Below are 70732 nucleotides of genomic sequence, written 5' to 3'. Positions count from 1 at the left end.
TTTGGTTAATCTTGACAACCTTTGTGAAACCTGAATGTATTTCCTCCATTCATTTTAATAAGGCTGTTACCATTTCAACATTAAGCTTTTTTATGCATCAATCCTCCAGGTGTTTCTCCTTTTATGAGAGTCGTCACATTGAGCGGTTTCCGTTCTCAGACCCTGCTCCAGCCACAAACTAATAGACTGTCGCTGGCCTGTAGGATGCTCACATACCTCCTGGGTGCTGGTGGCTGTAACCGAAGCCAAGAAGCAGCAGCAGAGTTCTGCAAACAACAACAACAAGACTTGTGATAACACTTTAAAGGGGGGCAGCACTTTGGGGGGAATTTGGCCCATTCACAATCCTGATGTGAACCATGAACACATTTCTTTCCTTTTTCTATGTATTACTCCATGAGATAAGTTGATATAAAAAAAGGATGTCATGTTTGAACTAGTGAGCTGTTTTAAAACCCAAAATGGAGATGTAAAATGTGGGCCAAAATGCTTACTAAAGAGAAGGTGCCCTTACAGGGGAAGGGCAAACAAACACCAAAAGGGTAAGCAAAAAGTACAGCTGAGAACACTGTCCAATGCTAAATACAAAAAAACTAAAACACTTCAGCAAAAGGGCTCACAGGCAAAAAGCAGGACACAAGGCACAAGAACAAAAAACAGAGCTGACAGAAAGTCTGCGGGTAAAAACTGGGTAAGGGTAACGTAAAATACCACGGCATAAAACAGTTGGCGAGTACTCACGACACTAAGATTAAAAGCCCGAAAACAAGGGGCCTGCGAGTCCACACACGAGGCCAAGTGGACAGGAGGTGTGCAACAGGTTGTCATAAAAGAAGCTTGAGGAACAATCTGGTGGTGTGCTGGTCTCTGAGTGCAGCTTAAGTAGTCCAGGGGATAAGTGGCCTCAGGTGTGTGCAGAAAAGACCAGCCTGCTGCCCATCAGGATGCACTGTAAGAAAAAGGCAGCAGGTGGCAGCAGAGTGACGACACAGCTCATGACACGTCATTGGGATACACCTATTTGGCCTGTGAAGCCCTCTTAAGAAACCTCTAACAAAGTTGCATGGTTTGATATCCATGCTGTGATCATACAATAACACGTACACTAATGATGACATATAATAGTTGCTGTATCTTTCCATATTTTGATGATTTAAAACACAACCCAAACTTTGTTTCTAAGCGCATTAGATATGAGGCGGCATACATACAGCGACAAAACTTCCAATGTCTACTCTCTGTGGGATGGCTGTGTCTTCCAGCACAAGACGTGTGCTCCAGTCCTCAGGCAAATGCTGCTGGAAAACGAGCATCTTGTTGAGTCTTTGTAGTGGAACTTAGAGCCAAGTATCCACTCTTTTGTCTGTGAATTATGCTGAGACCAGCGATTAGTGACACGCCGTGTTCGTCCCCAAGATAAATATTGTTTTACATTTTAACTGCCATAACAACAATATGGCTGTGGCTTGGTTAATACACTAGGCAGTTCTGTAAATGGACATTGTTGGCGTTTTTTGTGGTCAAAATAGATATTTCCCATGATGTATGTTGTGAGCTAACTCATTTTCTCATGTTAGAATGCACAGAAAAGGGAAAGAAATATGTGTTCATGTTTCACATTGTGAATGATGTGAAGGATCGTGAATGATGGGTAAAATAAAAAAAAAAGCAGTTCCCCTTTAAAGGGGACCGTTTATACTAATTTTGCAACCCTTTATATTGAGTTGTGGTCTCAATAATCCAATAACCCGCACAGAAAACTTTTTAGATTTAGCAGAATCTGCACCTATTCCATCTGTATTACCTTTCATTTGTGCTTCCTGCCCAAATGGGGTGTTGTCATTTATTCCACCTACGGCCTGCCTCCAGGCATGCCCACTACGCTGCGATTGGTCACACGGCCAAAGTGCGGCTGAACTATGAACCATATAAGGAAGTTCGCCCCTCTGTGACATCACTAAGGGGCAGTTTTACCATGACTTTTACAACTGAGCATTTTGAGCCATCCTAAACTTCTTTCAGGATTCACTTCGAAGTACACAAAGCTCATTATCTGAAACTTTGGGATCATTTAAGACGAGAATATAACATTCTAAATAGGTCAGAAAAGTGGAAAAAGCATAATGGGTCACCTTTCAGGCCTGAGAGGATTCATTCTATAGATATAGGCCTACATATACATATTGTACATAACATACGTATAACACTAGTATACATAGTGGCGGTTTAAGTACTTTGTCTTGTAAGTAGTTACTTTAATTATATACTATATAGTATATTAGTTACTGATTTGGTTACTTTTCAGAAGTAACATGTCACTACTAATTACTTACTTAAAAATAGAATTCCCACAACCCCAGGCATTAACCTTGCTGATTTAACTTGGATTCAGGCTATTCAGTGTGTTTTTGGTTGCCTTCATACAGCTCAGTTGCATGTTTCTTGAAATGTTTTTCTACACGTACCAAAAACCTGTAGGGGGCGATTTTATTAGCAAACTTATAGCGACCTACAGGCAGACAAACAGGTGTGGAAAACAAAGATTTCATTTTGTGCATCTCGTTAAACATTTAAAATGGGGCGCTATAGAAAAGGACAAAAAAGAAAAAAAGACCTTTGGGCAAGGGCCGGAGGCAAAGCTTCTGTGACACATTCATTTGTGGCGAATGGATTCGCAGGGCCCAACGCCCCTTGCTCGGAGAAGTGGGCCACAGTTTCAGAAATGGGTAAAAACTATTTGGTTTGAAACCGAAGAGGAATTCGAAGTGACGTTCAAAATCAAGAAGATAATGCTTTAGATGTTTTTTTCTTAACATAAAGGAACTTTTTATGTTAATTGGGTTCAACGAGGGTGCAAGTCTTGGGGTATACCGATATGTTATTGCGCCCATCCGCAGAGGTTTTTTTTTATGTTTACGTTTACATGTATACTTGTTTCTAACTTGTTAACTTATCAGGTAAATGTTAGCCGGCAGCTAGTAAAGACAAGCAATGTAAGGCCAAAAGTATTTTTTCCCCTTCTGCCCCAAAACACACTTAAGTTATAGTGGCGTCGCTGGGAGCAATTTCTGGTTCACTGTCTATATGTAAATAGCTCTTCAGTTGATTGTTCAAAGTCACTCTGTTGTTAGTTATTGTTCTATATAACCTGAAAGAGTGTCTCGTTGGTTTCTATTCATTTGTTGCGTTGCTGTGTGATGTTTTGTTTTCATTTTTGTCACACCATGACTGAGACTGTTGTGCTGAGTGATCACCTATGGGGATCTCTTAACAGGCTGTTGTTGTTGAATATGAGCTTTTTATGAGCTTGTAGTGTGAAGTCGTCTTCATACACCAAACATGTATCAATTTAGATGTAGGTAAGGGTGTAATATTATAAAGACAATTTCATATTAAAAAAAAAAGCCCAAACATTAACCACGCCAAACACATATTTGAGTTGGCCGTGCAAAAAAGATGACCCTTTTTTTTTTATTTACTAGGGAGTTTATGGCGATATACATCATCCATTTGCATAACTACACTTGCAAGCATCACTGATATGTGTCACACCGGGAATGTGGCTTTCATGGGACACAGTGTTAGTGGGGACATTTTGTATTAAATATAATTCAAATATCTAGAAAATACATTGATTATAGCTATATGCTGTGCAATTACTGTCATTATGACTGCACAATTTTAGTAGTGCTTCATAATGTGTATATATGATACAAATACAAATACAGATACAAATATGATTTGCTACTGTAACTGGGGATGTTTGAGGGGAAAGCCAAATACAAAAATGTAATGTAATTTATTATTTTAGGAATACAAGAGGGAAATGGCACAGATGAAGAAAGGCAGACAAAGAGACAAAGAAAACATCCCTCTCAGCCACAGCTGCCATCTACACCGGAATGGCCTCAACCATCCTCACCAGTGTCACATAATGTCTCCTCACATCAGTCACCACAGCCACAAATTACAAATGTGCAGAAGGCAAATATGCGACGATGTAATTCTGGGCCGCTGTCTTTTACAATTTTTATCACGAAAGAGCAGTGGACCAAAATAAAACCAGGATCCGGGTCAAACAAGTTAAGCGCCCCATGGACAGACATGTTTTATAACCAGTTTGTTCAAACAAACCCCTGCTGTCCTTTGTCCTTCAAATACCAACATGTCCAGAAAATATCAAGCAGAAAAAAAAACAGCAATTACTTTCATGCAACAGCAATCTGTGCTTTTGATAGCTGCAATGCTGTTTACCACTTTAAAAGAAAATTTGAACCATCATCTTCCTTCACCATAAAAAAGGAAGAAAATTCCGTCCAGCAAAATACAGCAGAAGAGGAGCTATTGTCAAAGCCGTGAGAAAAGGAATAAGTAACTAATAATTAAAAACTAATAACTAATAATACTATTCTGAACTCCAAAAAACCAAAGAAGAGCTTCTTGCCGGGAACATCACAAAGAGTCTGACCAAGGATGTTCTAAAAACCATCAATGCAGAGGTCAAACAAGCAAATAGGTTGCATAACGATACGCTGCTTGAGCTCATGCTCACTCAAAAAATCGTAAAGGAGAATGGTAGTCACCCGACGTCAAAAGGATATTTAACAAATTTACAGGTCGATCCATTGGCAATACACCTGCAAACAGATACTGGACTTCAGATTCTGGCTGAGCATTTAAAAAAAAAAGCGTAACCCTGCATTTGGATGCAACAGGAGGCGTTATCCAAAAAATACCTAAAGGGAAGCGCATTCTATATTATGCTCTGGTATTACCAGGAATGGGAAACCCCCCCTTGCCAGTTTCGGAGGTAATAACAAATGACCATGCCGTCCCTTCAATAACACACTGGCTCATGAACTTTCATCGACAGCTGTCACACATCACCAAAAGGAAAATAAGTCAGGTGGAGACAGACTTCAGTTGGGCACTTATAAACAGTGTTTTACTGGCCTTCAATAGAGAAGACGTCTCAGCATATATCCGAAAAGTGTACGCCATTGTCCACCATCAAGGTGACTTCAACCGACCCTTCACTATCCTTCATCTCTGTGCAGCCCATATTTTAAAAACTGTTAGCCAGGCAATCGGCAGCAAAACCAAATGCAAAAAATCTAAGGAATTTGCTACCTACTGTTTTGCTGCTGTCCAAAACAGCACAGATGTTGAAACAGCGCTACAAATTTTTCATCATATGTGCGTTGTTTTCTTCAGCGAAGAAGAAAACAACTTGCTTCGGGGGAGTCTACAGCATCTGCAGAAGGTCATGAAGATCCACAAAGCTGAGCCTCTGACCGAGGTCTGTGAGAAGGGAGACCCTGGATCAGCAAATTAGTTTGTGGATCAGTCACCCTTTACCAAAGCCTTCTGGCAAAAAAGGGACCAAGCTTAGTCTGACATTTCTCATCAAGAAAAAAATGGACAGGCCAATGCATACTTCTGCCCAGGTGTTGTGGACATTCTTTTGAGGAAATACATGGGCCTCTTTCCTCTCTGGAGTGGAATTGCACTGGGCGATCTTAAAAGATACGATAAGCCTGTCAAAAAAACTAATCAAACCAAAAAAAGCAGAGAAACCAACTGTTATGTGGAGATGTGGTTTGGGCTGGTAAAAAACTCTGTTTTACAGAGAAGAAGGCATTTAAGACCAGCGGAATTTGTGAACATCATGTACAGTGCACTGCAGGACGGTATGTGGAACATCTAAACGAGCACAACTTACCAATAGAAATACTGTACAGAGGAAAAGACTCTCATTTAATGCCAGAGGATGACCATCAGGAGGCCTGGAATAAACGCAGCAGTACTGCTAAGTCTGCCAGGTCAAAGTATTTCAAAAACACAACCGAGGAAAGAAACCGAGGCACAGGTAAGCTTTTTTCAATGCAAGCCAATGTGAATCTATGTAATTGCAGTATTATATTGTATAGAAATGTAATTCTAACAGTGTGCATATTATCAAAAATGCACAACTTGAATATGGTATTCATCAATCCAAAAAGTTTTGTTTATGTTTTACAGTTAACTTTATTGTGGCAAAAAAAGGAAACAGAGATTGTTGTGGCCGCCATCCCTTCTCAAAATGTAGCATCTAGTATCCTTATTCGCCAGAGTGAGCTCCAGACCCTCAGACCTCATGAATGGCTGGTTGGAGAGGTATACATGTGTGTGTTTGTATGTATCTCTGCATATACATATATGGATAGACATTAATTGCATATTTCTCAGGTAATTGAGGCTATGCTCCACCTTGCTGCCCACAAGAAAGGGGTACTGGACCACATTTATATGATGGACCACTTGAACCACTGATGATAATAATAATGCATTTTCTTTTGTAAGATTTTAAGGATCCAAGGACATACCTACAATCATAGGAAAAACTCATAAGTAAATCAAATAAGTAAAAATTTTAACTGTCATGATAATTTGTGGCTGCACGGGGTTTTCAGTGCATTTTCAGTGCTGTGCTGGGGGTGCAATTACACATTGTCGCACAAAAGATTATCTTTTGTCCTAAAGAGGACACTACAGAAGCCAGACTGCAATTCTTAAAAGAGGACATTATGGGTTAAATTATTATGGGTCACTTGACATTTAACAAATCCTTGATGATATTTTTTGCTGGGTGTCATTGGCTAAGGAAGTAGAGCTAGTCAGTCATCCAGAAACTGGAATATTGGCGGTTCGATCCTTGCTCCCTCCACCCAGTAGTCGCTCTTGTGTCCCCTGACAAAGATACTTCACCCACCTTGTCTCCAGAGCGGCCCACACTGGTGTATGAATGTGAATGAATGTTTCTTGGTGGTCGAAGAGGCCATAGGCGTAAATTGGAAACCATTTTTCCAGCAGTGTACTACAGGGCAGCTGTGGCTACGGATGTTGATTCCACCACTTGTGTGTAACTGAGGAGTGAATGGATAATGGCTTCACTTCATTGTGAAGCACTTTGAGTATCTTGTAAAAAGGTATGGTTCTAATTAATATTAACCCTTCCTTCACCTTGTTTATTAAAACATTTTTGAAATAAGGAAGCTTGGCCACGTCAAGGGGTTTTCATGAGACCGTTACTGCATGTTGTGGGGGGTTTGGCAGTTTAACTGTCACTTGCGGCCCTGACTTGTGTGTTTGCTGTCTGTTCATCCATCTTGTAATGTATTGGCATGGTGGTGTTGTGGCGCAACCCCGGGATGCGAGGAATGACACTCGATTGCAGGCAAGAACAGAACAGGGCAACACAAAAACATGGCATTGACACAGGACCGCAGGTGGATAACGTGCAACTAAGAGACAAACTGGAGATTGCCTTGGTCTGGACGGAAACGGGATGACATGGAGCAGAAGCGGGATGCGTCTTTTCCACCAGACACTGACGAAGCAGCAGAAGAGGCAAATTGTGCCTTCTGGCTTGCTGCAGTGAGCCCTGCGTCTTGACCAACAAGAAAGGGAGCAGATTGTGCTTCCTCTAACGCACAGCAGATGGCACCATCTGGTGAAGGGGTGTCACACAGTATGTTGATACAATATGTTACCTATTCTCCCTAGTCCTCTCCCTAGTCCTCTCCCTAGTCCTCTCCCTAGTGCTCAGTGTAGTTGCATGTAGGTGTACACAGATATTTTTTGAAGTCGTTGCTCAGTTATTTGTGTAATGATTTCAGTTTGTTCATGTGGAACAAAAAACAGTGTACCTGTTAGATCCGAGTGGATATGCTGCAGAAAAGAAGGCGTCAAAAATGGCTGCAAACAAAACTAAAGTAAATATTTATGCTTACAACTCACATTATGTAAAATAATACATGTTTTTCCAGGGAATACCTGCACATGAGAAGGGTGCGCCACAAAGCAAAAGACTGGATTGATATTGATTGGGAAGGGGCGGTGATGAAACATCCACTGCAAAAGGATGGAAGCAGTTGTGGTGTCATCGTAATTTACGGGATACAATTGAGCATAATTGGACTTGAAACCTACTCTATTAACAAAATTATGTCTAGATGGCAAAGGAAATTATTCAGACGTTTCTAAGGATCCCCAATATAATGTTTTCTACAACGACAGACAGCATGAGAACTGAAAGAAAAACAATGGCCCTTGAACTTCTGCAGGGATCAGGTAGCTAATAGGTCATCAATTTATAAGGTACATTTTTAATGCACTCATTGAAAATATAATGATTTTGTAGTTTTCCAAATGGATTCCTGGTGTGTGATCTGTGCCTCCAAAGACCCACCTACATCTACTGCTGCCACAGCTACATAGACTGTGAAGAGTGATACTGGTTGGGTAAGATTGATAATGCAGAATGACATTACATTTACAGGACATTAATTGTTGATTTTGACAGTTTCATTTTTTCCCATTATGACAGATTTAATGTGACATATGTGACTGGTGGTTTCACGGGGAATGCGTTGGAATAAAAATTGACGATCTCAAGAAAGCGGAAGATAATCACTGGCTTTGTCCTCTGTGCCAATAAAAGTTGATGTTGGCAGAACATTGTGTTTTAAGTGTTTTTGTGTCTTGTCCAGCCTTTACGGCAGATCTAGATACCCCTCCATGCTAAACAGATTTACTATGCCAGGGAAAAGTGTAAGCTACAATTACCATGTTACATAAAACTGTCATGATCTGTGTTGTTGCTCTGCTGCCTCCTGCTGCCTCTTCTCTTTTAGTACACCTTGATTGGCAGCAGGCGGGCTTCTTCTGCACACCAGAGCCCAATAGCCCTGGGATTACTTATCATCCCTGCTCCTAGCTGCAAACCACCAGATTGGGACAATCTGGTGAAAGCAACGCTTTGACCCCTCACTTTCTGGCTTTTACCTGTATTGTACTGAGTACCTGCCCGCTGGTTTCTGCATCCGTGTTTTTGGTTCCAGCACCTAACGCGTCATTTTCCTGAATCCCTTTAACTACAGTATTTTTGTTTTAACTTGGACTGCTCCTTGAGTAGGCTGCACTGTGTCGAGTGGTTAGTGTGCAGGCCACACAGCTAGGAAACTTGAGTTCTATTCCACCTTCTGTGTGGAGTTTGCATGATCTCCCCGTGCATGTGTGGGTTTTTCTCTGGTCACTTCGGTTTCCTCCCCCATTCCAAAAACATGCTAGGTTAATTGGCCACTCCAAATTGGCCATAGGTATGAATGTGAGTGTGAATGGTTGTTTGTCTATATGTGCCCTGGGATTGGCTGGCCACCAGTCCAGGGTGTATTCCCTAACACAGCTGGGATAGTCTCCAGCATGCACGCGACCCTTGTGAGGATAAGCAGCAGAAAATTAATGAAAGAATGAATGCTCCCTGAGTTGTGCTTTTGTTGCAACTTTGCCTCATTGTTTGGACACCTCCTGTTCTATGTATCGACTTCTATCCACTTCCGATGCAGAGAACCTACTCCATGCATTTGTCATGTCTCACCTCTATTACTGTGTGCTGCTTGTGCTGCTTTCTGGTCTTCCAATGTCTAGTTTGTAAAGCTTGCCGTTAGTACCTTCAGGTACGACCACGCTACCATTTGAGCCACAATGCCCCAACAAGGACAAGAAAGAAGAATGCGGGCTCGAGAGCCTTTTCCATTGGGGCTCCAGCATTGTTGAATGCCCTAACTGCTGATACTAGAGCTGTTACCTCAGTGGAAATGTTAAAGTCTCAACTCAAGACTTATTTGTACACTTGAGCATTTAGTTAATAGTATTCCCGGCCTGATTGACTGCCACTCCTATGGTACCATCATAAGAGTCCTACTGATACAAAGTGGTTTGGAGGTCAAGGATCCTGACCTGGGCGCTATTTATGTAAACATTTTTTTATATAAAATCTTGGGAAAGTTTAGTAGCAAAGCAGAAATGCCTGTATGGTACTAGCAGACAATTCCTACAAAGTGGTTTGGAGGTCAAAGGTCACATGACCTGGAAGCTATTGATAATGATTTGTGTAAAAAATCATCAAAAATCCTAGTAAAGTTGAGTAGCAAATCAATAAAACGTGTACGGTACTAGCAGACAATTCCTACTGATACAAAGTGGTTTAGAGGTCAAAGGGCACATGACCTGGAAGCTATTGATAATGATTTGTGTAAAAAAATTCATCAATAATCCTAGTAAGGTAAGTAGCAAAGCAAAAAGGCGTGTATGGTGCTAGCAGACAATTCCTACTGATACAAAGCGGTTTGGAGGTGAAAGGTTACATGACTTGGAAGCTATTGATAATAATTTATTTCAAAACATTATATAAAATACTAGCAAAGTTGAGTAGCAAAGCAATAAGGCCTGTACGGTACTAACAGACAAGTCCAACTGATACAAAGTAGTTTGGAGGTCAAAGGTCACATGACCTGGAAGCTATTGATAATAGTTCATTTCAAAAAATTACATAAAATCTTAGGAAAGTTGAGTAGCAAAGCAATAAGACCTGTACGGTACTAACAGACAAGTGCAACTGATACAAAGTAGTTTGGAGGTCAAGGGTCATATGACCTTGAAGCTATTGATAATATTTAATTTCCAAATATTATATAAAATCCCAGAAAAGTTGAGTCGCAAAGCAAAAAGGCATGTATGGTACTAGCAGACAATTCCTACTGATACAAAGTGGTTTGGAGGTCAAAGGTCACATGATATGGAAGCTATTGATAATATTTAATTTCAAAAAATTATATAAAATCCCAGCAAAGTTGAGTAGCAAGCAAAAAGGCGTGTATGGTACTAGCAGACAATTCCTACTGATACAAAGTGGTTTGGAGGTCAAAGGTCACATGACCTGGAAGCTATTGATAATAGTTCATTTCAAAAAATTACATAAAATCTTAGGAAAGTTGAGTAGCAAAGCAAAGAACCATGTACGGTACTAACAGACAAGTCCAACTGATACAAAGTGGTTTGGAGGTCAAGGGTCATATGACCTGGAAGCTATTGATAATAGTTCATTTCAAAAAATTACATAAAATCCTAGCAAAGTTGAGTAGAAAAGCAATAAGGCGTGTACGGTACTAGCAGATAAGTCCAACTGATACAAAGTGGTTTGGAGGTCAAGGGTCGTATGACCTGGAAGCTATTGATAATGATTTGTGTAAAAAATTCATCAAAAATCCTAGTAAAGATGTAATGGCCACAGAAGTTCATCAGCTGAGGTAGTGGGGTCCATCAGTGCGGCATTTCCACTGTTTTACATCCAAGCATATTGTCACTCATCTACTTTTACACACAGCATAACACACAGCATAATACATTTGCATACATAAACCGGAGTTATGTCAGCTTCCAGCCAGCAGGTGTCAGACAAGGACGACAGAGTGGACGGGGCTGAAACAGCCCAGGACCTGACCGCTCCTTGAGCCTTGCCGACATGTCACCTACAGGCATAGCCACACAGCAGTCACTGAACTGTCCAGCCTGTTGGGGTCCATGTATTTGGACCAGCCAGATCAGGACACCGCACAGGCTGATGAGGGCGATGACGAAACAGGGCTGTACACTCAGCACACTCAGTCAAGAGAAGGGGCTTAGAGCGGCAATGGAGACGATGACGGCAGAATTAAAGGCATATGTGGACACCAAGCTACAACATTTTGATCAAGTTGTGGTAGCCTGCTTGAAACGCCGAGATGCAAGGTGGGACGAAGCGCTTAAGAAGACCCTGACCAAGAGTCGCCTGCCCTGGAGACCTGCTAGTTTCTCCACCCCTGCACCTCCAGCGTCAGGCAGCAACCAGCCGCCCGCCATCGATGCCACCTTTCCCATTCCGCCGGCTGTCACAGCGAGGATGGAGTTTCCCCAGTTTGGAGAGTCCAGGAGTTCTGCTGATGTAACAGAATTCATTGAGCAATGTGAGAACTTCCTGGCTCTCAGGCCTCTGAGTGATGCCGAACTGGTGGGAACCCTCAATGCAGTCCTAAAGGGACCTGCACGAAGCTCGTGGTTGGCTGCCCGCAGTAAAATAACATGCTGGGCTACCTTCAAGCAGTCCTTTCTTGAGGCTTTTTTACCCACCGACTACCAATCTGAGATCGAAGAGCAGCTCCGTTCCAATGTGCAAACCCCCAATCAGTGTCTGCGTGACTTTGCGTATGATTACCGCGCCCTGTGCCTGAAATGGAGACCCGACATGGAGGAAGAGGAAATCGTGCGGCGCATACTCGGTGCCTGTAACCCAAGGCTGGCCAGCGTGTTGCGGGGTATCATATCCAGAGTGGACCAGATGGTTAAGGTTGTCTCCCTGATCGAGAGGGACTGGAGCAACACCAAAGACTATTGGAGTCGTGTACAACAGGCTAACCCAGTGAAAAGGCCGGGCAAGAAGGCGGAGCAGGGGTCAAGCCAAAGCACAGCAGCTGACCTCGCCTTTGCAGTGGGAGAAAAAGCCCTTTTGGTCGTGCCTGTAAGCCTGCGAGGTTCGCATGGGGATGCAGTCCTTGACTCAGGGTGCTCCTACTCCCTGATTAGTCACTCCTTGTGGAAGGCAATAAGGAAGGAGGGGGAAATCCTAGAGCCAAGCGGAATTCCAAGGTTCATCATGGCCAATGGGCAAGAGAAAAGGGCACTTGGAAAAGCCACCCTGCTCCTCACCCTGCAGGACTTCCACGGCACTCTGGTAGTACATGTGATGCCTGACAACCATTTGTGTATGCCGCTGCTCCTAGGTCTTGACTTCATGGCCCTGACTGAGATCACTCTGAAACCTCATCTCCGCCAGTATGCTATGTCAGGTGGGAAAGAGTTTAGGTTTCTCAACAAAACCCGAGATAAACTACACTGGAATCATACTCAATCTTCTGTGAATTTTTACATGGCTGTTGACGAGGAGCCCAAAGGCCACCCATCCAACATTCCATTCTTTGAGGCTCAGCCCGAAGTTGTGAGGCCGCTGCTGCAGAAGTGGCCAAACGTTTGGACTGAGACCACTGGTGCCATCCGGATCATTACCCATAAAATCAGGACGACCGATGAGGTGCCGGTGAGGCGGAGCGCTTACAGGGTGTCCTGCCAAAAACAGCAGATAATCGAAGAGCGATTGAGCCATCAACATCGCCGTGGGCATCGCCTGTAGTGCTGACTCCCCGGAAGGATGGGGCACCCCGGTTCTGCTTGGATTACAGGGGCCTCAATGCTAAAACACTGCATGATGCGTACCCCATGCCCCTGGTCCATGAGATATTGGAGTCCCTGTTCGGCGCCACCTATTTCAGCTCCCTGGACTTGCAGAGTGGATACTGGCAAGTGGCCATGGATGTGGAGTGCAAGCCGAAGACTGCCATGACCACCCACCTAGGCCTGTTCCAGTTCAAGGTTATGCCTTTTGGACTGCAGAACGCTGGGGCTACCTTCCAGCGGTTGATGGAGACCGTCTTGGGTGAGCTGAGAGGGAGGACCTGTTTCATGTACATTGACGACATCATTGTATTCTCGAAGACAGAGGAACATCTCCTCGACCTTGACGCTGTGTTCGAAAATTACATCAAGCCAACTTAACGCTCAACGTGAAAAAGTGCCACTTACTCCAACGCCAGCTCACCTTTTTGGGACATCTGGTTTCCGGGAAAGGGGTGGAGGTGGATCCAGCTAAGATCTCTGCTATTACTGCCTACCCGCCGCCAACCAACCTGAAAAGTCTCCAGAGGTTTCTGGGGTTGGTGGGCTGGTACCATAAATTCATCCCCAGGCTCGCTGACTTAGCAGCGCCCTTAAACCATCTAAAAAAGAAGGATGTGTCTTGGGAATGGAGCCCAAGTTGCCAAGAGGCCTTCAACCACCTCAAAGCCTTGCTGCAGTCACCGCCATTTCACCCGATGGGGGGTTCCTAAATACATGGTGTCCGACCGTGACCCCCAGTTCACTAGTCAGTTGATGTCCCGGTTGTGTGAAGCTTGGGGAGTGTCCCATAAGCTGACCACAGCCTACCACACCCAAACAAACATGACTGAAAGAGTCAATCGGACCTTAAAAACAATGATTGCCTCCTTTGTGGGGAACCATCATCAAGACTGGGATGGATGGTTGCCTGAGTTCCGTCTCGCTCTCAACACCGCAGTCCACGAGACAACAGGCACCACTCCCGCCATGTTGGCCCTTGGTAGGAACTTGATGGGACCGCTGGAACGACTGGTACACAAAGCTCCATCACCACACACATCCGCATACCACACAATACACACACACACACAGTTGCACAATGAAGTGGAGAGACATGTTGGTGCGGCCAAAGCTCGACAAGCCAGATATTGTAATGCAGGTCGCAGAGATGTACACTTCGCTGTCGGGGATCTGGTCTGCGTTAGGGCACACCCACTATCCAAAGCTTCGGCAAAATTCTATGCCAAACTTGCTCCCAGATGGGTAGGCCCTGCTCGGGTAGAGAAGAAATTAGGTCCTGTAAACTATAAATGTGGTAGACATGAAGTCCTATTACGGCCCCGGTAAGCCGCTGGCTGGGGGGGTGTAATGGGCACAGAAGTCCATCAGCTGAGGTAGTGGGGTCCATAAGTGCTTCGCTACGATATACTCAGCTGTAAGAAAAACTACTGCCATGATCTGTGTACGGGGAAACAGGTACAGGACCATATATACGTGCATCATCATTGTTACTGTGCATCCTCCTCATCTGCAAGAGCGACTGCAGTGAGCAGACACGCCGGTAGGTGGTTGGAGAAAGAGAAAAATTGTGACGTCACACACGCGAGGGGATGCTGAGAGCCGGCGTTTTAGCCACTGTGATGGAAAAATTTATATTTCACAGGTATAACATAGGTTACACATTGTGTGAATTACTTTAAGGCCTTTTGTAGAGCTTCAACATTTGCATCCGAGCACATCCTGCTGTCCCTTCAAAGATGGTGGAACAGCAGGAGGCTATCTGTAACCTGGGGTTAGGGACAGTGTCGGGGCAGTGTCAGAGGAGGTCATTCTTTGATCAAAGCTTTACCTTCATGGGATAAGGGGACATCAGGATGTCCCACCAAATGGCTGACCCTAGGAGGTTGTCTCGCATGGGTGTGACAAACCGTGCCAGAAGATTGGGTGTGTAGACTAACCCCCATACATGAGGGTGGCATCGGGGGAGTGACAAGAAAGTCTCTTTTCTCTTGTAATGTAATTCATTTGCATGCTATGGAGTATAAAAGTTCCCGCCAAGAGACCACTCTTGGCCAGACACCTACAGACCACCATGCATACTGTGTGTTGTCTGACCCCTTTGTTTTGCAAAGGTAATAAAAACTGCCAGAGCTATGTATTTATTTCAGGCATTCTCTATCCTACTTAGGATGATAGAAATTTTTTCCACAACACCACGAGGGCCAACTTTGTCAAGCGACAGCTGACAGGATTTCCTTTTCCCTCCTGGCTTGAGCAATTGGACTTTGGGCAAGGTTCCAGACCCAGGGATTGGACGGAGAAGTGGATGCGCGTCCGTGAGTGGAACCGCGGCTTTCACCTCTGTTTTGTGGACAAGCACTGACTCTTCGGGAACTTTGGGACACTTGCGGGGTGGGGGGTACACTTTCAGGATTAATTTGGGTGTTTCATGGTTGTCTTTGTTGGCGGGTGGGATGTTGAGTTAGTTAGTTGGTTAGTTAGTTAGGTTGGTTGGGAGGGGATGACATGCGGGGTTGGTTTTGGTGTAATTAAACTGCCGTGGTGTGGCAACCCAACATTTTCGACAGTTTCCTTTTTTTTTCTTATAGCTGATATCCACTCCCCCCGCGACCTTCCTTTTTGCGTTGTAGCCTCGTTACCTCCATAGGAGGCCGCGATCGTTACAAAGTTGAGTAGCAAAGCAAAAAGGCTGGTGTCTGCTCCCACTGGTCCTATGCTCTGCCGCATCGCTGTCCCTGTCTTTGCCCATCCCCAGTCTTGCCTTAAGGCTCGTCGGGGATGGTTCTCCGGTACGTGGGCGGAGCGCTGCTGGTTCTGGGGGCGGGGGGGGGCTGGCCCTCCCGGTGGATGGTGGGGTCCTTCGGGGGCCTTGCGCTGGTCTTAACTCCTCGGCTCTGGTGCGTGGCCTCCCCGTGACTTGGAGCTATGGCTCTCCCTCACGGGGGTGAGCTGCCCGGTGGATGTCGGCCGGCGCAGTGGAGCGCCTCACCACTCGCCTGCTCGCCCCCTCCGCTTGCTCATGTGCGGGCCTCCTCCCCTCGCCCGCTCCTTTGTCTGCCGCATTGCAGTAGCCCTGATGCCGTGGTCGAGGGGAGTCTGGGGGTGCTATGCCTTGGCGGTCCGTACCTCCCTGGGCTCGGGGCCTGGTTGTGGGTCTGGGACCCCTGGGTCCCCCACCCTGTGATGCCCCGGACGCCCCACCCGGGGACGTCCACAGCATGTGTGTGTATTGAGTGGATGGGGTGTGCATGTGTCTGAGTTTATTTTATGTATTTATTGTTTTAAATACTTAGATAATTAATGATTAGTTTTATTATAATTATATATATATGTATATATATATGTATATGTGTGGATGTGTATGTGGGTATATGGCCATGTAGATATACGGGGGGGGGGCTCTGCGGGGGTCTGGCGTCGGGTGTTCCATCTCAACCGCCCGGTCCTCCATGGGGCAGTGTGCCCGGGCCTCTTCTGTCCTGGCCGGGGCGGTCCTATGTCGGTGGTCGGGCCTGGGGTTACCTGGGGCGGGCCGGGTTCTGCTTCCTGGGGGTGTGTGGGGGGCGGGAGGCGGTGCCTCCGGCCGTGGACGGGCTCCCTTCCGGCCGGCGGGGGCGCCCCTGTGCCCACGGGTGTGTGGCCTTCGATGCCCTTCTGCCCTAGTAGGGTATGGTCTCCCGCTGGTCTCGGGGGTGCGGCTCTCCTCCGGCCTGCTGGCGCCCTGTTGCCGGTTGGGATTGCTCCTCCATGGCCTCTTGCTGGTCTCTTCGGGGGGTTGCTTCGGGGGCGGGTCTTGGGGAGTCGGCCCTGGCTTTGCCCACACCCACGGGGCCGGAGGATCTCTGGCGGTGGGGGCTTGACCTGGCTGCGCGGGGCGGGGTTTGCTGGGTGGTAGAAGGCAGTCTCTCTCCTTTTGTCATTCTCAGTGACAATTACACATTCACACACTCGCATTCACATACACAACACACCTCCATATGGGCACTCACAGCACATGGGTGCTTCTCTATACAATCTACTCTCTTATCCCTGATGTTTATATAGTATTGGTATGCTATTATTACAGTAATAATGATGTCAAGCAATGAGATTTTAATTACTGTAACTGTATGGTTGCAATTGTGTTTACTATCATGGGTCATGTCCCCATTGTTACTATTGCTACTGGTAAGTTGGACTGTTTCATTTCACTGATATCATCTCCAGTGTGACCCTTAGCCATCATTGACATTTAACTGTTCTGTTTGTCACTGTTGTTGTTTTGGGAATTCTTGTTGCTGCTGTTTTTGTCTCTCCCTCTACTCCCCCCCCCCCCCCCCCCCCGACCCCACCTTTCTCTTCTCTCTTCTTCTTTTCTGTTCTTCTTCTTGCTCCGGTCCGGTCGTCCCAAATGGCATAACAAAGACATCAAATAACGGCAAATAAAATTTCATGGTACAGGGAAGTTGTAGCCAACACCTTTCCTGACACAGAGCAAATCTGTCTAGCATGTAAGGGCATTTAGACCAACAATACTATCTGCCCCATTGGCTGGACGGGACAAAAAAAAAAAAAAAAAAAAAAGCAAAGCAAAAAGGCGTGTATGGTACTCGCAGACAAGTCCTACTGATACAAAGTGGTTTGGAGGTCAGGGGTCTAATGACCTGGAAGCTGTTGATAATAGTTCATATAGAAAATACATATAAAATCCTAGCAGAGTTGAGTAGCAAAGTAAAAAGGCATGTATGGTACTAGGAAACCATTCCTACTGATAGAAAGTGGAGGTCAAAGATCACATGACCTGGAAGCTATTGATAATGATTTGTGTAAAAAAATAATCACGAATCCTAGTAAAGTTAAGTACCAAATCAAAAAGGTGTGTATGGTACTAACAGACAATTCCTTTTGATACAAAGTGGTTTGTAGGTCAAAGGTCATATGACCTGGAAGGTATTGATAATGACTTGTGTAACAAATTCATATTAAATCTGATTAAACATTATTTGAAAAACAAAAAGGTGTGCATAGTACTACGAGGCCAGTTTTCACATGAAATGGATTTATTGTAAGTCATTCAAAATATTAGCCCAATAATTCAATCAATACATTTGTCAATGATTTTTTTATGCAGCATAGCACGTGCATAACAGCCAAATTTCACAGATGGAGTTAATATACTGCTTTTTAATACTCCAGCAATACTTTGTGCAGAAGGTATTAACACAGTAACCCAAAGTTCAGCAGCTGGACAGGGCAGCACAGGACATGAGATGGGGACAATGAAAACAATCCGACAAATGGTGTCCCTTTAGCAGTTCCAGTTGTTTTGAGGATACAGGCTGTCAACCAGTCTGGTGGCCCTGGAGCAAATAGACCAGTGTCTTTTCCCTGAAGGCAGCGAGAACACCACTCAAATAATTAATCTATTATAGCTCACCAACAGTGACAAGGTATGCATTGTAATATTAATATAAGGTGATTAACATAAAGTGATTTGAAGTGCCAAGGTCGCATGGCCTGCATGCTATAATACAAAATCTTTCAATTTTTAATGTTAAAATGTCATATGAAGCCCAATAAAATATAAAACTTCTAAAAATGGGCTTCAGAATCAGAAAAGGTTTATTGCCATGTATGATCAAACACATACGAGGAATTTGTTTTGGCATAGTAGGTGCAGACACATCTATTTAAAAAAGAATGAAAAATACAAAATATGAGAAATACTAAATATACAGAATAACAGTATAGATATATGTACACAGTCTGTTTTTTGTTTGTTATTCCGGAAGTGCAGTCTGATTGTCCAAACTGAGCGTTAATGTAACGCATATAATGAAAGTGTCAAAGTGGCAGGATGAGGCAGAGGTGGGGTGTGAAGAGTGTCAGGTGGGGTTCCGGGCTTTGTTGATGAGACTGACAGCAGACGGGAAGAAACTGTTCTTGTGGCGTGAGGTTTTGGTCCTGATGGACCGCAGCCTCCTGCCAGAGGGGAGCGTCTCGAAGAGTCTGTGTCCGGGGTGAGAGGGATTGGCCACAATCCTTTCTGCACACCTCAGGGTCCCGGAGGCGTACAGATCTGGAGGGACGGGAAATTGCAGCCAATCACCTTCTCTGCACACCGAATTATTATTTGACACGGTTGTGGATCAATTTCTGGTGTGATTTAATTTTTTTTTAGCAAACTCTCTTCAATGGAATAGAAATGAATGGAAATTTATTGACGGTCCCTAGTCCGAACAAGCGGCATAGAGGGCGGGACTTCCGTGTGAGCTCCCCGCAGCAGGAGAGAGCAGCCCGGCCGGCACAGTGAGGGGAACGACCGCCGTTTCTATGGAGGAGAATATCCAACGTGAAACTAACTTCACCACGGTGTCACAGATTTCGGTTTTCCTGAGCGAAAGCCTTCATCTGGTGCTTTAGATCGATGGATGAAAACTATCCTCTGCTATGACTGCCATGTCACCCTTCTTATTTATGACAGTTTTGAACTGGGGACCTTTCACAGGTTAGGGGCACATGGTTACCACAACACTATGGAAATCATATGAAGTGCTGAGCTTTGAACAGGATTGGTGAAATAATGCCAGTCTGAGTGGCCACAAGTGAGAATTATTCCTTGTGCGCATTTCCTTGTGGTCTTTTCCCTTAATGTATATATAGAAATAAACATAAAAATGAAATCTATAGGAACATTAATAAAAACTAAAATAAGCATGTGTAAAACTATAAAAACATTTGGTTAAGATCCAAAATAAAAGGTACAGGGTATAAAATAATCATTAAATAAAAGTCAAGTTCAAAAGTTAAAAAAAGAGTATACTAGGAGCAAGAGTTAAAAGCCAAATTAAATAGGCGGGTTTTGAGCCTATTTGTAAAAATCTCAACGTTCTCTACGGCCCTCAGGTCCTCCAGCAGGCTGTTCCACAAACGGGGCCATAAAACTGGAAAGATGCCTCATCGTGTGTGTCCATGTTTTAACTCTGGAAATACATAACAGGCCGGTGTCGGAGGACCTGAGGGTCCGCGAGGGTTCGTAACTTATAAGTAATTCAGAAAGATAAGAAGGCCCACAACCCCTAAGACATTTAAAAACCATTACGAGAACCTTCAAATCGAACCTGAAACATACACGGAGCCAATGCAGTGATTTTAGAAGCGGTGTAATATGCGCCTGCCTTCTGGTCCTCGTCAGCACACATGCATCAAAAGTTGTTCTGTAAAAGTTGTAGACTTGTGATGTTTCTTTTAGGAAGACCAGAAAGCAGGGCATTGCATTAGTCAATACGACTGGAAATAAAAGCATGCATCAGCATCTCTCTCTAGCTTCTGGATTGTTGCTTTTTTCTTGTCTTGCCAAATAGGACCTCTCTCTCGAACCCATTTTACTCTTGGCAAAACAGTGACAATCCAGATCCTAACCTCAAACTACTGCTATTTTTGTTTTGTTTTGTTTTGAGAGTTATTACTTTTATTGTTTTATGAGTTCTTATCTTGACACATTCTTGCAGGATTAACAGAAACATCTGCAGGCAGGGTTGCTGTTGGCGCATCCAGGCACCTCCAGGACCTGGGGGTCACTGGGGGTCTGAGATCAGGGTCACAGGAACATTCCCTCTTCAGCACAGTCAAACACTTTCTATTGTCTAAGCAAATGGATATGAGGGTGATAACTGACATTATATTCATTCTATCTACATTTTATTCTAACAAAAGGAAAACGTGCATGACAGCCTTTTCAATTGATTTGAGTCTAAAATTCAAGCTTTGCTCACAGACAAATTTGAAGCAGCTGGAATGAGCAATCTGCACCTCCGAATCTGAGTTTATGGTTCTTGCCCAGAAAAGCATAGCTCACAGCCGTAACGGTATCGTGGTTCGTACTCTGTGTTGTGGCCGCAGCAACCCTGGTCGAATCAGGGTCATGGCAGGTGTGTGTTGCTTTTGGAATTGTATTGTCTGTCCACTTGTGTGGTGATATACAAATACACTAGTTTTGACCACACCTGTATCACATCAGTAAACATCATTAGTAGTGATGAGGTGCCAGGGCTTCGAAGTGTGTGTCGAAAAATCGAGTGGGCACTTCTACAAAGCGTGTACCAAGGCTTGATTCATTTGAGGGAGGGGCCAGAATTGTACCACATGACCTTCACCCATCCATGGTAAGGTTAATAGTACTACATTATAATAGTAACATATTACAGTATAAACAACACAACCATGATGAAGCTAGCCATATCACATGATACATGGCATTTATGGACAAGAAAACATTCAGTATTTTATACATACTGTATATTTTATCTTACACTTTGTAGATTAATCATTCGGTTATACATTTTTTTGTGGTACATAATTTCCAAGAGCCAAAACAGATCAGCATTCAATGCATCACACATGAAGATACATCCGCCTGTAATTCGATCCACGGCCAGCAGGTGGTTTCGTGTGCACATGAAGATTCAAGAAATGAATCCATTCTCTAACCAGTTGACTGAAATGGTTCCAAGCCTCATGGGGCTTCATTGCTGATGCTAATGATTCATTAGCATGCTGTAAGATTTTAGTTTTTAAAATGGCCTCTTACTAGCCCAGGATAGCCATAGCCTCTGAAGCGCACCCCAGACCAGACAGTCCAACAGTATTTTCCCCAGCACACACACAACAGGCCTTCCACCCAGTAATTCACCAGCCCCTTTTACCCGTGAAGGGCCAACCATAATTCCCCAATGAGAGGGTGAGGCAATTTATCTAAAAGGTACCATATTTACAATTTCAACACTTTTCTTTTATGTTCCAAAGGCCTTTCAATATTAGCACACTTAAGTTCCACTTTCTGGATACATTTTAAGCACTAGACTACATTTAACTACATTTACCCAGAAACTATACAGTTAACCCCACCCGCTCCTCCAGGTGACACTTGGGAGAGTCCAATCAAGGTGATCAGCCTCTAGCCTGCACTCCCATGGGCGCACCTCCATGCTTGTGCCCCGATCAATCACCTTCTCGTAAGAAAGGAGAAACTGATGAGAAATTAGGAACCAAACCAATGACTTCTAAATGAAAACTAACTAAGGTGGCAATGAAACAACTTAAATGGCAAACAAATATAATTAAAGTACTAACCAGGATGTATGTGTAAATAACAAAAGCCAGCTATATACACAAATAGGAAACATGGCCGTGTGTATGTGGGACATACACCTGATCAAAGAGGGATGATTGGCAGCTCCCTCACACATGCAATCAATCAAAGTATAAGGTACGATGTCGGAGATCAAGAACGCTTTTGTTGGCAAAAAAAAGCCATAACATACCATGTGGAGAATACAGGTATCAAACCCACTATCTCCTGCATGTAAAGCAAGAGCTCTGTCCTTTGAGTTCATTCCCGCCGGTGCACAAGAAGGCTGCCACAGTTTCTGCAACACCAAAACACTAATTAAGACTCATTTGGAGTCAGCCCCAATCTGCCCCCACTTCGGACACATCGTCGTGTTTCATTGTTTGGCAACTGCTTTGTGACTTCACCAGTCCCCTTAAAAGCCCCTTCCTTCAGGTTTCCATAGTGTAGTGGTTATCACGTTTGCCTCACACACAAAAGGTCCCCAGTTCAAAACTGGGTGGAAACATGGCCTTTCAAGACCTCCTTTTACAAAAAAATCAAGATGACAAATAAGAACAAGGATATGTGCTTGATGTCTGAAGGTGTGTACACGAGCATCCATCCCCAGTTTGGACACACAATCCATATTTCCCGGATGACTGATGGGCTAGGAATACATAACAGGTCGGTGTTCGAGGACCTGATGGACCGCGAGGGTTCATCACGTAAAAGAAATTCAGAAAAATAAGAAGGCCCACAACCCCTAAGGCATTTAAAAACCATTAAGAGAACCTTCAAATGGATCCTGAAACATACAGGCAAAGATATCTTTCAGATGTATCAATAAAAATGCTGAATCGCCCAATATGGGGCTCGAACCCACAACCATGAGATTAAGAGTCTCATGCTCTACGGCTGAGCTAATCAGGGCTTTTGCTGTTCTAGATATAATTTTTTGTTCTGTTTTTATTGATGCGGCCATCCTGATGTTTGATCAATTCCACAGCTGACCTAGTTTCTCAGGGAACAGAAGGAGCGAGACCTGTAGGGTCAGGATGGCCGAGTGGTCGAAGGCGCTGCATTCAGGTTGCAGTCTCTAATGAGGCGTGTGTTCAAATCCCACTTCTGACAGTGCGGGGCCGCAAGTCTTTCCAGTTCCAGTTAAAAGCCCGGCTCCTCATGTAGTTTCCATAAAGTACCAAGGTATTGTCCTGTTGCCCTTGTATTTTGAGGGCAAAAGGAGGCGTTTGCAAGAGGACCTCAGACCTGGTCACCTGAACAGGGACTTGAATCCGGGACACTCAGATCAAAAGTTTCATGTTCGGGACCAAATGGTCCTTCGAGCCGAATATCTTCCCAGTGACCTGCAAGATCCAGAGGGAGGCAGGGATGTTCTGTGCCTCCATTGTCGAGGCGGCAGTGGCCCTAAGGTGGTCAGGGCCTGTCGTGGCGGTAATCCTAGAACCCGTTGGTGGATACCGTTGGTGAGGGATGCCGTCAAGCTGAAGGAGTTCTATTGGGCCTTTTTGGCTCATGGGACTTCAGCTGACAGGAACCGACAGACCAAGCGGTCCGCGGCTTTGGCATTCGCTGAGGCAAAAACTCTGACATGGGAGGAGTTTGGAGAAGCCATGGAGAAGGACTTCCGGACGACTTCGAAGAGATTCTGGACCACCATCCGGCGTCTCAGGAAAGGAAAGCAGTACACAGTGAAGACGCTGTCAAACGCTTGGCTGTACTCATTTGCCTCAAAACAGCAAGACCTTCGATAGCTCATTTGGAAGAGCGGAGGACTGTAGTGGTTCAAGCTGGCATCCTTAGGTCGCTGGTTCAAGTCCGGCTCGAAGGACAAGCTGTTTCTTATGTTATGTCTGCCAGGAAAGAATGGCAATACCTTCTTGTCTGAAGGACCTCCACTTCCCTGTCAATGGAGTTGGACTTGAGTCTTTGTCACGCAGTCTGAAATTGGCAAACGGAGTAATTCTGATTGAGTGATCATTTGAGTGTCTATTTGAATACGTTTCATCTCAACTCCTGTTGGGAAAGGACAGCCATTTCCGTGAGAGCACAAGACCCCTGGATTGTACCCGAAAATACTTTGCGCTCAACAGAGAGTAAAGTTGTTGTCCTGGTTTGCAAAGCCTCCATTGTAACGCCAGAAGGTGCCAGTCACATTCAAAACAAAGGGTTCCATGGTGTAATGGTTAGCACTCTGGACTCTGAATCCAGTGGTCCAAGTTCAAGTCTTGGTGGAACCTACTTGCCCTGAAGCAATTGAGTGTTTGGACTGAGTCTTCCTGTAAGAGTATGATGACTTATTGACTTACTCTACAAATCAGTGGTAACTGTGGATCAGGATGAGGTCCCCAACCGACGCCAATGTCTGTGACAGCTGATGTCAAGGATCAGCTGATCAGAAGATACTTGGTTTGTGTGCGGGGCCACAAGTCTTTCCAGTTCCAGTTAAAAGCCAGTCTCCTCATGTAGTTTCCGTAGAGTACCAAGGGATTATCCTGTTGCCCTCGTAGTTTGAGGGCAAAAAGGAGGCGTTTGCAAGTGGACTTCAGACCTGGTCACCTGAACAGGGACTTGAATCCAGTTTCATGTTCAGGTGACTGGCTCAACCTTTGTCTTGTCTGACCATGAACAAGATATTTGGCTTGTCCATGTGGGCTGTTTAAGACCTCAGTCCATCTTGGAGGTGGAAATTTCGGGACCAGGGCTTCTTCATCTCAACAAGGACAAGTCTAGAGAACACGGCCAGGATTAGGTTTGGGGTATTTGTCTGACGCTGATGGATAGATCCTGGACTCAATTCTGATCCCAACATCTTTTCGACAAAAAATGTATTACGGAAAAGGATTCCTATGAGAATGCAGGTATCAATTCTGCTACTTCTCACATGCTAAGCGAGCGCTCTACCGTTTGAGCTAATTCCCCTGCTGTTGCAGCGTTGGCAGAGAAGGTCCAGTCTCAGAACTATTTTGGTTCCTTTGCTGGACTACGTCAAAGCGACACAGTCTCTGCCTTTCAGAGTGCTCCCATAAAGCAGTCCCTGGTGGTCTAGTGGCTAGGATTCGCAGCTCTCACCGCCGCGGCATTGGTTCGCTTCCCGGTCAAAGAATTGAGATTTGGATAGGTTTTGACTGGAGATAGAGTCGCCAGATGGTCAACCTCCCACCTGTAGGCAGACTCGTCGCCCACATTACTGAGGCCACATCGGCGATGACGACAGGACTTGGCACAGACATAGCTTCACCCTTCCCCCACTTTTGGCACCAACTGAAAAAGCAAGAACCAAAAACTCTGACTTGGAGGTGCTGATTGCTGCTTCCAGTTGCTTCCTATTCGTCTGTGAGCAACACTTGAATTTTAGAGTCAGGTTCATTGAAAAGGTTTGCAAGCTAGCCAGGACCAGCGGCATCCACCTGCAGGAGGATTTGGTGGTCCTTCTCCAACTGGACAACATCTGCCACAGTCCAGGGCGGTGGCAACTTCTGATTGGCCGGCCTATGCCGCATCTGCACAATCTGAAATATGTCAAAACAACTAGGCAGGAAGAGAAGGGGGCTTTTTGCAGCTGCGCCGTTCTAAGACGCGCTTAAAATGGTAGACCAACAGGGAGTATGATAATTAATCTCAAGTCTATAATTTATTGATGTGTTTTATTCGTATTTCTGTCGTCAGTCGCTTCAGGATGACAGCAGTTCGCAGATAGCGCTTAAAGATGACCCTAACCGTTCGACCGAGGACCAACCCAAATTCTCCACTCAAAACCTGTCCAAATGTCAGTTTCCTGACCGGGAATCGAACGTTATGGCTGCACTCTGAGAGACTGTGTCACTTTGACGTACTCCAGCAAAGGAACCAAAATAGTTGTTAGACTGGACCTTCTCTGCCAACGCTGCTCCAGCAGGGGAATTAGCTCAAATGGTAAAGCGCTCGCTTAGCATGTGAAAGGTAGTGGGATCAATGCATTCTACATAATCTCTTTTGTTTTTTGTGATGAAATTTTCCCAAGTAGCGCTTGCTTAGCATGTGAGAGGTAGGGGGATCAATGCCCACAGTCTCCAAGGAGTTATTTGCCCTTTGTAGAAGAGAAGTTGGGATTGGATCTACATCCGACAAATACCTTAAACCAGAACAAAATTCTCAGCGATGACTGAACATCTTGCTCCTTCTGTTCCCTGAGAAACTAGGACAGCTGAGGAATTGATCAAACATCAGGAAGGCAACATCAATAACAACAAAAAAAAAATGATGTTCAGGGCATAAAAAGGCCCGATTAGCTCAGTCGGTAGAGAATGAGACTCTTAATCTCAGTGTCCTTTGTTCGAGCCCCACATTGGGCGATTCGGCACTTTTATTGATACATCTTGAAGGTGATTATTCATTATATTGTTTTAATTTATTATACTCATCTCACAGTTTGTCTTGATACACCCACATGCCCGCATGGCTGCACTCTGAAAGGCAGAGACTGTGTCGCTTTGATGTACTCCAGCAAAGGAACCAAAATAGTTATGAGACTGGACCTTCCCTGCCAACAGCAGCGGAATTAGCTCAAATGGTAGAGCGCTCGCTTAGCATGTGAGAGGTTGCGGGATCAATGCCCGCATTCTCCATAGTCTCTTCTGTTTTTTGTGATTAAATGTTCCAAGTACCGAACACTAATCTGGGCCCCAATCCCGATATCTAGGCCAAATACAGCCATAGGTATCACCCTAAACCCAGTCCTAACTGCATTCTCCAGTCTAGCACCTTGTCTTGTCTTGTTTTGGGATCAATGCCCGCAGTCTCCTAGGAGTTCTTTGCCTTTTGTAGAATAGATGTTGGGATTGGATCTACCCCTTAGCATTCGACAAATACCCCAAACCCGGGGAATTGCCTCAAATGGTAAAGTGCTTGCTTAGCATGCGAGAAGTAGCAGAATCCATACCCGCATTCTCCAAGGAATCCTTTGTATTTTGTAAAAGAGATGTCGGGATCGGAAATGAGTCCACGATCGATCCCTCAGCATCAGACAAATACCCCAAACCTAATCCTGGCCATGTTCTGTAGACTAGTCTCTTGTCATGGCATAATGAAGAATCCCAGTCCGTGATTTATTGTTCTCAAGTAGCGCTTCAAGGTGACCCCAACCATTCCACCGAGGCCGAAGACAAATCCTATCTCCAGGAAAAACCAATCCAGCCGCAGCAGTGAGAGCACTGAATCCTAGCCACTAGACCACCAGGGACTGCTTTTGGTCTGCACTCAGACCACAGGAGGAAGATAAAAGAGATTGGTTTCACATTTAAAACTTCTCCTCACTGCCTGAACAAGGACTTGAACCCTGGACCCTCAGATTAAAAGTCTGATGCTCTACCAGCTTAGCTATCCAGGCCCTTGATAAACGAGGACAACTCAATGAAGACAAAATCTTCTGGCATACTGTACTTGTCCTTGCAGAGATGAAGAAGCCCCGGTCCCGAAATGTCCACCTCCAAGATGGACGGAGGTCTTAAACTGCCCACATGGACAAGCCAAATATCTTTTGGACAAAAAGAGTTCATGGTCAGACAAGACAAAGGTTGAGCCTGTCACCTCAACATGAAACGTTTGATCTGAGTGTCCGGGATTCAAGTCCCTGTTCAGGTGACCAGGTCTGAGGTCCACTTGCAAACGCCTCCGTTTTGCCCTCAAAATACGAGGGCAACAGGACAATCCCTTGGTACTTTATGGAAACTATATGAGGAGCCTGGCTTTTAACTGGAACTGGAAAGACTTGTGGCCCTGCACACAAACCAAGTATCCTCTGATCAGCTGATCCTTGACATCAGCTGTCACAGACATTGGCGTCGTTTGGGGACCTCATCCTGATCCATGGTTACCACTGATTTGTAGAGTAAATCAATAAGTCATCATATTCTTACTGTTAAGGAAGACACAGTCCAAACACTCGATTGCTGCAGGGCAAGTCGGTTCCACCAAGACTTGAACTTGGATCACTGGATTCAGAGTCCAGAGTGCTAACCATTATACCATGGAACCCTTTGTTTTGGATGACTGGCACCTTCTGGCATAACAATGGAGGCATTGCAAACCAGGACACCAACTTTACTCTTTGATGAGCGCAAAGTATTTTGGGGTACAATCCAAGGGTCTTGTGCTCTTATGGAAATAGCTGTCCTTTTCCAACAGGAGTTGAGATGAAACGTATTCAAATAGACAAACTGCATTGGCCACTCATTCAGAATTTCTCGGTTTGCCAATTTCAGACTGTGTGACAAAGACTCAAGTCCAACTCCATTGACAGGGAAGGTGAGGTCTTCAGAAAAGACGGTATTGCCATTCTTTCCAGACACAACATAAGCAAAAGGCTTGTCTTTCGAGACGGACTTGAACCAGCGACCTAAGGATGCCAGCTAGAACCACTACAGTCTTCCGCTCTTCCAACTGACCTATGGAAGGTCTTGTTGTTTTGGGGTGAGTGAGTACAGCCGGGCGTTCGACGATGTCTCATTGAGGTTCTCTAACGCGCTGTGGCTGGGAATGCCACTATGGACAGGATTTGGATTAGATAATCAAGTATTGTGGTGGAGAGTCTGAGGTGGAAAGTCTCAGGTGGAGACTTTCTGATCAAATTCAGAGGTCATCAGTTGGTCCCGAAAACTGTCTGGGCACTTTTTTCACGATGAAAGGTATGAAAACAGCCCTGCTGCATTGGCCAGGAATCAGATCCGGGTCTCCCACGCGGATCGATCGTGGATTCATTTCCGGTCCCAACATCTCTTCTACAAAAGGCAAAGAACTCCCAGGAGACTGCGGACATTGATCCCACAAAAAGACAAGACAAGGTGCTAGACAGGAGAATGCTAGACAGGACAATGCTAGACAGGACTGGGTTTAGGGTGATACCTATAGCTGTATTTGGCCTCGATATCGGGATTGGGGCCCGGATTAGTGTTCGGTACTTGGGAACATTTAATCACAAAAAAGAAAAGTGCTTTTTGAGAATGCGGGCATTGATCCCGCTACCTCTCACATGCTAAGCAAGCGCTCTACCCTGCTGATGCATTGTTGGCAGAGAAGGTCCAGTCTCATTCCTATTTTGGTTCCTTTGCTGGAGTACGTCAACGCGACACAGTCTCTGCCTTTCTGACTGCAGCCACGATGCAGTCCCTGGTGCTCTAGTGGCGGATTTGGGTTGGTCCTTGGTCGAACAGTTCGGGTAATCTTGAAGCGCTATCTGTGAACTGCTGTCATCCTGAGGCGACTGAATAAAACATCAATAAATGATGGACTTGAGTTTCTGGTAAGTACTACACAACAAGATAAGGTGCTGGACTGGAGAAGGCAGTTAGGACTGGGTTTAGGGTTAGGCCTAAGGCTGTATTTGGCATAGAAATTGGTATTGGGGCTCAGATTATTGTTTGGTACATGGGAACAATAAATCACGGACTGGGTTTCTTCACTATTACATGACAAGAGACTGGTCTAGAGAACACGGCCAGGATTAGGTTTGGGGTATTTGTCTGATGCTGATGGATAGATCCTGAAATCAATTTTGTCATCTCTTCTACAAAAAACAGATTTTGGAAAAGGATTCCTTGGCGAATGCGGGTATCAATTCTGTAGGGTTACGATTCGGGTAGAGCAAACCCGTCTCACTAGAACAAGACCTCTCTCAATCTTTTTCTCCAAGTGCTCAGCTGTGTTGTACAATCTGACAGTCCTTTGATGCCAAGTCATTCCAGTCGTGGATAATGGACCTGACCAGGAAAATGCCAGCTGTGGGATTTCAACCAGTGATACAACTAATTTAACTAATTGATGTCCCTGCGAGAACAGCCACCTACATTCAGTGGACACTCAGCAGAGGAGGGGAAAAGATAGTTGGTCAAATTACAAGCCTAGCAAAGAGGGGCTTGTTTGTTCAATTCCTGCAGTCCTCTTCTGGTATTTCCATGAATCTGGTTTTCATACTTTTCATCCGAGGTCATGTTGAAGTACAAAGAGTGTTTTCCGGAGAAACGCAAGACCCCAGGATGCAATAGGTCTGCTTTGTACACTTTTCAGCAGCGGTCATGTTGAAAAGCACCCCTGGTTTACTGGGTGACGCCACTTCAAGATGCAAGAAGCTGTCAGAAGTGGGATTCGAGCCCACGCCTCATTAGAGACTGCAACCTGAATGCAGCGCCTTCGACCGCTCGGCCATCCTGACCCTCCAGGTTTTGCTCCTTCTCTCCCCTGAGAAACTAGGTCAGTTGTGGAATTGATCAAACATCAGGATGGCCACATCAATAAAAACAGAACAAAAAATGATATCTAGAGCAGAAAAAGGCCCGGTTAGCTCAGTCAGTAGAGCATGAGACTCTTAATCTCATGGTAGTTGGTTGGAGCCCCACATTGGGTGATTCAGCACTTTTACATCTGAAAGATATCTTTCATGTTGAAAATTGTTCAACATGCAGAAAACATTTCATTCCAAATACACAAAAACAAGTCCTTTGACCAAAGGCCTGGGGGCTCACTTCGTAGGGCATCAGACTTTAAATCTGAGTGTCAAGAGTTCAAGTCCCTTCAGAGATCAAGCACATGTCCTTGTTCCTATTTGTCACCTTAACTTTTTTTTGTAAAAGAAGGACTTGAATGGCCATGTTTCCACCCAGTTTCGAACTGGGGACCTTTTGCGTGTTAGGCAAACGTGATAACCGCTACACTATGGAAACCTGAAGGAAGGGGCTTTTAAGGGGACTGAGCTCAATTTTATTCCACACATTAAAAATGTTACAAAAACAGGATTTTATTTTTCATTTAAAGAATACAGCCAGAGTCCGCCCGTTCCTCTCTCGGGCAAATAGAGAGATGCTGATGCATGCTTTTATTTCCAGTCGTATTGACTATTGCAATGCCCTGCTTTCTGGTCTTCCTAAAAGAAACATCACAAGTCTACAACTTTTACAGAACAACTTTTGCTGCACGTGTGCTGACGAGGACCAGAAGGCAGGCGCATATTACACCGCTTCTAAAATCACTGCATTGGCTCCCTGTATGTTTCAGGATCCATTTGAAGGTTCTCTTAATGGTTTTTAAATGCCTTGGGGGTTGTGGGCCTTCTTATTTTTTCTGAATTTCTTTTACGTTATGAACCCTCGCGGTCCATCAGGTCCTCCAACACCGACCTGTTATGTATTCCCAGCCCATCAGTCATCCGGGAAATATGGATTGTGTGTCCAAACTGGGGATGGATGCTCGTGGACACACCTTCAGACATCAAGCACATATCCTTGTTCCATTTTGTCATCTTGATTTTTTTGTAAAAGGAGGTCTTGGAAGGCCATGTTTCCACCCAGTTTCGAACTGGGGACCTTGTGCGTGTGAGGCAAACGTGATAACCACTACACTATGGAAACCTGAAGGATGGGGCTTTTAAGGGGACTGGTGAAGTCACAGAGCAGTTGCCAAACAATGAAACACGACGATGTGTCCAAAGTGGGGGCAGATTGACAATTGTCCAAATGGATAAAGATTTCTCCTTTGTAGGGAAAATTGTTCCAGAAATAATGGGCTTTTCTTCAACAAAACAAGACAGCACAATCGCGGCTTGAAAGAAACACCTTAGCCACCCTCGGGGTCACTTTGATATCTTGGTGGACTCAACTTGTGCCCTTGGAGTCAATGGTTTGTAACCTCCTCTAACATTGTCTGGATGGCTGGATGTCTGGCCTTTTGAAGAATGAAGCTAAGGTCCTTTCAGCCAGCCAATAAGCCTTTTCAAACTATTTGCCAAGTCACAACATAAACAGGGATTTTTCTGAAAACCGGTCTTGAACCAGGGACCTTTAGAACTTCAGTCTAACGTTCTCCTAAGTGAGTATTTCAGCTTCTAAGGTGGTGTTTTGCTTTTTCAGTCGTGGGTAAAAGTGGGGGCAGGGTGAAGCTGTGTCTGTGCCACGTGTGTTGCTGTGTACCTGGTCCAGTGTGTTCTCAACTTGGGTTGGAATGTCCCCATGCCGGTAACGGGTGGGGAATACAGTCCGTTGATGAGGATAAGAGCTACAGAAAATCGGAAGGATTTCACTGGTTGAAGTCTCCAGCTACCATAAAAACGGTCATGGGCCACAAGCCTGTTCTGAATTCCGCTTTGGCCAATCAACACTACATCGACTCAGCAGCAGTCCTTGTTAGTATAGTGGCCAGTATCTCCGCCTGTCACATGGAAGATTACGCGGTTCGATTCCCAGACGTGGAGTTCCTGTTTTGTGTGTCACGTTGAACCTTGAGCAGGGTTGCGGTTGCAACAACCAGTCCGGGAGAACAAGACCTCTATTCATCTTCTTCTCCAAGTGCTCAGCTGTGTTGTACAATCTGACAGTCCTTTGCTACCAAATCATTCCAGTCGTGGATAATGGAGCTGACAAGGAAAATGACAGCTGTGGGATTTCAACCAGTGGCTCCTGAGCGAAAGGAGCCTTAATCTGGTGCTTCAGACCACTCATCCACCCAACCCAAAACGGTGCCCTGATCAGGAAAAAACTGTGACCTTGTGAGGTTCGCTGACAACGGAGGACACTGAAATGGAGCCGCACAAAGGAGGGTACCTGCACTGTTTACGTGTCCGTCGACCAGGTAGACCGGGATTCGATTGGCGGACTTGGAATTGTTTTCATGTGCAGTGACAGCAGTTCACAGACAGCACTGAAAGATGACCCGAACCGTTCGGCCGAGGACCAAGACAAATCCTTTCTCCAGTCAAAACCTAACCAAATGTCAGTTCCCTGACCGGGAATCAAACAACGGCCGCGGTGGTGAGAGCACCAAGTCCCAGCCACTAGACAACCAGGGACTGCATCATGTCTGCACTCTGAAAGGCAGAGACTGTGTCGCTTTGACGTACTCCAGCAAAGGAACCAAAATAGTTCTGAGACTGGACCTTCTCTGCCAACACTGCATCAGCAGGGGAATTAGCTCAAATGGTAGAGCGCTCGCTTAGCATGTGAGAGGTAGCGGGATCAACGCCCGCATTCTCCATAAACTCCTTTGTTTTTTGATGAAATGTTCCCAAGTAGCGAATACTAATCCGGGCCCCAATCCCGATATCTAGGCCAAATACAGCCATAGGTATCACCCTAAACTGGATTCAGAATCCAGAGTGCTAACCATGGAACCCTTTGTTTTGGATGTGACTGGCACCTTCTGGCGTAACAATGGAGGCTTTGCAAACCAGGACAACAACTTTACTCTCTGATGAGCGCAAAGTATTTTCGGGTACAATCCAGGGGTCTTGTGCTCTCATGGAAATGGCTGTTCTTTTCCAACAGGAGTTGAGATGAAACGTATTCAAATAGACACTCAAATGATCACTCAATCAGAATTACTCTGTTTGCCAATTTCAGACTGCGTGACAAAGACTCAAGTCCAACTCCATTGACAGGGAAGCGGAGGTCCTTCAGACAAGACGGTATTGCCATTCTTTGCCGGCAGACATAACACAAGAAACAGCTTGTCCTTCGAGCCGGACTTGAACCAGCGACCTAAGGATGCCAGCTTGAACCACTACAGTCCTCCGCTCTTCCAACTGAGCTATCGAAGGTCTTGTTGCTTTGGTGCGAATGAGTACAGCCAAGCGTTTGACAGCGTCTTCACTGTGTACTGCTTTCCTTTCCTGAGACGCCGGATCCAGAATCTCTTCGAAGCCGTCCGGAAGTCCTTCTCCATGGCATCTCCAAACTCCTCCCATGTCAGAGTTTTTGGCTCAGCGAATGCCAAAGCCGCGGACCGCTTGGCCTGTCGGTTCCTGTCAGCTGAAGTCCCATGAGCCAAAAAGGCCCAATAGAACTCCTTCAGCTTGACGGCATCCCTCACCAATGGTATCCACCAACGGGTTCTAGGATTACCGCCACGACAGGCCCTGACCACCTTAGGGCCACTGCCGCCTCGACAATGGAGGCACAGAACATCCCTGCCTCCCTCTGGATCTTGCAGGTCACTGGGAAGATATTCGGCTCGAAGGACCATTTGGTCCCGAACATGAAACTTTTGATCTGAGTGTCCCGGATTCAAGTCCCTGTTCAGGTGACCAGGTCTGAGGTCCTCTTGCAAACGCCTCCTTTGCCCTCAAAATACAAGGACAACAGGACAATACCTTGGTACTTTATGGAAACTACATGAGGAGCCGGGCTTTTAACTGGAACTGGAAAGACTTGCGGCCCCGCACTGTCAGAAGTGGGATTTGAACCCACGCCTCATTAGAGACTGCAACCTGAATGCAGCGCCTTCGACCGCTCGTCCATCCTGACCCTCCAGGTCTCGCTCCTTCTGTTCCCTGAGAAACTAGGTCAGCTGTGGAATTGATCAAACATCAGGATGGCCACATCAATAAAAACAGAACAAAAAATGATATCTAGAGCAGCAAAAGGCCTGATTAGCTCAGTCGGTAGAGCATGAGACTCTTAATCTCATGGTCGTGGGTTCGAGCCCCATATTGGGCGATTCAGCACTTTTATTGATACATCTGAAAGATATCTTTCCTGTTGAAAACTGTTCAACATGCAGAAAACATTTCATTCCAAATACACAAAAACAAGTCTTTTGACCAAAGGCCTGGGGGCTCACTTCGTAGGGCATCAGACTTTAAATCTGAGTGTCAAGAGTTCAAGTCCCTTCAGAGATCAAGCACAAGTCCTTGTTCCTATTTGTCACCTTAACTTTTTTTGTAAAAGAAAGACTTGAATGGCCATGTTTCCACCCAGTTTCGAACTGGGGACCTTCTGCGTGTTAGGCAAACGTGATAACCGCTACACTATTGTTAGGGTTAAACCCAAAACATTATCACCCACTGTGAAAGAAGACACAAAGACGTGAGATATAGGCTTGCAAGGAGAGTGATCAGAGACTGTTCAGTAACATTCATCCAACCTACTCTGAAAACAGTCTCTGCTCTCCTTCTTTTTATTAATTAGAGTTTAGGTGTGCCCTATTACATAGGTCTCAATCGTCTAAGGGAGGGGGAACAGTTCACACGGTTGAGACTGGTTTCAACATCAAGCATATTTTGAGAAAGCAAAGACAGATAGGAGACATCAAGCTTATTTTGAGAAAGCAGAATGTCTCAAGGAGACATCTTGTTATTGAGTGTCTAAAGAAATGTGATGAGTTGTGCAAACGTGTGATCTATGTGCATGTAATAGTAACTTGGATAATATGAAGTAAGCTTATTGAATGTGCTTTATTCCAACAATATGTGTTTCAAAAACATTGTGCATTTGGACATTTGCGGGGCTAAGAAAACAGACCACATTAGCAAAACAAAAGAGGTTCGGGTCTAACATTTAAGGGAAGCGCTCTACTATCTGAGGTAATTCCCCTGCTGCTGCAATGTTGGCAGAGAAGGTCCAGTCTCAGAACTATTTTGGTTCCTTTGCTGGAGTACGTCAAAGTGACACTGTCTCTGCCTTGCTGAGTGCAGACATAAGGCAGTTCCTGGTGGTCTAGTGGCTAGGACTCGGCGCTCTCACCGCCGCGGCCCGGGTTCGATTCCCGGTCAGGGAATTGACATTTGGGTAGGTTTTGACTGGAGATAGGATTTGTCTTCGGCCTCAGTCGAATGGTCGGGGTCATCTTGAAGCACAAACCGTTGTCATCCTGACGCGACTGACAACAGAAATATAAACAAAACATGGACACACAATGGACAACACAATAAGACAAGGTCCTCGACTGAGAATGCTGTCAGGACTGGGTTTAGGGTGAGACAGAGCATTTGTCGGATGCTCAGGGATAGATCCTTGTTAGAATAAAATGTAGATAGAATGAATATAGCATCAGTTATCACCCTTATATCCATTTGCTTAGACAATAGAAAGAGCGTTTGAATGTGCTGAAGAAGAAATGTTCCTGTGACCCTGATCAGAGACCCCCAGCAACCCCCAGGTCCTGGATGTGCCTGGATGCGCCAACCGCAACCCTGCAGATGTTCACGTTAATCCTGCAAGAACGTGTCAAGATAAGAACTCATAAAACAATAGAAGTAATACACACACATACACACACATACACATAGAGAAACAAATACAGCTCGTGCAACTGCCACCACTAGAGTTGCATGACCATGTAGTAGGGACCCCCAAAAGAGAATAAATAAAGAGGAGTTTGAACTGCATACTCAGTGGAGCGGCATGTCACTGGGTATGTGGTTTCACTCTCCTCGCTGCGAGTAACTTTGAATATTGTTGTCTGTCTCTTCTGTATTTAAGTGTTTTTACAAGTGTCACAGGAGTTTGAACCTGACAACCCACTGACTCACAACGACCTTGCACATCTACACGTGTCAGGGTTCAACATATTGGCCTCTCATGTTACATGGTGTGACTAGGGACGTGGAGTCAGTACTTCAGTCTCCGCATTGAACGTCTGCAGCAACTGCCCTAAGCCACTTGCTGCCGCTGCCTTTGCTCAGAATGAAGTCACAAGAGTGCCATACAGACTGACTCCTTGAGATAACCAGAGTCCTGTCTCTGAATTTGGACACAGGTCAAGTGGCTGGGCTTGTTGTGGGCGACCTGATGAGACCACCACTCAGCATGTGGCATGTGCGAGAGACTAGTCCGGGCGGGACCGGTGCAACTCATACTTACCTGCCAGGGGAGATACCATGATCAAGAAGGTGGTTCACCCAGGGCGAGGCTCAGCCATTGCACATGGGTTGAGCTGACCTCTGCGAATTCCCCAAATGCGGGAATCTCGACTGCATAATTTGTGGTAGTGGGGGACTGCGTTCGCGCTCCCCCCTTATCCCGTGTTTAAAACAAGAGGCAGGTGCAGCACCGCGCCAAGCTCCTTGGCTTGCGAGTGCAGCCAGACCGAGCAAGAAACGACCAGCCCAGCACTACCAATGCTTGCTGGAAAGGTCTGCCCGTCCACGGGAGACAACCAACCAGCCGTGAGGCCGATCTGCTCTCAGTCAGGAAACCTCAATGAGAAACGGCAACAAGACAGAGAAAGAGCGTCGGCAACCATTTCGATTGATCTGAGTCTAAAGTTCAAGGTTTGCTCGCAGGCAAATTTGAAGCAGCGAGAATGAGCAATCCGCACCTCTGAGTAAGAGTTCATGGTTCTCACCCAAAAAACGATAGCTTGTAGCCGTAATCGTGTTGTTGTTTGTATTCTGTGTTCTGTCTGAGTCACGGCTGGTGTGTGTTGCTTTTTGCTGTTTTCTTGCCTGAAAGGACTTCTCGCTCAGCCAAAGCAAAGCCAGGTAAAAACGTAATAATTTGTACCTTTGTTGGAATAGTTGCATCTTGTGCCTGTAGTGACACTGCCTGCAGTGATGGTTATTTCACCACCACCACCTGCTCATACCCCATTGGAGCAGCAGCAACCACCTCCCGTGTCAAAAAACTCAAACAAAAACCATGTCTGTGCTGTGGCCAACCAAAATCAAAACATCAAGTGGATGGGACATCAACCACGACGTTCATCAACAAGGCCCTGTCAGATAATCTTATTGCTGCAGAAGGTCTGACAGACCCTAAGATGCCATTTAAAGATTTCAGTCAAACAGACTTCTTCCAGCGAGAGGTGGATGAGACAAGAAAGAGGGTGGAGGAAAAACAGCAGAAAAAGAGAAAGAGGGAGGAATCTCCTCCACCCCCTGTCCGAAAGTGCCTCTGCAGGATGCAGCTGAAGCAGGGCCGGAAAAGCCCCCGCATCCACACTGGCTTCAGAGAAGTACATCTACTGTCCTGCCAAAGTGTTCTCCATCTATAGAGAGCACAGGATGGAAAAAGAGATGAGCTGGAGGGAGTTCCAGGCCTCTCCGTTTTATGAAAAGGAGAAACAAAGGCGGCAAAATAAATGAACAATGTGTATATTCTTTATTCATAACTGCTTACATGTAGATTTTTTTTATTATTATTGAGAGTGTTCTTGAGTGTGGCAACCTGATAAATAAATATTCTTTGTGACATTGCATTGATTTTGTATTTTATTTCAAGCACTGCTATCAATATAAGCCTGATATGAATAGTTAGTAATTATATAGGGATTAATTGGAAAAAAATAATATTGTGGAGAAGAAAACTGTGACTTGACTGATGCCTTAGACGGGATTCAAATACCTGACTTCATTTCTCCAAAGTCTCTCTGCTTGTCTGACATCTGTCTCGCATCCTGATTGGCTGGCAGCAAATGTCAACAACACAAGCAATTGCACAGAGACTACATCAGCATCACTGCAGTAAGGTTTCAATAAGTTTCTACTTCTGACAGAAATGTGCAAATACTCAAGTGCTGTCCACCTTAACTGTCAGGTGGTCCGTCTCTTACGTTTCAGGTGTCATTCTGAGTTCTACCCTTTTGCAGGAAAAAGAGCCTTTGTACTTTTTCACATGAACTCTAAAGAAAGGTACAAGCTGATATACACTGCATTGGCTGGGAATTGGACCCGGGCCTCCCTCTTGGCAAGCGAGAATTCTACCACTGAACCACCAATGCCACATGGGTTTGTACTGTCGGAGAAAAGTGGCTGAGCCTATGCAAAGTGGCGCTGAATGACAAAACATCACAATGTCATAATCTTTGGATTCAAGCACCTTCTGGCGTAACGGGATCCACAACAATCATGTCAGGTGTGGATGCACCGTAGACTCGTTTTTGAAGGGCAAGTGACAAAAAGAGGTACGTGGCTCAAAATTCAGCTGCCAAAGTTTCACGGACCAAGCACCCAGGTACTGCTGGGATTTGAACCCAGGATCTCCTGTTTATTAGACAGGCACTTTCACCAGCTAAGCCATAGCGCCAGCTGAGCATGTCAACCTGGCAATGCTGCCTTTACTCTTCTAGACAGTAACTGCTTGCAACGTTGAGACAACGCCATTTGTCGTGTGTCATTCGGTCAGCAGGTGGGGAATCCCGTATATATTTGGCACCGATACAAAGGGTTTACCTATTGGGAAGAATGCAAGGGCTCTCCAAAAGAGTCCAACATAAGTGTCACACGAGGGTCTGGAAATGGTCCCTGGGACTGACACAAATAACTAGGTTGTTAATCTGGACTAACATAACATAATACCCACATGGGAAACAAAACGCAGAGTGTGTGAATGCCTTTTAAAAAGTGGCCCCTGGAGGGTCAGGGTGGCCGAGTGGTCGAAGGCACTGCCTTCAGATTGCAGTCTCGAATGAGGCGTGGGTTCGAATCCCACTAGTGACAGCTTCTTGCATCTTGAAGTGGCGTCACCCTTCATTCTAGAGTGGCCGAGGCTGTTACTCCTGGGCAGTAAACCAGGGGTGCTTTTCAAAATGTCTGCTGCTGAAAAGTGTACAAAGAAGACCTATTGTATCCCGGGGTCTTGCATTTCTCCTGAAAACAGGCTTTGTATCTCAACATGACCTCTGATAAAAAAAGTATGGAAATACCAGTAGAGGACTGCTGGAATTGGAACCAATGAGCCCCTCTTTGCTAGGCATGTAATTTGACCAACTACAGCATCGTGCCTGTGAAGCATGCAAACTTGACTTGAATGGTGCCTTTAGTAGAAAAGGAAATCCTGTGCATCTGGCACGGACACAAAAACAGTTCACCAATGGGGAAACATGTTCATACAAGGGAGGGAGACCAAAGTGTCAATTGTCACCAGCGAAACACCCTCGAGAGGTAAACAAAACAGCATGTCAAAGCAGAGCGTCAACAATCCTCTCAGTCACCAAGACTGCAAGGAGCAGATCAATGGGGGCAGTGGACCCCATTATCCTCTACCCAAAATTTAGACCACGAGTGCAGAGAATGCGGACCGTGAAGGAACAACAAAAGCCCCCGTCGACAACACCCTGCCCCTCATAACCCCCCGGCCCCATAACTAACAGCGCAGAACCCAGTGAACTGCAAAACACCCCCATCAAGGCAACCAACCGACCAGGTAAAGGTAAAGAAAACAGCATGGCACGGAGAATGCGGTCTGTTAAGGATGAGTTAGTCGATTTTAGCTGGAAACATTTGATGCAATGGTGTCCTGTGGTCGATTAGCTCAGTTGGTCAGAGCGTGGTGCTAATAAAGCCACGGTCATGGGTTCATTGGAGGAAGGAAAGAAATCGGGGCACAAACACCAGTCATGTTCTCGGTCGGTAACCTATCACTCACGTCGGGTCCACCGCACCACTACCAGAGGTCAGCCCTGAGGAGCGACCAGAAGAAGGCATCCACCAGTAAGGTAGAATTACACTAAGAGGTATTAATGCCGGGTTGTACAAATCGGGAACCTGTGGACATAAATTTACCGTTCGCCACTGTGCTGCTGAATATAAGCTTACCTTTGACATCTGTAACCTCGGGGTGCGCGAATGGCCTACAATTAGCCAATAAAACAAAGGATTCCTTGTAGAATTTAGGCAATCAATCCCGCTACCTCTCACATGCAAAGCAAGCGCTATACCATTTGAGCTAATTCCCCTGCTTTTCCTGAATTGGCAGAGAAGGTCCAGTCTCAGAACTATATTGGTTCTTGAATTAACTCAGAGCAAATGACTACTGGATCGTGGGAGGGAGCAAAGCAGTGGCTCAACATATTTGACAGTGCATCCCATGCCGGAAAGCTCGATGAGCCACAGATGAACAAAAGATGGCTGACTTACCTCAAGACCACATTGAGCCTTCTCCACCAATTACCTATGGTGGCATGGATTGTTTTGGCCCCTTTCACACAAAACAAGGGCGTAAAGAACAAAAACAGTACAGTCTACTATTCACTTGTCTATGTTCTGGAGGTGTTCACATAGAGATGCTGGAGGACTTGACCACTGACTCATTCATCAATGCCCCAAGATGCTTCATTGCCATCAGAGGTGCTGTTTGGCACATCCGATCAGATCAGGGAACATACTTAGTTTGAACTAAAAATGAAATGGAAAAGTCTCTAAAGGAAATAAACACAGAAAGAGTAACAGAATACCTGGCAGACAAGCAATGCAACTTTGTCATAAATGCAAGCCATATGGGAGGTGTTTGGGAGCGCCAGATCAGAACCATCAAAAGCGTGCTCATTTCAGTCCTAGCAAACAGTGCTGGCAGGTTGAGTGACAGTTCCTTGAGAACCTTTCTTTAGGAAGCCATGTCTGTTGTGAATAATCACCCTCTTACTGTGGACAATGTAAACAACCCATGTGTCTGGAACCACTGACACCTAACCACCTGATTACCATGTAGTCATTTATTCCCATGCCACCACGTGTTTCCAAAATGGCACTGCGGACGGCTGCCTTGGTGTGTTGGTCCTCCAGCACCTGGACTCGGCAGGAACCTATGCTAGGATCCTGTTTGTGGACTTCAGCTCCGCCTTCAACACCATCCTCCCAACTCTGCTCCAGGAGAACTTCTCCCAGCTGTGCGTGCCTGACTCCACCTGCAGGTGGATTACAGACTTCCTGTCTGACAGGAAACAGTGCGTGAAGCTGGGGAAACACATCTCAGATACAAAAACCGTCAGCACCTGATCCCCCCAGGGCTGCGTTCTTTCTCCTTTGCTCTTCTCCCTGTACACAAACAGTTGCACCTCCAGTCACCAGTCTGTCAAGCTCCCGAAGTCTGCGGACGACACCACCCTCATCGGACTCATCTCTGACGCCGACAAGTTTGCCTACAGGTGAGAGGTTGACCATCTGGTGACTTGGTGCAACCTGAACAATCTGGAGCTCAACGCCCTAAAAACAGTGGAGATGGTTGTGGACAACAGGAAGAACTCAGCCTCTCCTGTCCCCATCACCCTCTGTGAGTCTACGATTGACATTGTGGAGTCCTTCCGCATCCTGGGTACCATCATCTCCCAGGACCTCCAGTGGGAGCCGAACATCAGCTCCCTCATCAAGAAGGCACAGCAGAGGATGTACTTCCTACGTTCCTATGGCAGCTGAAGAAATTCATCCTGCCAAAGACAATGTTGGTGCACTTCTACAGCTCCATCATTGAGTCCATCCTCACCTCCTGCAATCTCCCGTCCCTCCAGGATCTGTACGCCCCCAGGACCCTAAGGCGTGCAGAAAAGGATTGTGGCCGATCCTTCTCAACCCGGACACAGTCTCTTTGAGAGGAGGCTGCGGCCCATCAGGACCAAAACCTCAGGCCACAAGAACAGTTTCTTCCCGTCTGCTGTCAGCCTCATCAACAAGTCCCGGAACCCCCCCCCCCCCCCCCCCCCGACACTGTTCACACCCCACCTCTGCCTCATCCTGCCACTTTGACACTCTATATGCGTTAAATTAACGCTCAGTTTGGACTCTTAGGAAAAACAATCAGACTGCAGTTCCGGAACAACAAACAAAAAACAGACCGTGTACATATATTTATACTGTATACTGTATATTTTGTATTTTCACTTTTTAATAGATGTGTCTGCACCTACTTCACCAAAACAAATCCCCAGTCGAGGTCAGCAGGCCCCGTCTCCACTGTAAACAGTGTGGACTGGGCAATGCTTCCCTTTTCGGAGGGTCCGGACGGTTTGCCAGAACCCCTTCGAGGCCGACCAAAAGTCGTGCTCCATGGCCTCACCGAATTCTTCCCACACCCGAGTTTTTGCCTCGACAACCGCCGAAGCCGCGAACCGTTTGGCCTGACAGTACCTGTCAGCTGCTTCCGGAGTCCCACAAGCCATCAACGCTCGATAGGACTCCTTCTTCAGCTTGATGGCGGCCCTGACCTCTGGTGTCCACCATCGGGTTCGGGGCCTGCCGCCACGACTGGCACCGACCGCCTTGCGGCCGCAGCTCCAGTCAGCCGCCTCAGCAATGGAGGCACGGAATATGGCCCATTCGGACTCAATATCCCGGTCCTCCCCCGGGATGCAGGCGAAGCTCTGCTAGAGGTGAGAGTTGAAGACTCGACGAACGGGAGACTCTGCCAGACGTTCCCAGCACACCCTCACTACTCGTTTGGGTCTACCAGGTCTGTCCAGCATCCTCCCCCGCCATCTAATCCAACTCATCACCAGGTGGTGATCAGTTGACAGCTCAGCCCCTCTCTTCACCCGCCTGTCCAGAACATGCGGACGCAGGTCTGATGACACGACTGCAAAGTCGATCATAGACCTGCAGCCAAGGGTGTCCTGGTGCCAAGTGCACTTATGGACATCCCAGAATTTCTAGGCGCAGCCAAGGTGTTGAGGGAATCTGTTTCAGGGGCCTTAGAATCTCATCTCTGCTATTTGCAGATGATGTGGTTCTTATGGCCTCTACGGGCTGTGACCTTCAGCGCTTACTGGGACGGTTTGCATCTGAGTGCGAAGCGTCTGGGATGAGACTCAGTACCTCCAAATCAGAGGCCGTGGTTCTCAGTCGTAAAAGGGTGGAGTGCTCCCTCCGGGTTGGGAATGAGGTCCTACCCCAGGTGGAGGAGTTTAGGTATCTTAGGTATGGTCACGAGTGAGGGACAGTGGGAGCGTGAGGTCGACAGACGGATCGGCGCAGCCTCGGCAGTAATGCGGTCGCTGTAACGGACCGTCGTGGTTAAAAAAGCTTTCAATTTACCGGTCGATCTACGTATGTTCCCACCCTCACCTATGGTCATGAGCTTTGGGTCACGAAAGAATGACATCTCGGATACAGGCGGCTGAAATGAGTTTCCTCCGTAGGGTAGCTGGACTCACCCTAAGACATAGGGTGAGGAGCTCAGTCATCCGGGAGGGCTCAGAGTAGAGCCGCTTCTCCTTCACATCGAGAGGAGTCAGTTGAGGTTGCTCGGGCATCTAGGCCGGATGCCTCCCGGACGCCTCCCTGGTGAGGTGTTCCGGGCATACCCAGCCGGGAAAAGGCCCCGGGGCAGACCTAGGACACGCTGGAGGGATTATGTCTCACAGCTGGCCTGGGAACACCTTGTTGTCCTCCCGGTGGAGATGGAGGAGGTTGCCGGGGACCGGGAAATCTGGGCTTCCCTACTAAGACTGCTGCCCCCCGCGACCTGGACCTGGATAAGCGGAGGAAAATGGATGGATGGATGGATGGACTTGTATACTAAAATGAGATGGAGATAATTGCAATATTTGTCGGAATAGTTCTGGAACAAATGGTGGAAGGAGTATCTGACCAACACTGCTCTGAGACAAAGATGGCATACGCCAAGAAGAAACATGCAAGTTGGAGATGTGGTGATCGTCAAAGAGGAGGAGGTTCCCCGAAACGAATGGAAACTGGCTGGGATTTTTCAAGTCCATAAGAGTGACAATGGACTAGTGAGGACAGTTACGGTGTTTCACGATGCTTCAATGTCCCGCAATGGCGTGTGAATGCACTCAAGAGCAATAAATGCATCGAGAACAGCAGTAAAGGAAGCGTGAACTCTTTACTGGACCAGGTCAGCTAAGTAACAAAGACCATACATCTGCAAGCTCTTCAAAGGACACGTAAAGAGTACAGCCATAGCAGAGGATGGTTTCGATCCATCGACCTCTGGGTTATGGGCCCAGCACGCTACCGCTGCGCCACTCTGCTGCTGACATCTGTACAAGTACCCAGCTTTGTGCGGCTCCTTTTGAGTGTCCTCTGTTGTCAGTGAACCTCACAAGGTCACAGTTTTTTTTCCTGATCAGGGCACCGTTTTAGGTTGGGTGGATGAGTGATCGAAAGCGCCAGATTAAGGTTCCTTACGCTCAGGAGGCACTGGTTGAAATCCCACGGCTGGCATTTTCCTGGTCAGCTCCATTATCCACGACTGGAATGATTTGGCAGCAAAAGACTGTCAGATTGTACAAGACACCTGAACACCTTGAGAAGAAGATTAAGAGAGGTTTTGTTCTTTTTTTTTTTTTTTTTTTTTTTTTTTTGTCCCGTCCAGCCATTGGGGCAGATAGTATTGTTGATCTAAATGCCCTTACATGCTAGACAGATTTGCTCTGTGTCAGGAAAGGTGTTGGCTACAACTTCCCTGTACCATGAAATTTTATTTGCCGTTATTTGACGTCTTTGTTATGCCATTTGGGACGACCGGACCGGAGCAAGAAGAAGAACAGAAAAGAAGAAGAGAGAAGAGAAAGGTGGGGTCGGGGGGGGGGGGGGGGGGGGCAGTAGAGGGAGAGACAAAAACAGCAGCAACAAGAATTCCCAAAACAACAACAGTGACAAACAGAACAGTTAAATGTCAATGATGGCTAAGGGTCACACTGGAGATGATATCAGTGGAATGAAACAGTCCAACTTACCAATAGCAATAGTAACAATGAGGACATGACCCATGATAGTAAACACAATTGCAACCATACAGTTACAGTAATTAAAATCTCATTGCTTGACATCATTATTACTGTAATAATAGCATACCAATACTATATAAACATCAGGGATACGAGAGTAGATTGTATAGAGAAGCACCCATGTGCTGTGAGTGCCCATATGGAGGTGTGTTGTGTATGTGAATGCGAGTGTGTGAATGTGTAATTGTCACTGAGAATGACAAAAGGAGAGAGACTGCCTTCTACCACCCAGCAAACCCCGCCCCGCGCAGCCAGGTCAAGCCCCCACCGCCAGAGATCCTCCGGCCCCGTGGGTGTGGGCAAAGCCAGGGCCGACTCCCCAAGACCCGCCCCCGAAGCAACTCCCCGAAGAGACCAGCAAGAGGCCATGGAGGAGCAATCCCAACCGGCAACAGGGCGCCAGCAGGCCGGAGGAGAGCCGCACCCCCGAGACCAGCGGGAGACCATACCCTACTAGGGCAGAAGGGCATCGAAGGCCACACACCCGTGGGCACAGGGGCGCCCCTGCCGGCCGGAAGGGAGCCCGTCCACGGCCGGAGGCACCGCCTCCCGCCCCCCACACACCCCCAGGAAGCAGAACCCGGCCCGCCCCAGGTAACCCCGGGCCCGACCACCGACATAGGACCGCCCCGGCCAGGACAGAAAAGGCCCGGGCACACTGCCCCATGGAGGACCGGGCGGTTGAGATGGAACACCCTATGCCAGACCCCCGCAGAGCCCCCCCCCCCGTATATCTACATGGCCATATACCCACATACACATCCACACATATACATATATATATATACATATATATATAATTATAATAAAACTAATCATTAATTATCTAAGTATTTAAAACAATAAATACATAAAATAAACTCAGACACATGCACACCCCATCCACTCAATACACACACATGCTGTGGACGTCCCCGGGTGGGGCGTCCGGGGCATCACAGGGTGGGGGACCCAGGGGTCCCAGACCCACAACCAGGCCCCGAGCCCAGGGAGGTACGGACCGCCAAGGCATAGCACCCCCAAACTCCCCTCGACCACGGCATCAGGGCTACTGCAGTGTGGCAGACAAATGAGCGGGCGAGGGGAGGAGGCCCGCACATGAGCAAGCGGAGGGGGCGAGCAGGCGAGTGGTGAGGCGCTCCACTGCGCCGGCCGACATCCACCGGGCAGCTCACCCCCGTGAGGGAGAGCCATAGCTCCAAGTCACGGGGAGGCCACGCACCAGAGCCGAGGAGTTAAGACCAGCGCAAGGCCCCCGAAGGACCCCACCATCCACCGGGAGGGCCAGCCCCCCCCCGCCCCCAGAACCAGCAGCGCTCCGCCCACGTACCGGAGAACCATCCCCGACGAGCCCTAAGGCAAGACTGGGGATGGGCAAAGACAGGGACAGCGATGCGGCAGAGCATAGGACCAGTGGCAGCAGACACCCAAACGCCCGAAAGAGCACTGCCCCCCCAGCAGGCCCCACCCCGAGGAGCATGCTCCCCATCCCCACACGCCACCCCGGCCCCCGTACCCACGAGCAGGATCAGGTCCCCTCCCAACACACAGCCCGGTCCCCGCAGCAGCCACCACAGCGCAACAACCCCAAGCCACCACCGTAGACTTCAGGCCACCAGCAGCGCGGACCCCACTGCCTGGAGGCCGGTGAACGCCCCCCCAAGGGCACGTTGGCGCCCGCGACCCAGGACAGATCCAGGGAGGTAGCGCCAACCATGACACCAGGGCAAGCCCCGGCGTCAGCTGGTTCCAGCGGGACCCCCAGGAAGGCCAGGCAGACCAGACCAAAATATCCTGCAGCCCAGGGCACCCCGAGCGAGCCGCCAAGCCCCAGCAGCCAGCGGGCCAATCGCGGGGGTAGGCAGTAGGCTCTCCGGTCCAGCCCGCTACACCTGTGTGTGTGAAGATGGTATTGTGTAGATAGTGCAATTAAAAATAGGCCTGTCCCATAGGGCTGACCTATGTGTGTGGTGTATGTGTATGTGTGTGTGTGTGTGTGGAAGGAAGCTGAGCAATGGTGGGTCCCCTGCCTGCCCAGACCCCCCCCAGAACTGAGTGTCTAAGGTGCGGTTAAAATTGAAGGGTGACCAGCCAGAGGAATGCCGAGGACGAAAGGGCATCCGCAAGGAAACCCTTCGCCCCCGGCAAAACCAGTTGCAGGCCACCCCCCAAAGTCCTACATGTATGTGAGGTGGTGCAGTGCAGCAGGGAGGATCGGGGCCCCACACACGCCCACCCCGCACTACCGGCCAACCGAGCCGGGCAAGCCAGCCGCCCGGAGCAAGCCCTGGGCCACAGGACCAACCACGGGCCCCACCCAGCCCATCGTGGCGGCCAGTCCGGCCTGCCAGCTCCCCCCCGGAGGGTCCCACCAGAGATTGAGCCAGCTATGCCACCCCCGGACCACCAGGAGCCGCGGACAAACCACACGCCCCGAGGCTGCTCCTACAACCACCAGAACAGCAGGAACCGCGCCCCGGCAACACATCCGTCACCATGGCAGCCCAGGGAGTGACACCACAGAGACCGCAGGAGAACCGGGACCCGCATGGGGAAGAGCCCAACCCCACCCCCCGGGCTCGTGAGCCAAGAGTGCCAGGGCGGGACAGAGACACACACACCAGGCAGCAGAGCCCACCAGGCAGACGATACCCCAACAGCCGCAAAAAGTGAATGCCCCCCCCAGTCCCACCCTCCACCACAGCGCCGACCCGTCTCCACCACATCTCCCATCCACCCACGGACCCGCCAAGTAGGACACCCCGGAGGCGGGAAGACCGCCACCAGACCGGAGACAGAAGGGGCCAACCAGACACCGGCAAATAGCAGGGGCCGCCCGTGAGCCACCGGCCAGCCCCACCCCCCAACCCTTGGTCGAGGCCCCCCCACGACCCAGAGCCCACCACCCCGCCCCCCAAGCAAGCCCCCCGCTAATCCCGGCCCACGCCGCGTAGAGCACCACCCCCACCGCTATCCGCCCCGCTACCCACGCACCCACAGCCAGCCCCCCACCCGCCCGCCCCACATCCACCACAACCCAGCCATCCCTCCACCGAAGGGAGGGAAGCAGGTAATGCCCCACCCCAGCACCGCACCTCCCCACCCAGAGCCCAAGCTGCACAAACGAGACCCCCCCTCCCGTATGAGCTTACCATGCGCCCCACCCGGGGCCATACACCTACCATACACAAAAATTAAAATTGAGAATAAAAAAAAAAAAAAAATAATAATAATAAATAAATAAATAAATAAAAATAAAGTAAAGTAATTGATAATAATAATAATAATAATAGTAACCATAATAATAATAGTAGTAATAATAATAATAATAACAATAATAATAATAATAATAACAATAATAGTAATAACAATAATAGTAATAATAATAATATTTATTGATAGTTATGTATGTATAATAATGATACTACTATTGATACTTAATATATAATAATTTATATAAAATATATTTTCTAATAATTTAGATCTTTTAACTATTTTAGATATGATAATAATAAATATATACATGCATACCTACACACACACATATATAGCCATGTACATACCTAAGAGGGAAGGCTCTGCAAGGGCAGCGGGGTATAACCACCCGTGCCCACACCAAGGGCAGGGCCAAAGCCTCCCATGCCCACACCCCACGGTCCCACACAGTAGCCAGGCCAGAGCACCCAGGGCAAACCCGGCCCACCCCCAGGGGCGAGGGAGGCCGCGGAGGAACCAGCGCCACCGGACGCACACAGGCCCCCCCCAGCAGCAGCAGGCGCCCACCACCCACAGGATGCGGCTCCCCGTCTACCCACCACCCCGAGGGACGGCCTGCACCACCCCCGGGACGACCACCACCACCCCACCCACGCCCCATCCCCAGATCCGGACAGCCCCCCACCAACCCCCACCTGAACCTCCAGGGGGTCAGCCCAGCAGGAAGGGACAGAGATACACGGCACCCACCCGCTCACCCCCCAGACGCCAGGGCAACCCGGCAACCAAGACCATGCCCCAAGCCAGAGGAACGAGACCGCCAGGGGCAGAGACAGGCACACTCAGCCCTTCGAGAATTACAAAAAGAGATTAATTTAAGAGATTAATTATTGGAGCCCATATAGATTGAAATTCTGACAGTTGTTCTTTGGATTCAGCAGACATTCTCTCAATTGCTATATGATCTAACAGAAGATTTTTGTAAAAGGCTATGTTCAGTTTTTTTTTGGATTTCCAATTGATAAGAATGGTTTTCTTGGCAATGCTTAACGCTGTGATGAGGAGTTGTGTGTGATTTGTTTCTACGTTGACTGTAGAAAGATCACCCAACAAGCATAATACAGGTGAGGAAGGAATAGAGGTCCCAAGTGCCAAAGAAAGGTCCTCGCACACTGCTTGCCAGAAATTACTAATGGGGGCACATGCCCACATGGAGTGTAAATAATCATCTACTACATGATCTGGGCAGTATACACAGATGTTGGAGTCGGTTAGACCCATTTTAAACATTCTCTGCCCTGTGTAGTGTACTCTATGAATGGTTTTGAACTGAACCAACTGTTGGTTGGGATTTTTTATTAAACGGAACGAATTAAGGCATATTTGCTTCCAGAACTCAGGGTCACAGCTTGTAGATAAATCTAGGTTCCATTTGGAGACTGGAACCCCAACGGTGTTGTCACACTTTGACAAAAGAATGTACAACTTGGATAATGTTTGGGGAGCGGATATGTTTAAGAATTGGTCAATGGTGGGATAGCTTTCCCAAGATATGTTACGAAACCTAGCTCTAATTATGGATTTAATTTGTGAGTATTCAAGAAATGTATTCTGGCTTAACCCATACTGTGTAACAAGGTAAGTGAATGACACAAACTTTCCCCCCCTTATGATATTTTCCAAGCAACTTATTCCTTTGTCATGCCATGTTGTAAAATCCAAGGTTTTTTTTTAAGCAATATATCAGGGTTATTCCAGATCGGAGTGTACTGGCAAGGATTGAGCGAGGACCTGGTTATTTTTAAAAATTCCCACCAAGCTGTCAGAGTGGTTTTAATATTTATGCTTTTAAAACAATCGTGTTTCCTAAGGATTTGACTTATGAAAGGTAAGTTAAAGATGGGGATTTCTTGGCTAAATGATTGTTCAATGTCTAGCCATAACTGATCCAAGGGGTTAGGTTTTATCCATTTTAAGATATACTGTAGCCTATTTGCCAGGAAGTAATTGGGGAAATTTGGCAGTTCTAAGCCCCCACATTCTTTAGATTTTTGTAATGTTTTTAGGCTTATTCGTGCTGGCTTATTTTTCCAAAGAAATTTATTTATATATGAGTCTAATGACTTAAACCAAGTTATAGATGGTTTGGTTGGGATCATAGAGAACAGATAATTGATCCTTGGTAATATCATCATTTTCACAGTGGACACTCTGCCCATAAGAGAGATCGGCAAAGTTCTCCAACGTTCAAGATCATCCTCAATCGATTTCAACAGTGGGGTATAATTCAAGCTGATCAGGTCTGACAGATTGGAGGAAATGTTGATGCCCAAATACCTGATATTCCCTGAACGCAGTGGTATAGAGGGGGTGCTCTGGAAAACGAAATTAATGGGCAATACTATGGATTTAGACCAGTTAATAGAGTAGTCCGAGAAGGTGCTAAAGTTATTGATGAGTGTGATAGCTTGGTGAGGTGAGAAGTGTGAGTTTTTTAGGAAGAGTAACACATCATCAGCATAAAGGCTTATCTTATGATGAACATTTGTTGTCTGGATCCCTTTAATATTTCCATGTTGTCGAATAGCAGCTGCAAGAGGTTCAATAAAGATAGCAAACAATGAGGGGGAGAGTGGACAACCTTGCCTAGTACCTCTTTGTAAAGTGAATTCTGTAGAGATCAGATTATTGGTTCGAACGGAGGCCTTTGGGATGCTATATAATATTTGGATCCACGTTCTAAATGACTCGCCAAAGCCAAATTTCTGTAGGGTTGCAAAGAGAAATTTCCAGTTAACTCTGTCGAATGCCTTTTCAGCGTCTAGTGAGACGATTGTGGTTTCCAAATTATGGATGATAGAGTGATCAATCAGATTGGTTAAGCGGCGTACATTGCTAACTGAGTGTCTCCCCTTGATAAATCCTGATTGATCGGGATGTATTATATGAGGGGTAACTTTTTCCAGTCTTCTAGCTAATACTTTGTATATTATTTTAAGATCCGCATTAATAAGTGAAATTGGACGATAACTGGAAGGTAATGTTGGGTCCTTTTCTGATTTTAGCAAAAGACTGATTGTAGAAGAATTCATATATGGGGGTAGGCGTGCATTTTCTTTTATTTCCTGAACCATTTAAAAAAAAACTGGGGCTAGCAGTGACCAGAATGTTTTATAAAATTCGGCAGGAAACCCGTCCGGTCCTGGTGCCTTGTTATTTGGCATTTCCTGTAGAGCATCATAAAGATCTGTTAGTGAAATGGGTAAGTCCAGGGTTGTCACCTGATTTTTTTCTAATTTTGGTAATTCTATGGTACTTAGAAATGTTTCAATGTCTGGATCAGAAGGGTTAATCTGAGGTGTGTATAGTCTTTTATAAAAGTCCCTAAAGACTGAATTAATTTCCTCCGGAAGGTGAGTGATGTTACCTTCTGAGTTTCTAATGGAGGAGATAGAGTTTTTTTCTTTATTGAGTTTTAGTTGGTTAGCTAAGAATTTTCCAGATTTATTGGCATGTTCAAACTTCTCCAAACGTAGTCTTTGTAATTGGAACTGAATTTTCTTATCAGTAATTTCTTTTAAATCTAATTTCAATTTTCTAAGATTATTCAGAGTATTCTCATCCTGTGAATTTGCATAAGCGGTTTCAAGGAGTTTAATTTTTTCCTCCAATTCCAATTCCAATAATCTTTCTTTCTTTTTCTTATATGATGAGTAGGAGATAATTTTCCCGCGCATTACTACTTTTGCTGTCTCCCAGAGAACACAAGCCGAGGTTCCCGGTTGGTCATTAAAATCTAAAAACATTGTCCACTCTCTCTCAAAGTCGTTTAAAAAGTCTGGGTCTTTAAGCAATGATGTATTAAATTTCCAGCATTTAGTAGGTGTACTTGTGGTTTGGTTAGTGAGAAAGAGAGAGACTGGTGCGTGATCACTAATAATGATAGGGTGTATGTGAATATTTGATATGTCAGATAAGATTGAGCTACTTGTTAAGAAGTAGTCAATTCGGGAGTACGTGTGGTGCACTGGTGAGAAATACGTATATTCTCTGTGAGTAGGGTGATAAGAGCGCCAAGCATCACAAAGACCAAAATCAGACATATATTTTTTCAGTGTTGTTGTTGCTTGAGACTCACGATGTCCCCCAGCTGGGCTAGACCTATCTAAATCTGGATTAAATACCAAGTTGAAGTCCCCTCCCAAGATCAAGCTTGAATCCAGGTGTGCAGAGAGAGAAGAAAAAAAGGTGTGAAAGAAAGAGGGGTCATCAACATTAGGGCCATATATGTTGGCAATGCAAAATTTAACATTGTCCACCGATATGTTGATTATTATATATCTACCTTCTATGTCTATAGTATTGTTGAGCAGTGTAAAATTGACCCTCCGGCTAATTAAAATGGCTACGCCCCTCTGTTTGGAGTTGTAGTTTGCTAGGTATATGTGTGGAAACTGTGGTGAGTGAAATGTATGGGCAGCTGCATTGGAGATGTGAGTCTCTTGCAATAAGACAATGTCTGCTTGGATATTCTTTAGATGGTTAAACATTTTTTGTCTTTTTTCTCGAGACCCGACTCCCCTGACATTCCAAGTGACAAATTGCAGTGAGGACATCCTAGACTAGCTTATGATGATATGTGTGTGTATATATGTGCAAGTGTGAAGTATATGTGCCTGTAGGTAGTGTAAGCATATACTATTACATATATGCTTAAAGTGCACATGGGCATATTATAATGTAGTCCTCCTGATCTGACTAGTGAAGGTGTAATGTTGGAGTATGCATGTGTGAGATATGCGTGTGTGTAAGTGGCAGTGTTGTAGGTTTATGTGTCAGATGTACAGTACGAGCCACCTGTGTACATGGATGTGTGTCTTTATGTACAATGTTTGTATTTGCGGGTTTGTGATTAAGTGAGTGTGTGTGAACTGTATAGACATGCTGGTACAGAAAACAGACAAGTGACAAACAGGAATATAAGTGAGTGAAAGAGGGGAAAGACAGTGAGAAAGTGTGCAAGACAGGGAGGAAAGGAATGAGGTGACATGCAAGGGAGAAAAATGGGGAGTAATTTGAAGGCAGAGTGCAGGCGTTAACGAGGATGAGCGCGTTATAATATACGAACCTTTATCATGTAACTATGAAAAAGTAGGACGTTACCTTACCTTACCAAGCATATTCAGTTACCATGTTAGAATGATTAATACAGCCATGGTGTAATTTCACGATCGCGGTATAGCTGTCCATTAACAAAGAGTTTGTCCACTGTGATGACAGCTCGGCACCCCTCGTTGATGAACTTTTTTCGGATAGGGAACAGGCGACGGCGTCTGTCGAGGATCTCCCTTGGGAACTGGTCGTTCACGCTGAAGTCCGTCCCCTTCAGCTCTCGGCCTCGGCCTTTCACCTGCTCCTTCTGCTTGAAGTGTTCAAATTTTGCCACGATGGGTCTCGGTCTTGTATTTTCTGGCTTCTTGGCTCCCAGGCGGTGGACGCGATGGAAGGTGATGTCCCCGATGACGTCAGCCGGGAGCTTGAGCCGTTGCGCCATGAAGGCCCTTACGGATTCTTCCGGGTCTTCCTCGGATTTCTCCGGAATTCCTGCAAAGACGAGGTTGTCCCTCATGCTTCGAGCCTGAAGGTCCAAGATCGTTTCCTTCATGGACTTGTTTTCCTGGCGGAGTTGTGAAACTCCGTCGGTGAGGGACTTCACCGATTCACGGAGGGTTGCGTTCTCCGTCACCAAGGAGATTATTTGTTTTTGGCTGAAGTCCAGAGACTCACGGATGGCCTGAAATTCTTTATGGAGTACCTCGACAAGAGCCAGGCGGCCGTCCAAGCAAATCAGCCTCTTGTCGATGGAATCGAGGATGTCCTTGATGTCTGTGCCTGGTGGCGACGTTTCCCCAGGGGAGTCCTCAGGACGGCTACGCTTGGAGTTCGGCGTCTTGGGTGACTTGCCCGACTTGCCCATGACGATACTATCGAAGCAACCGTCGATGTACTCCTCCAGATCTTCCAGGTTTGTTTTTTGTGAACTGTAATTTTCCAGCAGTTAAATATGTTGGTTTATATCTAAGGATACTTTGCGGATGTTTGAATAGTTAAGATTGTTTGGGAGCGCTGTATTCCGCTTGTCTGACCTGCGCGCGTCACGTACCCTCTCGCGAGATTACAGCATCACGCCTCCGAGAGGCGAGAGGTTTTGTTCTAATGAGAAGGGTTTGTTTGTTGACATTGTGACATACAAAAGAGGTACTCCCCGTCGGGGAATCGAACCCCAGTCTCCCGCGAGCAGGCCTTTTTCTGCTTAACCTGGCCTTTTTGATCAAATCCACAGCTGACCGAGTTTCTCGGGGAACACAAGAAGCGAGAGGTTCAGTCATCACTGGGAACTTTGAAAGTGTAGTCACCTTAAGTAAGGTCTGCTTTGGTGAACTTCAGAGGCATCATGACCAGTCTGCATCAAAACATTATCAGGTTTCTGGCATTGATTCTTAATTCAGTTGCCATCCCTGATCGATGGTAATGGTAATGTTAATCATGCCCGCGTGGCAGGCGAGTCTCTTTACTTGTCTGACGTCAGTGTCGCATCCTGATTGGCTGGCAGCAAATGTCAACAAACTGCAAAGTGGCGCTGAATGACAAAACATCACAATCACAACACACACACGGGATGCCAGGGGAGGCCGAGTACTAACAGAGCTGAGCGAGAGGGCATAAGAAAAAAATTTGTGACCTTGTGGTGGTTACCCGACAGCACCAAGGATATGGTGCGCGTCTGATGCGTAATGCATGCCAGGTGATGTTCATCTAGCGAGCGGACATTCTTGTGGGGGACAAGCTCAACAGTAGGAATGTTGAGAGAACTGACGAGTCCGCTATCAATGAAGTTCTCGTCCGCCCCAGAGTCAATTAATGCTGTGGTAGGAGAAGCTTGCCCCGCCCAGGATATCGTAGCTTCCACCTGAAGTCGGCCCACCAAAGCGGATGACGCAGCCGGTGTGGTTGGAGCGGGCAGTGCCAGCAGCTGGGGAATATCCCTGGTGGAGGAAGAGCGTTGGCGTGCTGGGCGAACTGGACAGCGGGAAATTGTGTGTAGGACTCCCACAGTACAGGCACAGCCACAGGCGTGGACGGTGACTCCTCTCCGCTGACGAAAGGCGACTGGCTCCCAGTTGCATGGGGACAACACTCCCGACGTCATCAGACGGCGCTCCACTGCTGGAGCAGGGAGGGAGGAGTGGTGCCGGAAGAGCCCCAGGAGGAGGGATTTGGAGCCGACGTGTGGGTCGGAGAGGCTCCGCCCTCTGCTGTGTGCTGCGCTCCCGCAGCCGGTTGTCGAGTCGATTGGATAGCGACAGAGAGCGGCTGGAATGACAAGGCGCTGCGGAGCGCATATTGGGCGAGTGTTAGAATAAAATGTAGATAGAGGTATTATTTTGTTAGTTATCACCCTTATATCCATTTGCTTAGACAATAGAAAGTGTTTGAATGTGCTGAAGAAGGAATGTTCCCGTGACCCTAATCAGAGACCCTCAGCGACCCCCAGGTCCTGGAGGTGCTTGGATGCACCAACAGCAACTCTGCAGATGCTCATGTTAATCCTGCAAGAATGTGTTAAGATAAGAACTCATAAAACATTAAAAGTAATTGCTCTCACCTACACACACACATAGACAAACAAATACAGCTCGTGCAACTGCCTTCTCCCCCCCCCCCCTTAGAGTTTCACGACCGTGTAGTAGGGACCCCCGAAAGAGAATAAAAGAAGAGGAGTGTGAACTGCATATTCAGAGTGGAGCGGCATGTCACTGGGTATGTGGTTTCACTCTCCTCTCCTGTCTCTTCTGTATTTCTGTATTTAAGTGTTTTTACAAGTGTCACAGGAGTTTGAACCTGACACTTACTCTACAAATCAGTGGTAACCGTGGATCAGGATGAGGTCCCCAAACGACGCCAATGTCTGTGACAGCTGATGTTAAGGATCAGCTGATCAGAAGATACTTGGTTTGTGTGCGGGGCCACAAGTCTTTCCAGTTCCAGTTAAAAGCCAGGCTCCTCATGTAGTTTCCACAAAGTACCAAGGGATTGTCCTGTTGCCCTCGTATTTTGAGGGCAAAAAGGAGGCGTTTGCAAGTGGACCTCAGACCTGGTCACCTGAACAGGGACTTGAATCCCGGACACTCAGATCAAACGTTTCATGTTCAGGTGACCGGCTCAACCTTTGTCTTGTCTGACCACAAACTTTTTTTGTCCAGAAGATATTTGGATTGTCCATGCGGGTAGTTTAAGACCTCAGTCCATCTTGGGGGTGGACATTTCGGGACTGGGGCCTCTTCATCTCTGCAAGCCCTCGGTGGAATTGTCGGGGTCACCTTGATGCGCTACTTGAGAACAATAAATCACGTACTGGGTTTCTTCACTATTCCATGATAAGAGACCAATCTAGAGAACGCGGCCAGGATTAGGTTTGGTGTATTTGTCTGACGCTGGGGGATAGATCCTGGACTCATTTCCGATCCCACATCTCTTTTCCAAAATACAAAGGATTCCTTGGAGAATGCAGGTATCGACTCTGCTACTTCTCGCATGCTAAGCAAGCACTTTACCATTTGAGGTAATTCCCCTGGTTTGGGGTATTTGTCGGATGCTAAGGGGTACATCCAATCCCAACATCTCTTCTACAAAAGGCAAAGAGCTCCTTGGAGACTGCGGGCATTGATCCCACAACAAGACAAGACAAGGTGCTAGAGGGGAGAATGCAGTTAGGACTGGGTTTAGGTTAGGACTGGGTTTAGGGTGATACCGATGGCTGTGTTTGGCCTAGATATCAGGATTGGGGCCCGGATTAGTATTCGCTACTTGGGAACATTTCATCAAAAAAACAAAAGAGTTTATGGAGAATGCGGGCATTGATCCCGCTACCTCTCACATGCTAAGCGAGCGCTCTACCATTTGAGCTAATTCCCCTGCGGATGCAGCGTTGGCAGAGACGGTCCAGTCTCAGAACTATTTTGGTTCCTTTGCTGGAGTACGTCAAAGCGACACAGTCTCTACCTATCAGAGTGCAGCCATGATGCAGTCCCTGGTGGTCTAGTGGCTGGGACTTGGTGCTCTCACCGCCGCGGCCGTTGTTTGATTCCCGGTCAGGGAACTGACATTTGGTTAGGTTTTGAGTGGAGATAGGATTTGTCTTAGTCCTCGGTTTTTTCCTGATCAGGGCACCGTTTTGGGTTGTGTGGATGAGTGGTCTAAAGAACCAGATTAAGGCTCCTTTCGCTCAGGAGCCACTGGTTGAAATCCCACAGCTGTCATTTTCCTGGTCAGGTCCATTATCCACGACTGGAATGATTTGGTAGCAAAGGACTGTCAGATTGTACAACACAGCTGAGCACTTGGAGAAGAAGATGGATAGAGGTCTTGTTCTCCCGGACTGGTTGTTGCAACCGCAACCCTGCTCAAGGTTCAACGTGACATACAAAAAAGGAACTCCCCGTCTGGGAATCAAACCGCGCAATCTTCCATGTGACAGGCGGAGATACTGGCCACTATACTAACAAGGACTGCTGCTGAGTCGATGTCGTGTCGATTGGCCAAAGCGGGATTCAGAACAGGCTTGTGGCCCATGACCGTTTTTATGGTAGCTGGAGACTTCAACCAGTGAAATCCTTCCCATTTTCTGTAGCTCTTATCCTCATCAACGGACTGTATTCCCCACCCGTTACCAGCATGGGGACATTCCAACCCAAGATGAGAACACACTGGACCAGGTACACAGCAACATACGTGGCACAGACACAGCTTCACCCTGCCCCCACTTTTACCCACGACTGAAAAAGCAGAACACCACCTAAGAAGCTGAAATACTCACTTTGGAGAACGTTAGACTGAAGTTCTAAAGGTCCCTGGTTCAAGCCCGGTTTTCAGAACAATCCCTATTTATTTTGTGACTTGGCAAATAGTTTGAAAATGCTTATTGGCTGGCTGAAAGGACCTTAACTTCATTCTTCAAAAGGCCAGACATCCAGCCATCCAGACAAGGTAAGAGGAGGTTACAAGCCTATTTACAAACCATTGACTCCAAGGGCACAAGTTGAGTCCACGGAGATATCAAAGTGACCCCGAGGGTGGCTAAGGTGTTTCTTTCAAGCCGCGATTGTGATGTCTTGTTTTGTTGAAGAAAAGCCCATTATTTCTGGAACAATTTTCCCTACAAAGGAGACATCTTTGTCCATTTGGACAATTGTCAATCTGCCCCCACTTTGGACACATCGTCATGTTTCATTGTTTGGCAACTACTTTGTGACTTCACCAGTCCCCTTAAAAGCCCCTGCTTTCAGGTTTCCATAGTGTAGTGGTTATCCCGTTTGCCTAACACGCAAAAGGTCCCCAGTTCGAAACTGGGTGGAAACATGGCCTTTCAAGTCCTTCTTTTACAAAAAAAGTCAAGGTGACAAATAGGAACAATGACATGTGCTTGATCTCTGAAGGGACTTGAACACTCAGATTTAAAGTCTGATGCCCTACGAAGTGAGCCCCCAGGCCTTTGGTCAAAAGACTTGTTTTTATGTATTTGGAATGAAATGTTTTCAGCATGTTGAACAATTTTCAACAGGAAAGATATCTTACAGATGTATGAATAAAACTGCTAAATCGCCCAACACGGGGCTCGAACTCACGACCATGAGATTAAGAGTCTCAAGCTCTACCCACTGAGCTAATCAGGCCTTTTGCTGCTCTCGATATCATTTTTTGTTCTGTTTTTATTGACGTGGCCATCCTGATGTTTGATCAATTCCACAGCTGACCTATTTTCTCAGGTAACAGAAGGATGGCCGAGCGGTCGAAGGCGCTGCATTCAGGTTGCAGTCTCTAATGAGGCGTGGGTTCAAATCCCACTTCAGACAGTGCGGGGCTGCAAGTCTTTCCAGTTCCAGTTAAAAGCCCGGCTCCTCATGAATTTTCCATAAAGTACCGAGGTGTTGTCCTGTTGTCCTTGTTTTTTGATAGCAAAAGGAGGCGTTTGCAAGTGGACCTCAGACCTGGTCACCTGAACAGGGACTTGAATCCCGGACACTCAGATCAAAAGTTTCATGTTCGGGACCAAATGGTCCTTCGAGCCGAATATCTTCCCAGTGACCTGCAAGATTCAGAGGGAGGCAGGGATGTTCTGTGCCTGTTCTGAACCAACAAAGGTTGACTTCTTGATGGGTCATCAAGGTCCAAAGGGTTTACTTAACTAGTTTCAGCCCCACATTGGGCGGTGCAGCACTTTTGGTGATACATCGTCAAGATTTCTTTCCTGTGGAAAATTGTGCAACATGCGGAAAACATTTCATTGATGAAGTGGAATCGATGCCTGCATTCTCCAAATGGTATATTGTGTCTTTTTCCTGCTAAAAAAGCATTCTCCATCTCCAACATCGTACCTGATACTTTGATTAATTGCATTCTAATGATGTTTCCTAAAAACACAGGTGGTGTCAAAACTACTGCATTGGTATAGTCCCATGAGGATGGGATTCAAACCCATGCACGCAGAACACAATGGATTAGCAGTCCAGCACCTTAACCTCTCGGTCACCTCATCTCCTGCAGGACCTTTGTTGACATGGTCTTGTTGACTGAAAATGAGTCCCAACATCTGAATTAGTGTTTGGTAATGCAGAAACTGTGGTAGCCTAGTTAGAACCCAACCTTAAACTCCAGGTTATTTTGTTGAATGGCTAGTGGCGCAGTGGATGACGTGTTGTCTACGGGTTAGACAGCTGTAATCATATCGTGGTTCGTACTCATTGTTGTGTCCGCACCAACCCTGGGTCATGGCAGGTGTGTGTTGCTTTTGTTATTGTCTTGTCTAAAACGTACTTTTCTCGCAACCCAATTGTAGTCTTGGCGAAACAGTGACAATCCAGAAGCTAACCTTAAATGACAGGTCCTTTTGTTGTACGAATAGTGGGGCAAAGGATAACTCATCTCAGAAGATTCAAGTTTCAACTCCTGGCTAGCTAGCAAATCTTTTCAATTAACCAGACTCTAAAATTCAATTTTTGCTCGCAGACGAATTAGAAGCAACTGGGAGCAGCAATCAGCACCTTCGAGTCAGAGTTTTTGGTTCTTTCCCGGAAAAGGATAACTCTGCTCATGAGGTGCTCGGGTGTGTTGTACAATCTGACAGTCCTTTGCTGCCAAATCATTCCAGTTGTGGATAATGGACCTGACCAGGAAAATGCCAGCTGTGGGATTTCAACCAGTGCCCGTTGAGCAAAAGGAGCCTTCATCTGGTGCTTTAGACCACTCATCCACACAACCTAAAACGGTGCCCTGATCAGCAAAAAACTGTGACCTTGTGAGGTTCGCTGACAATGGAGGACACTGAAAAGGAGCCGCACAAAGCAGGGTACCTGCACTGTTTACGTGTCTGTTGACCAGGTTGCAGATGGATTGTCTTTGTTCCTTTTGACAATCCACATTTTAACACCCCATTATTGAAAGACGTAACGACCATCAGGAGGAGTGAGGTTTATTGTGAGGACCTTTAGAACTCCAGTCCAATGCTCTCCCAAGTGGGCTATTTTAGCTGCGATGGGGGGGGGGGGTTCTGCTTTTTCAGTCGGGGCCTAAAGTGGGGGAAGAGTGAAGCTGTGTCTGTGCCATGTACTGCCGTCTTCGCCGACATGGCCTCGGTACTGTGGGCGACGAGTTCGCCTCCAGGTGGGAGGTTGACGATCTGGCGACTCTATCTCCAGTCAAAACCTAGCCAAATGTCAATTCCCTGACCGGGAATCGAACCCGGGCCGCAGCGGTGAAAGCGCTGAATCCTAGCCACTAGACCACCAGGGACTGCATTAGGCTTGCACTCAGAAAGGCAGAGTCTGTGTCGCTTTGACGTAGTCCAGCAAAGGAACCAAAATAGTTATAAGACTGGACCTTCTCTGCCAATGCTGCAACAGCAGGGGAATTAGCTCAAATGGTAGGGCGCTCGCTTCGCATGTGAGAGGGAGCGGGATCAATGCCCGCATTCTCCAAAATCTCTTTTGTTTTTTGTGATTAAATGTTCCCAAGTACCAAACACTAATCCGGGCCCCAATCCCGATATCTAGGCCAAATACAGCCATAGGTATCACCTTGTCTTGTCTTGCTGTGGGATCAATGCCCGCAGTCTTCTAGGAGTTCTTTGCCTTTTGTAAAAGCGATGTTACGATCGGAAATGAGTCCAGGATCGATCCACGTGGTAGACCCGCGTCCGATTCCCGGCCAATGCAACAGGGCTGTTTTCATACCTTTCATCGTGAAAAAAAGTGCCAAGACCATTTTCAGGACCAACTGATGACCTCTGAATTCGATCAGAAACGTCACACCTCTCGACCTGAGACTCTCCACGTGAGACTCTCCACCACAAGACTTGATTATCTAATCCAAATTCTGTCAATAGTGGCATTCTCAGCCACAACCTCAATGAGACGCCGTAGAACGCTCGGCCGTACTCACTAGCCTCAGAACAGCAAGACCTTCGATAGCTCAGTTGGAAGAGCGGCGTACTGAAGTGGTTCAAGCTGGCATCCTTATGTAGCTGGTTCAAGTCCGGCTCGAAGGACAATCCCTTTGCTCATGTTATGTCTGCCAGGAAAAAATGGCAATACCGTCTTGTCTGAAGGACCTCCGCTTCCCTGTCGATGGAGTTGGACTTGAGTCTTTGTCACGCAGTCTGAAATTGGCAAACTGAGAAATTCTGATAGAGTGATCAATGCAGTTTGTCTATTTGAATACATTTCATCTCAACTCCTGTTGGAAAAGGACAGCCATTTCCGTGAGAGCACAAGACCCCTGGATTGTACCCAAAAATACTTTGTGCTCATCAAAGAGGAAAGTTGGTGTCCTGGTTTGCAAAGCCTCCATTGTTACGCCAGAAGGTGCCAGTCACAGGCTTCCATGGTGCAATGGTTAGCACTCTGGACTCTGAATCCAGTGATCCAAGTTCAAGTCTTGGTGGAACCTCCTTGCCTTGCAGCAATCGAGTGTTTGGACTGTGTCTTCCTTTAACAGTAAGAGTATGATGACTTATTGACTTACTCTACAAATCAGTGGTAACCGTGGATCAGGATGAGGTCCCCAAACGACGCCAATGTCTGTGACAGCTGATGTCAAGGATCAGCTGATCAGAAGATACTTGGTTTGTGTGCGGGGCATCAAGTCTTTCCAGTTCCAGTTAAAAGCCAGGCTCCTCAAATAGTTTCCATAGAGTACCAAGGGGTTGTCCTGTTGCCCTCGTATATTGAGGGCAAAAAGGAGGCGTTTGCAAGTGGACCTCAGACCTGGTCACCTGAACAGGGACTTGAATCCCGGACACTCAGATCAAAAGTTTCATGTTCGGGTGACCGGCTCAACCTTTGTCGTGTCTGGCCATGAACTCTTTTTGTCCAGAAGATATTTGGATTGTCCATGCGGGTAGTTTAAGACCTCAGTCCATCTTGGAGGTGGACATTTCGGGACCGGGGCCTCTTCATCTCTGCAAGGCCTTGGTGGAATGGTTGGGGTCACCTTGATGCGCTACTTGAGAACAATAAATCACGTACTGAGTTTCTTCACTATTCCATGATAAGAAACCAATCTAGAGAACGCGGCCAAGATTAGGTTTGGGGTATTTGTCTGACGCTGAGGGATAGATCCTGGACTCATTTCCGATCCCACATCTCTTTTACAAAATACAAAGGAGTCCTTGGAGAATGCGGGTATCGACTCTGCTACTTCTCGCATGCTCAGCAAGCACTTTACCATTTGAGGTAATTCCCCTGGTTTGGGGTATTTGTCGGATGCTAAGGGGTAGATCCAATCCCAACATCTCTTCTACAGAGGGCAAAGAACTCCTTGGAGACTGTGGGCATTGATCCCACAACAAGATAAGACAAGGTGCTAGAGGGGAGAATGCAGTTAGGACTGGGTTTAGGGTGATACCTATGGCTGTGTTTGGCCTAGATATCGGGATTGGGGCCCGGATTAGTATTCGCTACTTGGGAACATTTCATCCAAAAAACAAAGGAGTTTATGGAGAATGCAGGCATTGATCCCGCTACCTCTCACATGCTAAGCGAGCGCTCTACCATTTGAGCTAATTCCCCTGCTGTTGCAGCGTTGGCAGAGAAGGTCCAGTCTCAGAACTATTTTGGTTCCTTTGCTGGAGTACGTCAAAGCGACAAAGTCTCTACCTTTCAGAGTGCAGCCATGATGCAGTCCCTGGTTGTCTAGTGGCTGGGACTTGGTGCTCTCACCACCGCGGCCGTTGTTCGATTCCCGGTCAGGGAACTGACATTTGGTTAGGTTTTGAGTGGAGATAGGATTTTTCTTGGTCCTCGGTCGAACGGTTCGGGTCATCTTTCAGCGCTATCTGTGAACTGCTGTCACTGCACATAAAAACAATTCCAAGTCTGCCAATCGAATCCCAGTCTACCTCCTGATGGTCTTTACGTCTTTCATAAATGGGGTGTTAAAATGTGGATTTTCAAAAGGAACAAAGGCAATCCATCTGCAACCTGGTCAACGGACACATAAACAGTGCAGGTACCCTCCTTTGTGTGGCTCCATTTCAGTGTCCTCCGTTGTCAGCGAACCTCACAAGGTCACAGTTTTTTCCTGATCAGGGCACCGTTTTGGGTTGTGTGGATGAGTGGTCTAGAGCACCAGATTAAGGCTCCTTTCGCTCAGGAGCCACTGGTTGAAATCCCACAGCTGTCATTTTCCTGGTCAGGTCCATTATCCACGACTGGAAAGTATTTGGTAGCAAAGGACTGTCAGATTGTACAACACAGCTGAGCACTTGTAGAAGAAGTTGAATAGAGGTCTTGTTCTCCCGGACTGGTTGTTGCAACCGCAACCCTGCTCAAGGTTCAACGTGACATACAAAATAGGAACTCCCCTTCTGGGAATCGAACCACGCACTCTTCCATGTGACAGGCGGAGATACTGGCCACTATACTAACAAGGACTGCTGCTGAGTCGATGTAGTGTCGATTGGCCAAAGCGGGATTCAGAACAGGCTTGTGGCCCATGACCGTTTTTATGGTAGCTGGAGACTTCAACCAGTGAAATCCTTCCCATTTTCTGTAGCTCTTATCCTCATCAACGGACTGTATTCCCCACTCGTTACCAGCATGGGGACATTCCAACTCAAGATGAGAACACACTGGACCAGGTACACAGCAACATACGTGGCACAGACACAGCTTCACCCTGCCCCCACATTTACCCACGACTGAAAAAGCAGAACACCACCTCAGAAGCTGAAATACTCACTTAGGAGAACGTTAGACTGAAGTTCTAAAGGTCCCTGGTTCAAGCCCGGTTTTCAGAACAATCCCTATTTATTTTGTGACTTGGCAAATAGTTTGAAAATGCTTATTGGCTGGCTGAAAGGACCTTAACTTCATTCTTCAAAAGGCCAGACATCCAGCCATCCAGACAAGGTTAGAGGAGGTTACAAGCCTATTTACAAACCATTGACTCCAAGGGCACAAGTTGAGATATCAAAGTGACCCCAAGGGTGGCTAAGGTGTTTCTTTCAAGCCGCGATTGTGATGTCTTGTTTTGTTGAAGAAAAGCCCATTATTTCTGGAACAATTTTCCTTACAAAGGAGACATCTTTGTCCATTTGGACAATTGTCAATCTGCCCCCACTTTGGACACATCGTCGTGTTTCATTGGTTGGCAACTGCTTTGTGACTTCACCAGTCCCCTTAAAAGCCCCTTCCTTCAGGTTTCCATAGTGTAATGGTTATCACATTTGCCTAACACGCAAATGGTACCCAGTTCGAAACTGGGTGGAAAGATGGCCTTTCAAGTCCTTCTTTTACAAAAAAAGTCAAGGTGACAAATAGGAACAAGGACATGTGCTTGATCTCTGCAGGGACTTGAACTCTTGATACTCAGAGTCTGATGCCCTACGAAGTGAGCCCCCAGGCCTTTGGTCAGAAGATTTGTTTTTGTGTATTTGGAATGAAATGTTTTCAGCATGTTGAACAATTTTCAACAGGAAAGATATCTTTCAGATGTATCAATATAACTGCTGAATCGCCCAATATGAGCTTAAGCGTCTCATGCTCTACCGACTGAGCTAGTCGGACCTTTTTCTGTTTTAATTGATGTGGCCATCCTGATGTTTGATCAATTCCACAGTTGACCTTGTTTCTAAGGGAACAGAAGGAGCGAGACCTGCACGGTCAGGATGGCCGAGCAGTCGAAGGCGCTGCATTCAGGTTGCAGTCTCTAATGAGGCGTGGGTTCGAAGGCCACAAGTCTTTCCAGTTCCACTTAAAAGCCAGGCTCCAAATGTAGTTTCCATAAAGTACCAAGGCCTTTTGTCCTTTTGCCCTTGTATTTTGAGGGCAAAAAGTTTGCGTTTGCAAGTGGACCTCAGACCTGGTCACCTGAACAGGGACTTGAATCGTGGACACTCAGATCAAAAGTTTCCATTTCGGGTGACCGGCTCAACCTTTGTCTTGTCTGACCATGAACTCTTTTTTTTTCCGGAAGATATTTGGCTTGTCCATGTGGGTAGTTTAAGACCTCAGTCCATCTTGGAGGTGGACATTTCGGGACCGGGGCTTCTTCATCTCTGCAAGGAGAAGTACAGTAGGTCAGAAGATTTTGTTTTCATTTTGTCTTCATTGAGTTGTCCTCATCTATCAAGGAGGAAACCAACCTCTTTTATCCTCCTACTGTGGTCAAGTCCAGAATGCCAGAAGATTCCTCCTCCCTCATCCTCAACACAAAGAGAAGCGACACAGCCTCTGCCTTTCTGAGTGCAGACCTAAAGCAGTGCCTGGTGGTCTGGTGGTGTGGATTCGGTGCTCTCACCGCCGCGGCCTGGGTTCCATTCCCGGTCAGGACATTTGGATAGGTTTTGACTGGAGATAGGATTTGTCTTCGGCCTCGGTGGAATGGTTGAGGTCACCATGAAGAGATACTTGGGAACAATAAATCACAGACTGGTTTTCTTCACTACAGGACAAGAGACTGGTCTAGAGAACGCAACCAGGAAGAGGTTTGGGGTATTTGTCTGATGCCGAAGGGAAAGATCTTGGACTCATTTCCGATCCCACACCTCTTTTACAAATTACAAAGGACTCCTTGGAGAATGTGGGAATTGATCCTGCTACCTCTCACATGCTAAGCAAGCGCTCTACTATCTGAGGTAATTCCCCTGCTGCTGCAATGTTGGCAGAGAAGGTCCAGTCTCAGAACTATTTTGGTTCCTTTGCTGGAGTACGTCAAAGCGACACAGTCTCTGCCTTTCAGAGTGCAGCCATGATGCAGTCCCTGGTGGTCTAGTGGCTAGGACTTGGTGCTCTCACCGAATCGATATCCGCATTCTCCAAGGAATCCTTTGTATTTTGTAAAAGAGATGTGGTATCGGAAATGAGTCCAGGATCTATCCATCAGTGTCAGACAAATCCCCCAAACCTAATCCAGTATCTTGTCATGTAATAGTGAAGAAACCCAGTTCGTGATTTATTGTTCCCAAGTAGCGCTTCAAGGTGACCCCAACCATTCCACCGAGGCCCAAGACAAATCCTATGTCCAGTAAAAACCTATCCAAATGTCAATTACCTGACCGGGAATCGAAACCGGGCTGCGGCGGTGAGAGCACTGAATGCTTTATTATTATTATTATTATTATTTTCATACATTCAACATACTTTACACATCAATTCTGAATTTCAGTCCCATTTCTTCATTTATATACACCATTGTATTCCCTTTGACAAAAGCATGATAGAATTCCCCCTCCTCCAAGTAATAATACAAAATGGAAATGTCTTTTTTCATTATACTTTTAAAAATTTGCCATACATCCACATTTGTCTTGTCATAGTGAATCATATTTCTTCGTACTTTAACAGCATATCTTGCATGGCTCAATGTATAGTTCAACAGATTTGCATTACATTCTCCCACCCTTTTTTTTTACACCAAATAACCACAGTTCTTTCCAGTCCATGTCCCTTACAAATCTACCCCCCCAACAACTCGTTATGAGCTTTCTCATTTTGTCAAAATATGTTATTAACCCTTCACATTCTATGAACTCATGCATAAATGTTTCTACCTTCTTTTCACATACTTCACATTCTTTGCTTACATTCTCATCAAATTTGCTTATAATTAGATTATTGAATATTCTATTGTGTCTTAGCATGAAGTCCATGTGCTCACATTCACTGGTGTTCCATTTCACTCTCATATTTGCCCATATTTTCTTTACATCCATTCCTTCTATTGCTTTTTCCCACACTCTTTCCGATGCCGGCCTTCTAACATTCTCTCCTTTAAAATATGCATACAATATCTTAGTTTTTACATTCTCCAGTCTCTTCTTACTTTTCCCTTCTCCCACATAGAGTTCCAGCTCACAGTCATCCCCCACCTTATGCCCTCTTTCAATCATCATTCTCCACTCCCTGGGCATCCCATCTTTCATTTTGCCCATCACTTTTTCCACCTCTCCCACCCCAATGTCATCCCCCCTCAATTTCACTTCATCCACCATCACCTGTGCTGACATGAAACCAGGTACATATTCATACACTATATCTCTAACTTTCCTTATACCTGCCCTCCTGATCAGCATATTGTCCATCATTCTTCCGTCGCTTGTGATTTTTGGATTTAAGAAGAGAGGTTGTTCCCATATTTGTTTTAGATTTTGACATTCATAGCTTATGTTCTTTACAAACTCCCCCCATGCACTCAACACCTCTTTGTAAAACTCACTCACTCCATTTAACATTCCTTTTATCATTTTCATGTATACACCACTCTCTCCGCACCCCCCACATTGACTGATTGCTTCCTTCAGAAAAGCCTTCCACACGTGATCATTCTTAACAGCTAAATAGTTTGCCATTGTCTTCACCCTCATTGCCTTCTTTTTGCATTCTAGACTTACTAGTTTTAATCCACCATCCTTGTATTCGTTCTCTAAAACCTCCCGTGCTATTCTGGCCCCTTTCCCGTCCCACAAAAAGTCATTCACCAACCCCTCCACTTCTTTCACCACTCTGTCAGGCACATCCAACACTCTCATTGCGTAGATCATTTTACTCATTAGCAGTGCATTCACCACCACCACTTTCCCTTTTAATTTTAGTCCTCTCTTTTTCCAAAATTTCAATGTATTCTTCATACTGTTTATTATTCCTTCCTACTTTCTATCCCTTCCTTCTACTCTCTCTATCCCCACATTTATCCCTAAGATCTTCATATATATAGTCCTTCTTCACCTTTAACCCCATCTCATTCTTCCCTGATTCACTTACTCCTATATACATCATCTCCGACTTCCCAATGTTGACCTTTGCCCCCGATGCCCTACCATAGGCTTTTATACTTTCCAGTACTTCTCCTACACTCTCCTCATCTTTTACTGTGATAGTTGTGTCATCTGCATATTGGTATACTAAGCTCCTCTGTCCTCCTGGTATATTTATCCCTCTAATATTATTGTTCCCTTGCAATAGCCATGCCAGCGGTTTGGCTGATAGAGAGTATAATAAGGCCGACATCGGGCAGCCATGTCTGACAGACCTTTCTAATCTTATTAACCCTGTTAGAACGCCGTTAACTTTTGTAACGCTTACGGCATTTTTATACATTCTTTTAATCCAGCCTACCAGCCTATCTCCAAACCCTATTCTTTTAAGTAATGTAAATAAATATTCGTGATTCACCCTGTCAAAAGCCTTATTTAAATCTATGCTCATGATAATCCCTCCACCACCTTTTTTCATATAATCAATTACAACCTTAATACTACATATTGTGTCTGTGATGTCCCTCCCAGGTATGCCGTAAGATTGTGTTTTTCCTATAATTTTCCCTATGACTCTCTTCAACCTGTTTGTGATTACTTTTGCCAGTATTTTATAATCATTATTCAACATACTAATTGGTCTATAGTTTTCTAATTTTTCCCTCCCACCCTTTTTATATACTAAACTTATAACCCCCATTCTTATACTATTTGGTATCTCCCCTGTCTCCTCCGTCCACTTGAATAATCTATATAATACTGGAGTTAGTATGGTTTTAAACTCAATATAAAATTCTCCTATCAGTCCATCCGAACCTGGACTTTTATTCCTTTTTAATTCGCTAATTGCTCCATCTATCTCTCTTCTGTCTATTTCTCTTTCACTTATTAATTTATCTCCTTCGCTGACCTTGACCCTCACCTTTTCTAGAAGCTGTTCCATGACTCTTTTGTCGACCTTTTCCTCTTTAAATAGGTCCCTATAAAACTGCTCTACCCTCTCCACTATTCCAAATCCATCTGTGATGATCCCCCCGTCCCCATCCTCTATCTCCCCTATGAAGCTCCTTTTCTGGTTTGTTTTTTCCAAGCCCAGAAAATATCCACTACATTTTTCTCCCTCAATCACATATCTTGCTCTACTTCTCACCATCGCCCCTCTACACTTCCTCTCCTCTATATCCTCTAATTCATATTTTAGGGCTATGTATTTCGTTAGATCACTTCCCCCATTGTCTATTTTTTCATTCTCCTTGTCCAGCTCATCCCTCAGCCACCTTTCTCTTTCTTTCTCTCTCCTGCTCTTATCTCTCCCATATTTTATGCTCAATATTTTAATTGCTCTTTTGACCCTTTCCCACCATTCCCCCACATTATCCTCATACATACTATCATTCATCCATATTGCAATGCATGTCTCCACTTGATTTTTATATTTAGTGTCGTGCAGTAAGCTTCCATTCAAACACCACACCCCGCCTCCCCTCCCCTCCCTCCCTTGTGATAAAGTCAAACACACAATTGCATGATCGCTGATTGCAGTCATCTTATATTTGATTGATCCTATCTTGTTTAAGATGTTTTCTTTTGCCCAAACCAAATCTATTCTGCTTTGTTTGAGCACCCCCCCCTACCACTTGTTTCCTTGTGAACACCTTCCCTGCTGGGTTTCGTTCCCGCCATACATCCACCATTCCATTTGCTCTCATATTTTGCAGTAGAACCCCCCTAAGCTGTCATCTCTGAACCTCATCCCTGTGCACACATCCAACCTCCCACACCACACATTGAAATCCCAGACCATC

General features: G+C 46.3%; 18 non-coding genes across 18 annotated transcripts; 10 read left to right on the top strand and 8 right to left on the bottom strand.

The window, feature by feature from the left end:
- The first annotated feature begins 22633 nt into the window (after positions 1-22633).
- Positions 22634-22706, top strand: trnav-cac (transfer RNA valine (anticodon CAC)). The gene has a single exon. It is a non-coding gene; the product is annotated as a tRNA-Val (tRNA).
- A 523-nt stretch (positions 22707-23229) lies between these two features.
- On the top strand, positions 23230-23311 carry trnal-cag (transfer RNA leucine (anticodon CAG)). Its single transcript has one exon. It is a non-coding gene; the product is annotated as a tRNA-Leu (tRNA).
- A 631-nt stretch (positions 23312-23942) lies between these two features.
- trnay-gua (transfer RNA tyrosine (anticodon GUA)) lies at positions 23943-24029 on the top strand. The gene is given in 2 exon segments: positions 23943-23979; positions 23994-24029. It is a non-coding gene; the product is annotated as a tRNA-Tyr (tRNA).
- Positions 24030-24366: 337 nt separating this feature from the next.
- Positions 24367-24438, top strand: trnaq-cug (transfer RNA glutamine (anticodon CUG)). The gene has a single exon. It is a non-coding gene; the product is annotated as a tRNA-Gln (tRNA).
- A 3703-nt stretch (positions 24439-28141) lies between these two features.
- trnaq-cug (transfer RNA glutamine (anticodon CUG)) lies at positions 28142-28213 on the bottom strand. Its single transcript has one exon. It is a non-coding gene; the product is annotated as a tRNA-Gln (tRNA).
- Positions 28214-30304: 2091 nt separating this feature from the next.
- Positions 30305-30386, bottom strand: trnal-cag (transfer RNA leucine (anticodon CAG)). The gene has a single exon. It is a non-coding gene; the product is annotated as a tRNA-Leu (tRNA).
- A 435-nt stretch (positions 30387-30821) lies between these two features.
- Positions 30822-30894, bottom strand: trnav-aac (transfer RNA valine (anticodon AAC)). The gene has a single exon. It is a non-coding gene; the product is annotated as a tRNA-Val (tRNA).
- A 611-nt stretch (positions 30895-31505) lies between these two features.
- trnav-cac (transfer RNA valine (anticodon CAC)) lies at positions 31506-31578 on the bottom strand. The gene has a single exon. It is a non-coding gene; the product is annotated as a tRNA-Val (tRNA).
- Positions 31579-33671: 2093 nt separating this feature from the next.
- On the bottom strand, positions 33672-33758 carry trnay-gua (transfer RNA tyrosine (anticodon GUA)). Its single transcript is given in 2 exon segments — positions 33672-33707; positions 33722-33758. It is a non-coding gene; the product is annotated as a tRNA-Tyr (tRNA).
- Positions 33759-34382: 624 nt separating this feature from the next.
- trnal-cag (transfer RNA leucine (anticodon CAG)) lies at positions 34383-34464 on the bottom strand. Its single transcript has one exon. It is a non-coding gene; the product is annotated as a tRNA-Leu (tRNA).
- Positions 34465-34583: 119 nt separating this feature from the next.
- trnak-cuu (transfer RNA lysine (anticodon CUU)) lies at positions 34584-34656 on the top strand. The gene has a single exon. It is a non-coding gene; the product is annotated as a tRNA-Lys (tRNA).
- Positions 34657-35644: 988 nt separating this feature from the next.
- On the top strand, positions 35645-35716 carry trnae-cuc (transfer RNA glutamic acid (anticodon CUC)). The gene has a single exon. It is a non-coding gene; the product is annotated as a tRNA-Glu (tRNA).
- A 1077-nt stretch (positions 35717-36793) lies between these two features.
- Positions 36794-36957, top strand: LOC131111115 (U1 spliceosomal RNA). The gene has a single exon (XR_009121112.1). It is a non-coding gene; the product is annotated as a U1 spliceosomal RNA (small nuclear RNA).
- Positions 36958-44570: 7613 nt separating this feature from the next.
- On the bottom strand, positions 44571-44642 carry trnam-cau (transfer RNA methionine (anticodon CAU)). The gene has a single exon. It is a non-coding gene; the product is annotated as a tRNA-Met (tRNA).
- A 14320-nt stretch (positions 44643-58962) lies between these two features.
- trnav-aac (transfer RNA valine (anticodon AAC)) lies at positions 58963-59035 on the top strand. The gene has a single exon. It is a non-coding gene; the product is annotated as a tRNA-Val (tRNA).
- A 2358-nt stretch (positions 59036-61393) lies between these two features.
- On the bottom strand, positions 61394-61465 carry trnae-uuc (transfer RNA glutamic acid (anticodon UUC)). The gene has a single exon. It is a non-coding gene; the product is annotated as a tRNA-Glu (tRNA).
- Positions 61466-62547: 1082 nt separating this feature from the next.
- On the top strand, positions 62548-62620 carry trnaq-cug (transfer RNA glutamine (anticodon CUG)). Its single transcript has one exon. It is a non-coding gene; the product is annotated as a tRNA-Gln (tRNA).
- Positions 62621-65372: 2752 nt separating this feature from the next.
- Positions 65373-65445, top strand: trnav-aac (transfer RNA valine (anticodon AAC)). The gene has a single exon. It is a non-coding gene; the product is annotated as a tRNA-Val (tRNA).
- The last annotated feature ends 5287 nt before the right edge of the window (positions 65446-70732 follow it).

The sequence above is a fragment of the Doryrhamphus excisus genome, unplaced genomic scaffold (assembly GCF_030265055.1).
Source record: "Doryrhamphus excisus isolate RoL2022-K1 unplaced genomic scaffold, RoL_Dexc_1.0 HiC_scaffold_24, whole genome shotgun sequence".
Classification (NCBI taxonomy): domain Eukaryota; kingdom Metazoa; phylum Chordata; class Actinopteri; order Syngnathiformes; family Syngnathidae; genus Doryrhamphus; species Doryrhamphus excisus.
Note: the sequence above shows the minus strand (reverse complement) of the source record. Positions and strands in the feature narration are given on the sequence as shown.